The sequence below is a fragment of the Hetaerina americana genome, unplaced genomic scaffold (genome assembly GCF_022747635.1).
Source record: "Hetaerina americana unplaced genomic scaffold, ioHetAmer1.1.p SCAF_47, whole genome shotgun sequence".
NCBI classification, from domain to species: domain Eukaryota; kingdom Metazoa; phylum Arthropoda; class Insecta; order Odonata; family Calopterygidae; genus Hetaerina; species Hetaerina americana.
The window spans coordinates 3829471-3901559 of NW_027287063.1; the positions used below are offsets into that span (position 1 = coordinate 3829471).

At 38.6% G+C, this 72089-nt stretch overlaps 1 protein-coding gene across 1 annotated transcript; it reads right to left on the reverse strand.

Annotated features, from left to right (window-relative positions):
• Positions 1 to 50296: 50296 nt before the first annotated feature.
• LOC139693348 (uncharacterized) lies at positions 50297 to 50911 on the reverse strand. The gene has a single exon (XM_071591473.1). It carries the CDS (start codon positions 50909 to 50911, stop codon positions 50297 to 50299), a length of 615 nt encoding a protein of 204 aa, XP_071447574.1.
• Between the last annotated feature and the right edge of the window lie 21178 nt (positions 50912 to 72089).

A 72089-nucleotide genomic window follows, 5' to 3' on the forward strand; every position in this document is an offset into this window, starting at 1 on the left:
GAGTGTGTATGAATGCATTGGTAGCTAACTAACAGATAGATTATTGGGTTTTGGTAGATCTAAGAAGGTGTAGCCTATTGCACTAGTATACTCGTATGTAATAACTAACCTGTGTGAATGAGTATGGTTTGATTGGTGCTTCCTGTGTATGAGTCACTATTAAACACACAGCGAATTTACGAACAAGTCACTAACGTACATTTTACACGTGTTATGTAATGATCTGATATTATTCATGATGAAGAAATATCCTCTATATGTTTACTTAAATTGAACTAATTAAGGCTGGGCGTATTCCCGCAATTAAATTTTAATTTTTGTTGTGTGTGCGGCTCTGAATGTTTGAGTCCCACTGCTCTATCATGTGGATTTGGTTTCGGCGTCCTGTCGTTCTTCCAATTCTATGATTGTTGAGAGAGTTTCAATCGTTGGAACCAATCACATTTAGTGTAATTGTTGTGTGCACTAATCCGCTCTCTTTCAGGAAAAATTACGTGTACCAATCAAGACTTCGTATGAAGAAAGAAGAAACGTAAGAACATCAACTTATGGAGAATGGACACATTACATTGAAGAATAGGCCTACGCCAAGAAGATGCGATGCCGTAGGGTTAGATTTGGGCCCCTAGGGTCGTAATACATTGCAACTAAGGCTAGGTGTATTCTCGCGTTTAATTTTTATTTTTTGTCGTGTGTTCGGCTCTGAATGATTGACTCCCACTCTTCTATCATGTGGATTGGTTTTCGGCGTCCTGTCGTTCTTCCAATTCTATGATTGTAAGAGAGTTTCAATCGATGGAACCAATCACAAATAGTGTATTGTTGTATGCACTAATCCGCTCTCTTTCAGGAAAAATTACGTGGACCAATCAAGACTTCGTATGAAGAAAGAAGAAACGTAAGAACATCAACTTATGTAGAATGGACACATTACATTGAAGAATAGACCTACGCCAAGAAGATGCGATGCCATAGGGTTAGATTTGGACCCCTAGGGTCGGAATACATTGTAACTAAGGCTAGGCGTATTCCCGCGTTTAATTTTAATTTTTTGTTGTGTGTGCGGCTCTGAATGATTGACTCCCACTCTTCTATCATGTGGATTGGTTTTCGGCGTCCTGTCGTTCTTCCAATTCTATGATTGTTGAGAGAGTTTTAATCGTTGGAACCAATCACAAATAGTGTATTGTTGTATGCACTAATCCGCTCTCTTTCAGGAAAAATTACGTGGACCAATCAAGACTTCGTATGAAGAAAGAAGAAACGTAAGAACATCAACTTATGGAGAATGGACACATTACATTGAAGAATAGACCTACGCCAAAAAGATGCGATGCCATAGGGTTAGATTTGGACCCCTAGGGTCGGAATACATTGCGACTAAGGCTAGGCGTATTCCCGAGTTTAATTTTAATTTTTTGTCGTGTGTGCGGCTCTTAATGATTGACTCCCACTCTTCTATCATGTGGATTGGTTTTCGGCGTCCTGTCGTTCTTCCAATTCTATGATTGTTGAGAGAGTTTCAATCGATGGAACCAATCACAAATAGTGTATTGTTGTATGCACTAATCCGCTCTCTTTCAGGAAAAATTACGTGGACCATTCAAGACTTCGTATGAAGAAAGAAGAAACGTAAGAACATCAACTTATGGAGAATGGACACATTACATTGAAGAATAGACCTACGCCAAGAAGATGCGAATTCGTAGGATTAGATTTGGACCCCTAGGGTCGGAATACATTGCGACTAAGGCTAGGCGTATTCCCGCGTTTAAATTTAATTTTTATTGTGTGTGCGGCTCTGAATGATTGACACTCCCTCTTCTATCATTTGGATTGGTTTTCGACGCCCTGTTGTTCTTCCAATTCTATGATTGTTGAGAGAGTTTCAATCGTTGGAACCAATCACATATAGTGTAATTGTTGTGTGCACTAATCCGCTCTCTTTCAGGAAAATTTACGTGTACCAATCAAGACTTCGTATGAAGAAAGAAGAAACGTAAGAACATCAACTTATGGAGAATGGACACATTACATTGAAGAACAGACCTACGCCAAGAAGATGCGATGCCATAGGGTTAGATTTGGACCCCTAGGGTCGGAATACATTGCAACTAAGGCTAGGTGTATTCTCGCGTTTAACTTTTTTTTTGTCGTGTGTTCGGCTCTGAATGATTGACTCCCACTCTTCTATCATGTGGATTGGTTTTCGGCGTCCTGTCGTTCTTCCAATTCTATGATTGTAAGAGAGTTTCAATTGATGGAACCAATCACAAATAGTGTATTGTTGTATGCACTAATCCGCTCTCTTTCAGGAAAAATTACGTGGACCAATCAAGACTTCGTAAGAAGAAAGAAGAAACGTAAGAACATCAACTTATGCAGAATGGACACATTACATTGAAGAATAGACATACGCCAAGAAGAAGATGCGATGCCATAGGGTTAGATTTGGACCCCTAGGGTCGGAATACAGTGCGACTAAGGCTAGGCGTATTCCCGCGTTTAATTTTAATTTTTTGTCGTGTGTGCGGCTCTGAATGATTGACTCCCACTCTTCTATCATGTGGATTGGTTTTCGGCGTCCTTTCGTTCTTCCAATTCCATGATTGTTGAGAGAGTTTCAATCGATGGAACCAATCACAAATAGTGTATTGTTGTATGCACTAATCCGCTCTCTTTCAGGAAAAATTACGTGGACCAATCAAGACTTCGTATGAATATAGAAGAAACGTAAGAACATCAACTTATGGAGAATGGACACATTACATTGAAGAATAGACCTACGCCAAGAAGATGCGATGCCATAGGGTTAGATTTGGACCCTTAGGGTCGGAATACATTGCGACTAAGGCTAGGCGTATTCCCGCGTTTAATTTTAATTTTTTGTCGTGTGTGCGGTTCGGAATGATTGACTCCCACTCTTCTATCATGTGGATTGGTTTTCGGCGTCCTGTCGTTCTTCCAATTCTATGATTGTTGAGAGTGTTTCAATCGTTGGAACCAATCACAAATAGTGTATTGTTTTATGCACTAATCCGCTCTCTTTCAGGAAAAATTACGTGGACCAATCAAGACTTCGTATGAAGAAAGAAGAAACGTAAGAACATCAACTTATGGAGAATGGACACATTACATTGAAGAATAGACCTACGCCAAGAAGATGCGATGCCATAGGGTTAGATTTGGACCCCTAGGGTCGGAATACATTGCAACTAAGGCTAGGCGTATTCCCGCGTTTAATTTTAATTTTTTGTCGTGTGTGCGGTTCGGAATGATTGACTCACACTCTTCTATCATGTGGATTGGTTGTCGGCATCCTGTCGTTCTTCCAATTCTATGATTGTTGAGAGAGTTTCAATCGTTGGAACGCATCACAAATAGTGTATTGTTGTATGCACTAATCCGCTCTCTTTCAGGAAAAATTACGTGGACCAATCAAGACTTCGTATGAAGAAAGAGGAAACGTAAGAACATCAACTTATGGAGAATGGACACATTACATTGAAGAATAGACCTACGCCAAGAAGATGCGATGCCATAGGGTTAGATTTGGACCCCTAGGGTCGGAATACATTGCGACTAAGGCTAGGCGTATTCCCGCGTTTAAATTTAATTTTTATTGTGTGTGCGGCTCTGAATGATTGACACTCCCTCTTCTATCATTTGGATTGGTTTTCGACGCCCTGTTGTTCTTCCAATTCTATGATTGTTGAGAGAGTTTCAATCGTTGGAACCAATCACATATAGTGTAATTGTTGTGTGCACTAATCCGCTCTCTTTCAGGAAAATTTACGTGTACCAATCAACACTTCGTATGAAGAAAGAAGAAACGTAAGAACATCAACTTATGGAGAATGGACACATTACATTGAAGAATAGACCTACGCCAAGAAGATGCGATGCCATAGGGTTAGATTTGGACCCCTAGGGTCGGAATACATTGCAACTAAGGCTAGGCGTATTCCCGCGTTTAATTTTAATTTTTTGTCGTGTGTGCGGTTCGGAATGATTGACTCACACTCTTCTATCATGTGGATTGGTTGTCGGCATCCTGTCGTTCTTCCAATTCTATGATTGTTGAGAGAGTTTCAATCGTTGGAACGCATCACAAATAGTGTATTGTTGTATGCACTAATCCGCTCTCTTTCAGGAAAAATTACGTGGACCAATCAAGACTTCGTATGAAGAAAGAGGAAACGTAAGAACATCAACTTATGGAGAATGGACACATTACATTGAAGAATAGACCTACGCCAAGAAGATGCGATGCCATAGGGTTAGATTTGGACCCCTAGGGTCGGAATACATTGCAACTAAGGCTAGGCGTATTCCCGCGTTTAATTTTAATTTTTTGTCGTGTGTGCGGTTCGGAATGATTGACTCACACTCTTCTATCATGTGGATTGGTACTCGGCATCCTGTCGTTCTTCCAATTCTATGATTGTTGAGAGAGTTTCAATCGTTGGAACCAATCACAAATAGTGTATTGTTGTATGCACTAATCCGCTCTCTTTCAGGAAAAATTACGTGGACCAATCAAGACTTCGTATGAAGAAAGAAGAAACGTAAGAACATCAACTTATGGAGAATGGACACATTACATTGAAGAATAGGCCTACGCCAAGAAGATGCGATGCCATAGGGTTAGATTTGGACCCCTAGGGTCGGAATACATTGCGACTAAGGCTAGGCGTATTCCCGCGTTTAATTTTAATTTTTTGTTTTGTGTGCGGCTCTGAATGATTGATTCCCACTCTTCTATCATTGGATTGGTTTTCGGCGTCCTGTCGTTCTTCCAATTCTATGATTGTTGAGAGAGTTTCAATCGTTGGAACCAATCACATATAGTGTATTGTTGTATGCACTAATCCGCTCTCTTTCAGGAAAATTTACGTGGACCGATCAAGACTTCGTATGAAGAAAGAAGAAACGTAAGAACATCAACTTATGGAGAATGGACACATTACATTGAAGAATAGACCTACGCCATGGAGATGCGATGCCATAGGGTTAGATTTAGACCCCTAGGGTCGGAATACATTGTAACTAAGGCTAGGCGTATTCCCGCGTTTAATTTTAATTTTTTGTTGTGTGTGCGGCTCTGAATGATTGACTCCCACTCTTCTATCATGTGGATTGGTTTTCGGCGCCCTGTCGTTCTTCCAATTCTATGATTGTTGAGAGATTTTTAATCGTTGGAGCCAATCACATATAGTGTAATTGTTTTGTTTACTAATCCGCTCTTTTTTAGGAAAAATGACGTTGACCAATCAAGGCCTCGTCTGATGAAAGAAGAGACGTAAGAACACCACTTTATTGATAATGGACACATTACCATGAAGCGAGGACCTACGTGAAGAGGAAGGGAAGTGATAGGATATGATATTTGCTATTCTACATCCACTTACACATGGATAAACTGCGTCTCCGAATGAAGCAAAATGAAACGAAAGGATAAGAATTCTTCACGCTTAAACGTGAGGGTATTTTTTATAATGTTTCTTTATTTTTTTTTATCGGTAATATCTTAGTTCAGGTTTCATTTTTTTTGCACCATTGTTTTCAATTTTTTTTACTTTCTTTAATTTCTTTCTTTAAAGACCTTTTTTTTACAAAAAACCTTTTTATTTCTTTATTATTATGTGTAGTTTAATTTTTATGGATTGAATGCGTATTATTTTTTTGCAAGAATTTATGATTTTTTTCCTTATCTTTAAATTATGAAATTTTTGTTAAATTTTGAAGGCTTGTTAAGAAGGTTTTAATTTTTCAAAAACGCCATAATTTAAATTCCGTAGTCAAGATATCAGCAATGGATGGTAATAGGTTATAATGTATATAGATTAAGGTAATGCGTATATCCATGGGGAGATGTGATTTTTGCCGTGTTTTGCATTGAATGTTTTGATCTTTTGTCGCCTTTGGTTGGGTATTGGCATTCTGTTTTTTCTCTGGTCATGTTAATGTCGAGGGTGTTTATTTGTTGGAACCAATCTCATCCAGTGGATTAATGGGTATGTAATGTTCCGCTCTATAGCTGCCAGCGAGACGTGGATCGACCAAGAAGTCAACTTGAGATAGAAGAAACCGAGGAAACACTTATGGCCAATTGAAAAAAGAACTATGCTCAGCTTGAAAAGGTTAAGATTTGTATCCTGAAAAGTGGAAGCCCGCTAGTCAGCAGGATCTTAAACGCTTATTACGTGAAATGAAGTTAGAAGAAATAAGGGTCTCACTTACATCATGCTACATAATGTGAGTATTTTCACAATCTATTGGTATTACTTATAACCGTTTCAAACCTAAATACAGGGTATAACTGGCTCAATTTACCAATCTTTTATATTTTAACGACATTACAATGCATCTTCTACCATTGAATTCATACGCGTAAAGCTATGTGTGAAAAACAAGAGCTGAATGTATATTTTACCATGGTAAGTTTTGATTTTTAAAGATCGAACGCATAGTAACATGTTTTAATAAATTTTTATGGCATATTTTTCTCCATCGGCATTATTTTAACATTTCCCTAAATTTAAAGTCTTATTTCTTCTTTAATAAATACAACGCTACTTTGATTCGAAGGTTTTTACTGATTTATTAAGAAATACTAAAAATTGCGAAATAGATTTGGGGAGTAGTTCTCTTAGCCTTGCAGTGATTCAAGTGATAACTCATCGAGTCCTCCCTCCTGCACTAAGAAATTACATGGCTGTATGACTCTGTAGTTAAAGTAGGCATGATGTCATTTCAGGCCGGACGCACGGACCGTTCGGGCGGAGCCTTCCATTGGTGGGGCGAAGAGGAGCTTAAGAAGACTTTTTACTCACCTGTGTATTTTATAAATGTAATGTTGTACATTTGTCAAATGTAAAGTGTTCTATATAGGTAATGGATGTAAATATGACCACTGTTACACATACAATCCCTCGGACACTCGCATCACTTCATTTTAAACACTCGTAGGATACACATTGTGTGCTTGGAGTATTTAGGAGTGTGTATGAATGCATTCGTAGCTAACTAACGGATAGATTATTGGGTTTTGGTAGATCTAACAAGGTGTAGTAGTATATTCGTCTGTAATAACTAACCTGTGTGAATGTGTTTGGTTTGAGTGGGGCTTGCTGCGTATGAGTCACTATAAAACACAAAGCGAATTTACAAACATGTCACTTGCGTACATTTTTTATGTGTTATGTTATGATGTGATATTGTTTATGATGTAGAAATATGCTTTGTATGTGAACTTAAATTGAATGATTATATGTTTATGATGTAAGGCGGCCTGTGGAGGTTTTTACGGGTTTCCCTTCACCCCGGGCGAATGCCAGGCCAAATGCCACCCCCGTCGAAAAAATCATTAAAGCAATTGAAAAACATAAGTCTTGAAATTATTTTCCTTTCCATGGTTGAAAACTTTTATAGAATGGATGAATATTAGGTTGTATACTATATGTCTACAAAAGAATGCCCAAAGTACATTTGTTATTTAAAGATTAATTAATGTGATCTTGTTTATATTATTTTAAATGAAGAAATCTGCTTCTTCCAACACTAATAAATATTGCTATTATTATTAATTAATTCTTTAGAAAATACAAATTGAAACATTATTACTTAATTGATAAATATAATGGCATTATGATATTATAAATTATATATTAAATATTAACGAATGCTATTTTATGCCGATGCCGGGGACATAGTAGAATGACAAACTTTTTATTAAAATTTACTTTCACCTTTCGAATTTCATAATTTTCCCTTTGGTAATTATCATTTAATTCAATCTCAATAAAATATAGCTTTGGTGTTGGATCAACCCATGTCTCACAGGCTAGAGGTGGATATTATGCAGGTACACTCAAATGGAATACCACAGAGAAAGAGGGAGCAGCGTTAAGAAATATTTGCAATTTTTGAAAAAAAAGAAAATATTTATAAATTGACCCAAAAAGTTACAAATATGTCGATATTCCTTGCAACCTTCATCATAAAGGATTCGATCCGTCATAAATTCGCTCCGAAATAAGAGCTCATCCATTGACAAGGCCTTTCCCCTTGAGGAAAAGTGGCCATTTCAATATTTTTGGGTTTTCATTGACATTACAGAGACATTGCAGATGATTTGACAATGTCACCTTGGCGAGTAGGATGAAGGATGATTAACTTTTGGACATTCCTGTAGCTTCGCGGAATCCTTCGAAAAATATGGTTCAACAGGAGATTCCCATACAAAGGACCAATGTAGAGATTGATGCGGGGACCGCTGAATAAATACTAGTTTTACTATTCAATAAATATTAATTTTGTCCATTAGCCCTACTTTGCATTGCATAGATTTCGACGGGCGATTTGTTTAAGCGAAGGCGAAACTTCGTCGCGGCGTTTCTTTCGTTTGCCGCGACTTAAATCTATTTTTTTAATTCTTACTGCATTTACATAATACAGCTTTTCCAGTTGAAGGATGTGTATTAATACTGAGTCATTCGACCAAATTCCACGTTTATTAATGGTCGACAAAGGCTGTTACCTTTGATTAACATGTATGGTCTCTCAGACGCAGAAAAACGAGGAAAGGACGGTTTTTTCACCAGGGAACCTCTGCAAAGGCGGAAAGGCGCTTTGTCGTGATGGGATATTTCCCTTCTCTGGCCACATTGTACTGAATACCTGAAAACTGTCATTTATGTCCTGAATACTTCTTCCAATTTCCTTTACCTATACCCTTTCCTCCTCCCAAATTACCTTCCTAGATGTAAACATATCATTAATGGAAAAAAACATTCCACACTTCTATACATATAACACCTACCCACAAACAACAATACGATGAAGGCAGAAAAAGGAACTTAGCACTTCCACGTAAAGATTTAATACTTCACACATCCCTCTCCCTCACCACTCTCCCTACCATCCCCCCCTACTGAAGCCAGGCTACAGGGTTCGTCCGGAAAATAAGTGTACTGATTTTTTCCCGCCGCTCCAGGCGCGCCCAGCACCGCTCTGACGGGCTGCGATTGGAGGGGGGTATGTTGGCAAGCGATGCTGAGAAAGGCAGTCGGCTCTGAGCTGTGGTGTAGTGAGGAGCTCTGTTAACGCGAACCTCCACGCTCGACCTACGTCACGGAATGCGATGCCGAAGCAGCGTTATTCCATCAAATTTTCGGTAAAGCTTGGGAAATCGTCTACCGAAACTGTCGGTATGACTATCCAGGCTTACGGGGAGTCAGCCATGTCCAGAAACATGATCTTTCGGTGGCACAAGATGTTCGTGGAGGGCAGAGAAGAGGTCGACGACGAACCACGGCCTGGACGCCCATCAACGACACTCACCGACGAAAATGTGCGAAAAGTTCGCGACGTACTGAACTCTGATCGTCGTCTTAGTGTTCGGATGATAGCAGAGTAGTGTAATGTGCCAAAAACAATAGTGCACGAGATTATTAGGGAGCAATTACAGATGCGAAAAATTTGTGCAAAGTTGGTGCCGAACGTGCTTAGTAATGATCAAAGACTCAATCGTTTGGAAATCGCGACACAACTTGCGGATCACTGCAAAAATGATCCACATTTTTTAGAGAACGCTGTTTCGGGTGACGGGACTTTGGCCGCCGTCAAAGAGGCCGTGACGACGTGTCTTCGAGAGGTTCCCGATGATGCCTTCGCGGGAGCGTTCCAGGAATGGGAACGCCGCTGGAACAAGTGTATCGACTCACAAAGGTCCTATTTTGAGGAATATTAGCTGAAGATATGTAAAAGTGCAATAAATTTTTTTTCTTGAGCTCAGTACACTTATTTTCCGGACGAACCCCGTATACACTGATCATTGTTCTCCTCTATCCGTTCTGTCACTTTTCCTATGATTTTTCCGTACTACCTCCTGGTACTCATTCCATTCGCCCCAATTCATTCTTCTACCCTTAATTTTCTTATTAGTCCTTCCCTTTCTCTTTCAATTGTTTCCCATAGTGCTTAAAATGCGCAAATAGCAATTCCACTTTACATCATATTCTCCTGTGACACAATGTCAGTTAATTCCTAAATCTGTGCCAAACCGTAATTTATAATCTGATTCCAGTTTCCTTCCAGCATTTTCCACTTGTACCTTCGTCCACTCATCTCCTTAAACTGAGTTACAATTATCATTATCCTCTTTCTCCTGCATATTCCATCAGTTTTCTCCTCGCGGTCTTACCATTCTCCTGAGGCGTACTCTTTCTTGCCTCACTGCGGACTGTCCCAGAAAGTCATCACATAAGGCTCAAGTTTGCTCCAGTGCAAAGCCCTGTGAAGATGCAGGTAATGCGCACTTTTGGAATCAAAGTTGACCAACAATTACATCCACCTCCTTTTCCAGGTCTCACAGTTCTTTGAGAGCTGGTTCGGACCTCGGATCGGGTCAGGATCAAAGTTGATGAAATCATTGCTCTGCCTGAGTTCATGTAAGCGACGAGGACATATCATCCAGTTGCTCTGGAGAAGATTTATTGTAATAAGCGGTGACAGGTATTCTTTATTGGCAAGGTTGAGAAGTGAAGTGGCTGTATTTTAGTGGATTTCTAATGCCAACTTTAAAATTTTATTTAACAATGGACTAATATATTTCCTTAAAGTCAGTTTTATTATCTAGTAATATTAAATAAAGTGGGGGTGGATATGAATTTTGAGAGACAACTATTTAAATACAGGTATGTAGTATATACCAAATGAAGTGAGTTCATGTAGATTTTTTGTATAGATAGGAATAGGAATCCAATCAGTTTTATGACACCTAAGGTGCATTTGCGGATTCAAATTAGTTTTTTTTGAGAGTATAGAGTAACCAATGTTCAAACCATCACATATTTAGAAATACAATGCAAAAAATTTACAAAAATCTGAATTTTCAACATCCCAATGATGCAGGAATGTTGATATACAATTATTTTTTGAAAAAGTTAATTTTCAGATTTCATCATTAGTTTAGCAGAATTGTATGATGGAAATTTAGTATGCAATTATTTCTTCTGGAAGGTGTGCTGGCCATGGGATAAGATAATTCAGTTTAACTCCCAAGGGCCAAGCATGATTCCTGGTGACTTCGGAAAATTCTCAGCTCAAACGGAATCATATTATTTTTAGGGTGCTCAGCATGCAAACCAAAGGAAGCCAAGGGTAATGAACTGCCTCATCTCTGTTCATTAATTTTGGCATGATGCCCTGATTTGCCAAGCACCTTTACAACTGGTTGTGAGGTATTCTTTCAAACTATTTCATCCCACATGCCTCAGGCATTTTTGAGGTGACCTGCACTCCCATATTTATAAAAATCAACCTTTGTGCTAATAACTTTGATGACTCTTGTTTAATCATTTGGTTAGTTCAGTTTTCAAATTGTTTTCAAATTTGACCTAAGGTATCATGGATTTGGGGGAAACCATAGTATATACATCAGCCTATGATGACTGGAATGTAATTTTCATTTAGGGTATCCAGCAACAATGATAACCTCGTAGGCTGGTCAAAGACCAAGAAATTTACACGTGGATATCCATTAAACAGTGCATGGAAAAGGACTATCCTATCAGAGGGCAGAACTTGACTACCAGCTCTATATAAAGAGGACAAGTAAGCATCAACAAATAACTGCGACCTGAAGATACAGGCAGGATGACCAGCAAAGCTGTCATCACCAAAGGACAACCAACGTGGCTGGAGAATACCGAAATTCAAAGACAAGCAATTCAATGCCGTAAAAACCTTTTCACAAAGTAATTGTAAGGCATAGTTTTTATTGCACACTTTAATATGTACACTCCTTTTTAAGAATGTTTATTTTGCCAAATGGTATTTTGTAAATTCCTTTTTCGAAGACTCCTATACGTACGTGATATGTATGGTCTGTGGCCAATAAAAGTATTATTTGGGCAAACATTCCTTTAGTTACTGAATTGGCAATTTATTAGTGTCATTCTTTCCATTTTTAGGTGATATTCACCTAAAAATGGAAAGATTTTTAAAAAATTTCTCCAATGAATGTTCTTCTTTGCTAATGGAGATTAAAAGTTGGCTTTCACCTCGTGGACTGTGGCGCGTTGCGCATGAATGAAGAAACGTAAGAACACCACCTTATGGATAATGGACCACACCTCCACCTTGTGGAGAAGGTGAGGAGCCCAGCCACTTACGGTATAAGGAACGTTCAGAATGGGCGCTTAATTACTGCCCACCAGAGGAACTTGGTTCCCTTACCTCCTGACCCCGAACCCTTGCATCCTCAAACACTTTTGGAAGGGGAATTCACTGGCCGGACGAGCACCACCTCTGACATCTCAAGTCACCCCGAAGGAGGCTCGGCAAGGGCACATCCCGGGGATACTCAATTCAAGCCACACCTATAACCTCAGACCAAGACCAGGGCGATGTCCTCCTGCCTCAACAATCACTTCCTGTCCCTTATGGCATGGCTCGAGTAACCACCGCAGCTCATCTAAGACGATTGGTAGACCTTTTCCGGAGTACGCCCCAAAACCTTCCAGGAGATCAAGACCAGCCTATCACCACCGCCCTTACAGTAAGCCGCGGAAGTCAATTGGGGATTGAAGGACCCCCAGAGCCCCATGATGGGGAACGTTTGCATGGCCACACCAGAGAGTCTGGTGAGGAGGACCAGGACGATCCATTGGAAGGTTGGTGGCTTTCCCAGAAGGAGGAACCCCGGAGGAAAGGCCATCTCTCACCCCCGCAGGGCATCTCAACCAGCCAGAGGTTGTGGGATTGGTGAACCGGTACGAAGAGCGCCGGTTCCGTTGCTGGTGGGATACAGTCATGCGGGAATTTCAGGAATCCTGGGCAGCCAACTCACATGGACTCTCCTCACAGGGATGCAGACCGGACTCCATCGAGAACCCGATTAGTTCCCCAGAGTCTCCTCATTGTGCTCCCTTACAGGGTGGACTCCCCTCTACGCTTGTAGAGGCCAAGGTTGTCCCTAAAGGACGGAAAAGACATAACAAAGCCAGACGATTTCTATATCGACGTCGCCGGGCTCTAAGAGTGCAAGCTTCCCAAGCCTTCACGCCAAAATAAGTGCTTATAAGTTCGTATCTTGTCAAATTAGGTTTAAGTGCTTCTATGCTTAGGATTATTAAGTGTACTCTGTGTTAAGTGTACCGAAAAGTAATTCATTAGTGATCTTGCTATGTTTGCCCATGAACCAGCATTGGACTATGGTTGATTGTCAATACGAACAATTTAGGACTCAGAAGAAAAAACTCTCGGTGTAAAGAACTTCGGAGTCGTTTGGGATTCCAAAGAACGTGGTTATAAAATGTGAATTTTCTGTGTTAATTTTAAGTAAACTGTGAATATTTTAAGTTTCTTAGGCAAATACATCCGTATAAACAGAGGATTGTATAAACAGAGGAGGTATAATATGTTTGGATAGGGGTTGCATTTTCTGGTAGGTACAGGATGCGCGAGTCGAAGATACCTCAAAGAAGATTTCTCAATTGGCCGGTGACAAAGGATTGGTCACTGCTGTGCTACAAACAGAAAAACTTCTCACTATGTAACAAATTAGTTTTCTCTCTCTCTCCCGGCATTCTTCCCAAGCCAGATGACTCAGCACTATAGTGATGCTAGCCGAGTACGGGGTTATAACACCTTCTATCCTTGCTCCCGGTCCTCTAAAAAGGCAATCCAGAGAGCGGAGCGAATGATTACACCAGGCTTGGTCTTCATGGGCGTCTGAGGAAGTGATGTTTTACTCCTTTACAAGGTGGCTCACGTTAAAAAGTGCGCCACTGTGGAAGGATCCTCTCAAGCTTGGGTTAGCTCTTCGAAAGGGTTGTAGCACCGCACATCAAGAGATATGCGGAGCTAAAGGTAGCCATACCGCAAGAACAGTTAGGATTCCGCCAGGGATACTCAACCGAACAACAGATTCATAGAGTGACAGACTTTATAAGTGATGCTTACAATAAAAAAGTAAAAAAACAATGGAATCTTCCTTGACCTGTCTAAGGCTTTTGATAAGGTCTGGCATGGGGGCCTAATTCAAAAGATGCAGTCGTGGAATTTCCCAGGATGGATGAAAAAATGGAAATAGTCTTACTTAGACGGAAAGACATTTAAAGTTAAATGGGGAGAAGAAATAAGCGACAGTACAACTGCCAAAGCTGGTGTCCCACAAGGATCCATATTAGGCCCACTGCTATTTAACATTTATACAGCCGACTTTCCAATGCATAGAAATGACTGGCAAAGTATAACTGCCCTCTACGCTGACGATGCCGCAATCCTGGTAAAAGGGAAAAATGTCAATTAAGTCAAAGAAAGACCACAAGACGCATTGGACGAGATAACATCATGGTACAGACAATGGAAATTGCAGATAAACACAAAAAAAACAAAGCAATGCTCTTCTCCCACCCAAGATCACCTAAAATATCTAGCGAATGTATCAGGATTGGACAACAACCTATTGAATGGAGTAAAAGTATCAAATATTCAGGAGTGGACATGGATGACAGACTGAACTTCAAAATACATATTAAACAGATACGAGATAAGGCGACCGCTGTAAGGTCGCAGTTGGCACCGATTCTCAGACAAAACGCTACCCCTCAAGACATAAAAGTACTAATATACAGTACCACGATAGTAATAAGACCAGTATTGACCTACGCAGCACCTGGGTAGATGGGACAAGTCAGTAGATGCCTGATGGATAAATTAAATAGTACAGAAAGGAAGACACTGAGGCTGGCTTTTGGTCTCCCCCCCCTGGGAGGAAAACGAGATGGTGTACCAAAAAACAAACATAGAAAAACTTTCTTTATGACGAAGTGTTAAATATACTTTGATAATATAAAAGAAAACACTAATGGAGCTATGACATAAACCAAACAAAATAAAATAGGCCCCTATGACAAATATAGAAGACCAAATAATGTTACACTCCTAAACAATACGAAAAATTAATTAAATAAATAATAAGAGGGAAATACAACGACGCTGGTGGTGCTCCAGGAAGATATAGGAACTAAATATTGTGACAATGAGCACAAGCAAAACTAGGCGACCTCTGAAATATAAAGCCGCTTAAAAAACGGCAAAGCATGTCGTCGTCGTCGTAAAAGGAGTCAGTTGGTTATCTGGCGGTGACCGGTAGGGCACGATGCTTCGACTATGTTGCGTTTGTCGCGACAAGGTGTCCTATTGCTGACTAACTTCGGACGAGGGCTCCGCCTAGGTTCCATTCATCGTGACCGAGCCCACCCTGCAATACTCCCTTTCTTTCCGACGGACGAGGGCTCTGCCTAGGTTATGTGTGTCGTGACCGCGTCCACCCTGCCATACTCCCTTCCTTTCCGATGGACGAGGGCTCTGACCGTGTCCGCCCTGCCTTTACCCTCTTCCAGGTAATGTTCTTCCATTTTAATGCTGTCCGCATTCGCGTTGGTTTAACGAGGGTCTAGCCATCCATAATTTGCTTATACCTATCTAAATGGTGCATTATGACTGATGTTGTATAATATATGATTGTTTGGGTAAAACTCGGTGTAGTTATTCTGAATTTCCCCGATAACCTTTGTGTCGCACCATATTGACGCCCCTTTCGACCGCCAGTAGAGCATTCTGTTTAAGAATGCTTTATAACTACAAAACACCCTTCCAATAAGGGACACTTGACATGATGAAAAATTTAATTTCAGCTAGAATACTACAAATAATTTCGAAAATATTATAAACTCTTAAATAAATACTATAAATTTACAAAAAGTATTATACTAACATTTAAAAAGTCTATTAAATGGTCTAAGAATCATTCAAAAGTCGTTCAGAAACTTACTTTAATTTATGACTAGTGCCAACATTGAAATTCTTAATATAATTCTGCTTAATATTTTGATGAAAAATTTTAATAATCGAGAAGAGTATATTTACTTGAGTAATCAGAATGAGCTTGGGGAACACCATATCTACAATACTTTTTTATACAATAATACCATTCATTGTAATGATAATGGGATTAATTTTGAAGTTATAAGTTTACTTGGGAGTGTTTCCAATCTTCTTGTGCACAAATATTTTTATCACGAAATAAGCAGTAATTTCCACTTTTAAATATTAATGGAGAATTAAATATGTATTTTGGTAGGTACTTCGACTCTTGATAAAATGAAATTGCACATATTTTCAGAACAGAATAGAGCAATTAAATAGTTCTAATATATGTGGGAGTCGGTGAAGTGGTATGAATACATTACATATTACTCTGGTCAAATATCAGCTCAGTCACCAGTATGAATCTTTCTCAGGAAGCAGTTTAGAACTGAGTAATCAGTATTTACACAATGAACACATTTAAAAAGTAAACAATTTGACATGTGGACAGGGAAGAGAATAGAAAATATTGGCTGTTTGAGGAATTATATGCTAATGAAATTCAGTAAAAATAAAGTACATATTGAAGGTTGTGGAAAATGGTGATGATTTTGATAGAGAACTGACTAAGATGGAAAGGCTTACAAGAGGATACTCTACAGGAAATGTTCAAAGAGAAAAGAGGATGTAGGAGACACAAAATGGTAGACATAACATCAAGGTGGAAGAGAAAAGTGGAAGAATGAAGGGGACAGCTAAGCATTAAAAGCTACTGAGAAAACCCAAATAAATGGCAGGATATTCATTTTTTGTTGCATTATGCATAGCTATGTTCACAGTAAACAATGCTAAGGATAGAATCTTAGGAATTGATCACGATGCTCAAGGATTATCTGATAACAGAAAAGATTAAGATTTCATTTGATATTTTTAAATTTTCAAATAGCATGTTGCTAATGTTCATGATATCACTACTAAATATTAAATAGTCTATAGCGTGCTATCAGGTAATTTTTACAGAATGGGAGTTACTGAAATAAACCAACCACACACATAAAGCTAATTATGTAGCACTTTAACCCATATCAAGTTTAGAATCCTTCACCCTTTGTCATCTCTTGAAACTCTTAATATCGTACTCAATATCTGTGTTTCCAAATGGCTTTCATCTCCAATAGATATGTAATTTGGAAATGCCCACATATCAACTAATAATGGTAGTTAGTTGCTGATGTGCACATTTTATTGCATTGTTTAATGGATGGAGTAATATTATAATTGGGGCTCTTTGATTAGGGCAGAAACTTAGGAAACACAGATCAGCATGCACCAAAACATTTCAATGACCATTGGAAGGGCATTAAGCAAATTGGAGAATGGGGTTGGGAAAATTTATACCAACAACAAAGTGTTATTCGGTTTCATCAGTGTATTGAGGATCTGTATTGTGATCGCTTATGTTTGGTGAAAAAATTAAGAGAGATAGATAGATAGATAGTTTTATTCACCATAGAACAATACATAATTGTATGGGCTTCGTCAAATTACATCAATTGTATACAGGTTCTTAGGAATAATAATGTACATGACATATATGAGTATTAAGGATTTAAAAAAGTTGAATTTCCTACATTGGCTCTTTCTGTGTACTCTTGGACGCTATAAAAAACATTATTTAAAAAGAAATGTTTTAACATTTTTTTGAATTTATTTTCTTGGGGGAGTATTCGTTTTAACTCTTCAGGAAGCCGATTAAACAGTAGTCTTCCTGAAACTTCTGGGGTTTTTTTTAGTACTGCTACTCTGCAATGGCCATTATGAAGATTTTCCTTGCCCCTGGTGTCGTACTTGTGAACGTCCCTATTTCTGATCAGTGAAGGTGTTTTCGTGCAGGCATACAATATCACATTATACATATATATACTGGGAATGGTCATGATTTTGTGACATTTGAAATACTCCCTGCAGGATTTTTTTGCATTTAGTTTAAATATAACCCTTAATGCACGTTTTTGAAGTGTGAGTATTCTGTTGATGTTTCCATGTGCTGAACTCCCCCAGCAGACTATGCCATATCGAGCTATGGACTCAAATATACCATGATATACTGGGATTAATACTTCTGTATTACAGTAGTTGGCAAGATTTTTTAAAAGGAATAGGGCTGAACATAATTTTTTACTACATTTTTCCATTTGAAACCTCCAGCTTAACTTGTTGTCTATTTCTAAACCCAATAAAGTGGTATGTTCTAACTCAGTAATCAATTGGTTTTCTATTTCTACAGAAATATTTGACTGAAGGTCTCTATTACTAAATACCAAGTAAACTGTTTTTCTTGCAGGCATTAGGCATATTCTGCTTTCTTAAGGCATTAGGCATATTCTGTAAGGGTAAACAAGGGTAGTTCTTTGGAAAATTCTTTTATATTTTCAATTGAGAGAGAAAGGATAAATTATTATTAGAATTACATACATTACCTGTATAAGCAATAGGCAGTAGCTCTTCAGCCTGTCCTGTTACTTGACACACTCATTATACCAGAGAAGTTCTTTAAAATCCAATTATAATAGCTTGCATTAATTCTTAACATATGATCAAGAGAATCTAAGTACTGAAGGGAATTACTTTTGTGAACAGGGGTACATTAAAACATTTGCATTGGAAACAGGGTGCTTCAGACAGTATTGCTGGATTCCATATTATTTTACGCCGTGCTTTTGGTGTAAAAGATGAGAGAAAATTCTAGTTGTATTTTATTTAAGTAAATCTGGGATAATATCCAAAACTGTCAATATGAGCTTTTATTCTAGGATATGCCCTAAGGATCATTTAAAAACACAACCCGTCTTCAATTTATACCTGGCTCTTGTGGTGATATTTTCAATTTAATTCCACTAAATCAATGGATGAGGTATTTTATAAATCATGAAGAGTATGTTTACTTGAGTATTGATAATGAGTTTGGTGAACCCCATATCAGTATTATTTGTGTGACAATTATAGCAATCATTCAAATGATGATTTGGTTAATTTTTAAGTTGCACTTTTGATTGGTGGAGTTTTGAATATTCGTGTGCACAAGATAGGTCAAAGGCTAGGACCAAAATGATAGGTAGTCTGTGGACCCCAGTGGTTCGGCAATTGAGTGATGGTTTCATGTTAAAACACTATTGAAGAAGGCAACAGGAAACCACCTCATTTATCATTCCCAAGATTTATATGATGGGCACTAGAGAGAATATGAGTCCTGGCAACTGAGAGTCACTCTGCTGGACAGCTGAGAGGTCACATGCAGCAGCTGTGTCCTCTTCCCATCACCCATCATAGGGAGAAGGTCATTTTTCAGCACCGTGATTTGGCTTCCTTATCCCAAGTGTTTGTGCACCATGACACAACAAAGCTTGCCCTCAAGCCACCATACGACGGACCATTTGAAGTGATAAAGATGATGGAAAAATATTTCACCCTTCGTGTCAACGGTGTCCATTGATGCACTTAAGCCAGCCTTCTATTTGAAAGATGACATCCCACGAGATAAGATTCTTACTACGTCCAGTCCCTCCAAATCCCATGGAGGTGATGAGCAGCCCACAACAACAATGCCCCCAGCAGAGAGCACCCACAGTGGCTGCCTGGTCCAGTTCCCACAGCATCTGAGGGATTTTGATTTGCAAATTGTTTTCTATTTGTTTTTCCTTTCTATCCATCTCCATTTGCCCAAGCCTTAACCACTGCAAGGGTGGTGATTTGGGGGTTATACACATTACATCTGTGAACTCGGGAGTCTTCCTATTCTTCCTACCAGAGGATAGAAGGGGGGGGGAGGGACAAAGATGCATTAACAAATCAGCCAGCAGATGGCCTATTGCAATGAGCAACACCTTGTGCCATCTGCACCTATGCACTCTTGCAATTGGGCATTGTGACAATAAATGTTCCGCAGTTTTCTGTTATTAGCTTCATCCTTTTATAATGATAGCCCCTTTGGTTTCCCCCTTTGATGCCACAGAACAACAAGAAGGAGCAGCTTGCGCACATTCCCTCAAGTTCTAGGAAACGTCTCTTACTCGTAGCGGTGCCCTCACGATTAATTCTTTGCCCAGGCTGGTCCCCTACCACTCAAAGAACAGTAAAACTATTCACTTTATTTGATGCATCTTAAGATGTAAGGTGAAACTCTGTGGAATCATTTTAGAGTATAAAAGTATCGACCAAAGCATGATAGATTGAAAAGGGAGGTAAACATTGAACCCAAAAAGATTTTCACAGTGACCATGAACTATTTTTACCTTGCCTTTAGAGGTCCGATGTGAATTTCTTAGATTCTACCACAACAGGATGTAATAACGACTTTAAATGTTTAATTTTTTAAAATCAAAACCAGAATAGAAAATTCATTTAGGAAACAACCTTTAAAATAATAAGCATGGCCATTTAGTCAAATAGCTAAAAATCAAAGAGCTGCCATATCATCTTGAGCTTCCCTCACCAGTTAATCAAACAATATATCACAATTTCTTTTAAGAAAAACTATCCTGACCCAATATGTAGTTCAATTTTAACAACAGTTTTCCAATTTAAACAACCAATAATTTAACACATTCACAAATTCACATTGAGAAATGTTTGAAATTGTTGCAATTAAATATTTATAAATGGACCCAAGAAGTTACATATACGTCAATAAGGTAACCTTCCTTGCAGCCTTCATCAACAAGGATTCAATCCATCACAAATTCACTCCAAAATAACAGCTCATCCATTGACAAGGGGAATCGCTCTCCCTAGGAGGAAAAGTCACCATTTCAATAGCTTTGTCTTTTCATTGAGATTACAGAGAACATTACAGATGATTTGACATTTTAAATTGGCAAGTTTAATGAAGGATAATTCCTCCCATGCTTCCTATACCCATTTCCATACGCATTCATGGAAGTGTATGAGTGGTCATGGAAACCCCTTCCTTTGGCCTCTTCCTAAGGCTGCTCCTCTCTACTTCCCATCTGCCACTTGCATCTTAGTAATTGAGGTATGTGCAGGCTGCAGGCAGGTCTCCATCCTATCCATCCAATCTTTTCCTATTTTCTGCAAGATATTCATTCTTTATGCCACATTAACGCTGTAAAGTAAGTTCCTTCCCGAAATGTACAAAAGAAAAAAACATCCTCATTAATCGATCATCAACATTGATTTTATGAACAAGAACTAGCAATGATTTATTGAAATTTTCTGGCCAAATTCCCACCTATTAAATGCTATGAATTAGTCAGGAGCATTTTAGTAGGAGTATTTTCTACCCTAACCGTCTTAATTGATTCAAGCTTGGACCTTTGAACTAATTTTATTCCCAACTTTTCTTTGATTCCTTGGAACAATTTCCCTTTCTTGCTTACTGACATGGTTTCAACCTTCCTGTGTAATTAACCCATTTCACCCTTATTCTAAAACCTGTCCATATCATAAAACCAATCCTTCAACCATGCCGCTCGGTGTGTTATGGTAGAGTTAACCCGGTACTAAGCCGGACGGCATGTGAAATTCGCATATCAGGGTAGGAGGGCGATTTCCTTTCCCTTTCACTAAAATCTTTAAATTTAAAAAAATTAAAATTAAAAAAAAGGAATGAAATTATTACCAAATTATGGAAAGTGCTCTTCAAAACAATACTCGTACTTTCACAAATTATGGCCATTATAATGTCTGGTGAGTTAATAATTGAAGCATGATATTTCTGTTCAATGACATAGGATATGAAATGACTATAACTACTGCAACTGCAGTGGAATTAAGTATTGGTTCTCACAGAGTTGATAGAGATGAGTAGAGCCTTGAGACAGGGTTGCTGTTTCAATCCTACTCTACTCTGAAAAATAAAAAGAAACCAAACATGAATTAACTTCAAATGTAATTGAAGATAGACCATGTATAAATTTATTGATTAATTATTTCTTTTTAAATATCTCTCCACAAAACTTAAGGTTAAAGAATATTAACTGAGGACTAAAATGAAATATCAAGTTGACAACAATGACCACTGAAAACCTGGAAATTAAATTTTTAAAGGTCTATTGCAGGTTCTAAAGAGGAAAAACTTTTCTTTTTCCCCAATTGAGGTTATTCACTTGTAGCGGCAATGATGCCGGGTCCAAGAGCAGAAAGATGTCTATCAGAAGGGCAGCCTGGGTATTACAGGTGATGATCTATAAGAACTTTTAAAAAGGCATCCAGTTATAACTTAGGGCCAGTGGCAAAGGTTCCCCTACAAAGGGCATAACGATTAACCTTAAAAATGTCTACACCACTTGAATATCCTGGAATCCTATTTTGTCTTAATTTGAATCTACTTATATCTTCTGTCATCAGTATTTGTTTCAATATCAAGTTCTCATAGCCCTGGTTAGAAAGGAAATAATTAATATTGCAGTTGTTGAGCTTTACGGTACTGCTGTGGCTTATGTATGTGATCAGCTGCTCAGTTATGTCTAATATAATTGGACATTATTATCAAAGGGTCTTTTTTAAGGTTTTTATGAGTTGAAATGTTTAAAATTCCGGGCAGCCACTAAAAACCTTGCTGCTATCAAGCATGTTTACCACTCATTCGGCAAATATGACCGGCTGAGCTTCTCTTTCTCCCATCCACTCCCATTACTGTGTTATGGCAAGGGCTGTTTTCCATTAAATCACAAAAGGATTCAGATTTCTGACTGCCAAATTGAATTTCTTCTTATGTTGGCCCATTTGATGCCAAGAAAATTTGAACCTATGTCCATTAGGAATTGTACAGTACCTTACAGTGCCTTAATAAATGAATGTTTAAAAAGGGAAATTATATCACGCCCTGAATACTTTGATAGGCAAGAGTAGAGTAATACTGAGCCCAATAGGATGTGGGACTCGCGCACCAGGCTAGGGTGTCTCTGTTGTTAGGAGGGATGGTGTGAAGGAGGCTGTTGGTCTATCGTTAAATGCGGTTGATGGACTAGGTCCAAATGTGACGGAGAAGGAAGATGATCAGGGGTAGATGGTGATATTTTGAGTACTGAAGGCCCTGGCTCCATTTGGAGTGATTGGCATAAGTTTTTTGGGTAGAAAAGGAGAGGTAGGTATGGTAGAATGATGTATGGGGGCCCAGATCGTCAAATGAAGGAATAGGTCAAGGTCAATAGAAAGGAAGGAATAAGTCAAGTATTGTCAAAATGCTTTCAGCAAATTAGAAGGCTGTGGTGTGAGATCTGCACTGCAGTACTCTCCAACTCAGGAGTCTGGCAGAATCGTCAAACACTGAATGGAAGAGTCGAGTAAAAATTACTTGATTGTTCAGTAAACTAATTCAACAGAATACGTAATAATACCTGAAAATTCTATAATTCCTACATGACCATGGAGACCTGTGAATTGGCTCTAAAACCTGTGAAGCAAAATGATGAAAGATATATAGCCAAGAAAATCTCTGGCTAAAGCCTAATTCTGCAAGCAAAAGAGCATGAAAATTATAGACTATGGCTCTGGTGGCTTCTTCTGTAATAATTATTATTTTATCATAATGACAATTTGATATTGAATATAATAATTGTTTGAAAAGTCATTCCCTTTATTTTTTATTCTACAAAAATATTCACCCAAATGATATTAAAAAAGCCTTCATTTAAATGAATTGACTTGGTATTTCTCAATATTCACCAAGGTCTCACCAGGTCTCATCAGTTACGCTGAAATTAGGATATGAATCAAACATTAATTTTTTATCTCTGTAAAGTCTTGCCATGATTAGGAAGATGATATGTTTTGAGATTGGGGAGATTTTTTGCAGGGAAAAAAACTGTATAAATTATTGTATACTATTATTTTAAATATTATTGTAAACTATTGTATACATATTATTGTATATTATACAATGTTATAAGTTTGAGGTTTATAGATAATTTGAAATGCACATCCATGAAGAGAGGGACAGAATAGGAGAACAGTGAATGGAACTACAGAAACATCTTTCTGCGGAGGCAGACGTTTGGAAGGTCAGGAAAAATTTTACACATTTTCTCCCAAAAACATTCTTTTTCCATGCTAAACTTATAGTTATATTTTACAGTGTTTTTTTTCAAATACAAACTTATACGGGGTTGTCTGATGGAAATGTGAGAGGACGGAACACAAGCATTCCAAGGAATTTTATCGAACTCTTTCAGTCAATAATAGCAAGATAAAATGAATTACACAATGATACATTTTTTAATGGCAAAGTATTTTGAATTTGAAACAAAATTATTTCCCTCACCGGAAGCGATCCCCTACTTCAACAGTGTGACTGCATCTCCAAGTTGAAATACTTTCTCAATGTTTTGAGGGCATGTAACTCTTTGAGGTTTTGCCCAATAATACCTAGTCATAATATCTTATAATAATAATTTATTCATTTTGAAAAATGGTACAACCATATTAGGTGTCATCAATATAAATATATCTCTATGTATAAACATGAGACTTGAATGTTTTGAAGATTGTCACAAAAGAATTCATCCTACAATGAAACAGGCGAGCAAGTATCCAGGTATATACCCTATTCTTGAAGCACTGGATGCAGTTCAATTGCAACTGACTAGGCAGACAATCATACAGACGAATGATCACATCATGAAATGTGTTGTAAATTGATCACCAACTACAATAAGTAGTCCCTCTTGCCCTGTAGTGACGGATGTGAGATCTTCATTGGTAAGTTTCTAGATTAACTTTTGCATTAATCAGAGCCTTAAAGATATATAAACTAACTACTTTCATGGTCCCATACCTAAGAAAAAAAGGTTTGCAGGAATCACGTGGTGGTATATTAGCAAGAGAGCAAATAGCTCTCCATTGCGATAGCAAAATTTGTTTAACATGTGAGGAATTACCCAATAACTCAACACAATACTTCAAATGACATTGGAAAAAGGCATGGTGGCATGTTAAACGATACTTATTTGAAATGAGAATCATCACAGATCTGACTGATGTGGATCTCCCATTTAAGTTTAGTATCAATATAAATTCCTAGGATCTTAGCAGTTACAATGTCAGTTATTTTGAATTAAAGACTTAAATTCCAAAAAACATCATCAATATGAATGCAAAGTGTATGATAATTGTGATAATATTAAACCATACCTTAGTCTTTCATTGAGTAGAATTTGATCATATATTTTCATCTTCTAGATGTTGAGATTTTTGCACAAACGTGGGGTCATCGGCATATGAATCAGATGTAGATTTCATATTACATGGCAAATCATTAATGATGATGGTTAAACGACTGGGCCATGCATAGAGGAAAATTAGACACCATATTTCACTTTAAGAGCTGCAGATCAAAAGCCAACCACTTGGTCGCGATTATCCAAATATGGATGGCTTCAGTAGTTTACCTGCAAAACCCTTTGTACCATAACATTCTAGACTTGATAGTATTATTGAATGTTTAACACAGCCGAAAGCCTTACTAAGATCACATGGTGTAACAGACGAGCAGGTGGATTAATACGCGTATTGTTTATGTCCGTACATAATGATGCAGGCATACAAACACGCCATGCAGTGTCGATTATTAATAATGAACGTCGTAATAAGAATTATACGTAGGTTCCACAAATAAAACAACAACCAACTGTAAGTTATCAGTGTCCAAATTCGGATGTATTTTTATAAATAATTAATGAAAGATCGATTGACGAGATAGTGAAAAATGAATTAATAAATCAAAAGAGAGATGGTACTTTTTTCCACACTTTATTTTACAAGTCGACCGGTTTCGTCGCATAGGCGACATCATCAGGTACATAGAATCAGTGAGTTCCAGAATATATAGTTATTTGAGGGGGGGGAGAGGAGGGTGAGGGGGGAGGGGTGGTAAAAGGGGGGGGCGGTGTGAGAGGGAGCGTGGTACTGGGCGTGGGTGACTCAAAGGGAGGGGTGGGGTGGATGTAGGCTAAGTGGAAGCTTGGTTAGGTATGCCTTTCACAGCGGGGGTTGGGGCGTCATGTATTGTGGTCAGAGAAATATCCAAAAGGGGGGAATTGCTCACAAATATATTCTCGTTGGATCGGTCAAAAATGAATTGCTGTGTTGCATTTATGGGTTCTAATTGGAGTGGTTATTATAAATGGGGGTGAGCGACAGTTGAGGTAATTCGCGTCGTTGGGGATAGGTGGGTGATTTGGGAGAGGCAGGATTTTCCGGGCAGTGGGTATTATGGGCGGAAATAAAAACCGGTACCACAACAACATTACTCCAATAGCGAAAGACGCTAGGGTACCAGTACGTGGGTGTACTCTCAAAAAATAATACAGATGTGCTCGATGCATAAATACGACATGGAAAGTGTTGGCCTCCTTCCATTGCCGGAAAACACCGAACGGAGTCCAATCAATATGCAGGGTCAATGCTGTATTGAATTGGTTGAGGGGCGAGAGTAGGTTTCCTTTTTCCAAAATAACGCGAGGTTGTTGCCGACAGTGCTTACCCTCGTAAAGGAACATTTCGAAGTGTGTTTGTGTGTGGAACACAATTTCACTTCACACAAAAAAGTGTAACACGGTGAATGTATAGTATGCTACTTACAGTATCACGCGTCCTTGTATCCTCGGAATTCAATCCAGCCAATTCCATTCCTTTTTTTCTTTCCTACTTTTGGTGATGTTCCTTCCTTCTTCTTAGTCAAAGGATGTTTCTTAGGTAGACGCTTCTTAAATACTATAATTCCACTCGCCTCATTCATGGAAACTGAAATAGTTAGAAATACAAGTGCGAAGAACACCCAAACAAAAAATGATAGGTATTTTAAAGTAGTCATTCTTTCGAAAAGAATACGAGTGCATTGAGTTAACTTGAGTTCACATTTTCCGTTGAGCACTCAACTCGTAGAAATGAGAATTGGTGCTTTCGCAGTCACTACAAAGGTGGCATTGCACCTCCAGTGGAACACAAGGCTAAGGAAAATTACAACCTCAAGTAAATTCTCCTGCGCCCCAGTTTCCCTTCAGATCACGTCAGTAAAATGCCGACACTAGGCCGTTAAATTCTCAAGCTACGTACAGAGGAGAAAAGATTATCGTGTCCGTATAGTCACTTCCACGAATAGAAGCTGGAATAGTCTCGAAGGGCTTGCCACTGTTCTTAGAAGGAACGCCTGTCAAGCAGTGCTTTGGTAATAAGTGCGCCTTGACCACGGATTAATCGAACCTTTGTTTTCTAGTAATTGTTAAAAATAACGACGGTGATCCGCGCGGCTGCGAATCGTGGATAGATCTGACATTGGATTCAGTCTTATTATTACTTGGTGACGATTGGCGCAATCCCGGGAAAGAGTGATGTTTTCGATTTCATTCCGGGTATTCCTGGTGTCCCAGGGATCGCAATAGTGACCTCTACCCCGACCGCACTCAACCCCTGTGCCCAGAGTACGTTTCCAATTTCCCCTGGGAACGTTTATAAAGTCCCCTCAAATTTATCATGCTATGTTCAATCAAAATGTTTCATAGTATCCACAGGATGGCGACTCGTGCTGTCAAGAGTTGATTCCGAATTTCGCACGATGATTGATTTTGCTGTTAACCGAAGTGGATCATCTCAGTGGGCACGTATGTACTCTGGCAAATATTAAGTTACCGTGATATATTCGAGAGAAAAAAATAATCCGTCTCTCTAGGAGAGAGGAGAGTTAGACTTCTCGTTGGTAGGTGATAGGGATGGACCACGATACCAAAATCCGATTCGATATTTCTTAGGTATGTGTCTTTGCGCCATTTCGCGCCTTTGCGTAGTCGTTTCTTGTGGCAAAGGCGAACTATTTCCACTGGCGACATCTTGTGTTTGAAGAACAGACTACGGCAGTTAGTTGAATAATATAACAAAATTAATATTCAATTAAAAATATATTATTTAGTAAAGAGAAATATATTTAAAATTACACTACTTAAATCTCGATGAAATTTTTCTTTAGATTTAATTTACTCTTAAGAATTTAACTTCATGGCATATTTTCAAATTTAAAAAATGACGTCATCCAACGGTTTCGACCACCTGCTCTTCATTCGATGAGCTACCCGTTCAGTTGGTCATGTGTCGTCGCGTCGGAAGGAGGTGAGTGGATACTTGTCTAATGTTCCCGCCTTTTTAGATTATTTTTTGATGCCTTATATTCTGGGCTGCACTTGTTGAAAAGGGTGTAATTCTTTTATTTCGAGGTAATTTTATACTTATTATTGCGAATAGGGAAGGATATTTCGATTCCTAGTAATTATGGGACCCAAGTGTCGACTGATTTCTTGTGCGATTGGTAGTAACTAATCCGTTTAAAGCTTGCCACGGGAAAAGTTAAATTACACCAAAATTAACAATGAAACGGGAAGTTGTGCCATTTCGATTATTTTCAAAATAAAATTAATGCCGAAAAGACGGAGAGATTTTGGTACGCGACGATATAAGTCACTGCTCTTCTTCACTAAGATTTCCGTTCTTCTTCTATTCCAGAGAACCAATGTCTCAACCAATTTTCTGCTCCAAACGTAGCTAAACTAAATGCAGGGTGCGGTATATAACTTCCTTAATTAAAAAGAAATTTATAAAGCCACACCCTGTAATTTAAGACGTCACGTCATCCACAGGTGGTTCACTGCCTTTCCGATTCGTCAACCCTAGTTTTTTTAATGTAGGTACTTATTTCTAGGCCCCATCTCATTGCATCCTGCTTCCATACTCATTAAAAGGGTAAACTCAAGTACTCATTAAACTTTTACGAACCGGAGTCCAACGCGTGCGAACGTTTGTCGCAACAAAGCGGTGGCCATTGGTATTGTTTCAGCGAACACATTCCAAGTTAACAGTCGAGGTCACTAGGAGCCAAGAGTCCTCCTGTTCAAATGCCCCATTTTACTCAGAGACTCTCTCTCTCTCTCTGACCAAGGCTGGAGTTGGATAATTTTTTTTCGGAGAAAATTGATCTTTAAGTGACGATGAATTAAGTGTTTCTAACACTCAAAGCTTCATTTCATGCGACTACTGTTGGGTGAAAAGGTGCAATACATATTTTCACACTCCGATACAAAATGACTTGCAAGTATTTCATTTGATATAATTGGGCGAATGAAGTTTCTTATTATAAAAAACGAACGGGGTTTAACGTTCAACGTCGTTATAATGAGCAATATGGCATTTTTTTGGATGCGAAATATATACATACTGAAAATGGAAAGTTTTTTCATGCACATTCTTTAGTGTTTAGACTCTTGGCTAAGTTGTTTTTGAATCTGATTTCAGTGATGTGATCGGTTTGCGTGTGTTTGTTTGGAAAGGATTCTCCCCTTGGAAAGGGAAGAATGCCCGAGTGTTGCGAGAGAGTGAGATGGACGGATACGCCTCGAAGTGCAGGAATGAAATATGGATTCCTAGGGAATGGAGCTTCGAAGAATGCAGCGAATAGGAATACTTGTAAGTTGACACATTGATTTATTTATACATTTATCAATGCTTAATATGTCAGCGTCGAGTTGACCTCTGACATGGGAGGTCAGATTTTAATTTCCCTCTCTTCCTTGTCTCTTTTTCACTCTCTCCCTCTTTCATATTTCTCACAAATATTCTACTTCCTTATAAGGAAGCAGTGCAATGATCATATTCCAATTTGTTTCACGCGGGTGAATCATTGTTGCTGAAAATGTAAACAGTGCTGTAGTTACGTGCGATAACGCGCGCGAGGCAAATGTAATTCTTTTAACGTGCTTTATTTGTCTAGTTATTAAGCTAACTACAGGCCTGTGCCTTTTTAAATATACCTAAGCAGGTGTAAAATTTGCTATTCCTCGAAATATACATACTTGTTCCACTTTCATTATAAGTTTTCGTCGAGGGGATTTTCAAGTTTTTTTCCTACTGTTGGCGAACAATATGTTTATCATGTTAGGTTTTTATCCATTTACTGTGCGTTTTACGTTTTTTTAATTCCATGCCGTGAGGTGGTTGTGTGGGCGGAGTGTTTGCACGAGATTCATTAAACAATTGAAAGCTGCCTTGGGTTGTTGATAAGGGGGAAGGGTAAACCAGGCTATATTTAGTTTTCATTGAGTGTTTTTTTCCTAAAATGCCAAATGAGCCTTTCTCGCCATTTTAAATGAAAAGTAAGAGTGGAGATGGAAGTGCATGGCCATGTTCAACTTTGTAAGTGAATTTAATTGCATTGCGTTAGCTATTTAGTTTATCGATAACTTTGTGGATACTACCTTTATGGAAACCGTAATCAGAAAATGCCATCCACATTGCTGACTACGTTTTGTAGAAATACTTGAATTAGGTCCTGCATTCGTTTATACAAACCTGGAGAATAAAAATTGAGGAATTAGGGATTACCCACCGCTTTAACTTATGCTTGATTATTATAATTTGGATTAACCTTATAGGGGGTCCCAGAAGAATCCGACCCAATAAGGAAAACTCAAAAATTGTGGAAATAAATTTATTTATATTTCAACATAATCTCGTTTCAACTTTAAACACTTTTCACAGTGCCGTCCAATAAGCTCGGTAATGTTTTTATAACAAGAACTGCTTTCCTCCTCTAATTATCCATTACCTGCCGACATTACATCTTCACGGTTGGAAAATCTATGACCACCGCGAACGTATGTCGAAAAAATGCGGTGGCCATTGGAATTGTTTGAGCGAACGCATTCCAAGTTAACAGTCGAGGTCACTAGGAGCCAAGACTCCTCCAGGTCAAATGCCCCATTTTACTCAGAGATTCTTTCTCTGACTAAGGTTGGAGTAGGATTAATTTGTTTTCGGAGAAAACTTATCTTATGGTGACGATGAATTCCGTGTTTCTAACACTCAAAGCTACATTTCATGCGACTACTGTTGGGTGAAAAGGTGCAATACATATTTTCACACTCCGATACAAAATGACTTGCAAGTATTTTAATTGACATTATTGGGCGAATGAAGTTTCTTATTCTAAAAAACGAACGGGGTTTAACGTTCAACGTCGTTATAATGAGCGATTGGGCATTTTTTTGGAGTATACTTATATTATTATTATTGAGTAATCTACCGGTTAAGGTAGGTTTTCGGAAGGATACAATTGCGACATATATACTTGATGACCGCTAAAAAAACTAAAAATCCGGCAACCTACTCTACATCAGGTCCCTCTTCATCTCTGAATTTTTTCTTACATCTTACGACAAGCAAAAAATTCATTCCGAGGGGAGAAATAGGGCACAAAAATCCTTTTTGAAATGAAGAAACGGAGTGATAGGATATCCCAACACGACGGATTCTGTATCAGACGGTATAGATGCAAAAAAACATTCTATTTTATGAGAATAGTAAAAGAATAATTCTATTGCAATAAATTGTGTGAAAATGCTGAGAAGAAGAGGAAATGTAGTATACAGGTGTAATACCCTATGTTAGACTAATGGTTGTAATAAGGTGAACTGTAGAAAAAGCAGTTAAATTCTGGTATGGGTTAATTCTGGTAGGGATAAGAAGTGGACCTTTAGGGTTGGTAAATTCTGGTAAAAAAAGCGAGGTGCTGCTATAATGCGAATCAACGGATCCGTTGAATATATATCGGGATGAAACGGTGTACAAAAAAAGGCATATAAAAATGAGGCCCTAAAATAAAGCCAGCGCACTGCAAAATAAATTCTTCATGGTAGTACGGTATTCAAATATGAAAATGAACACAATGTAATGAGGAGTGAACGTAGGTCAAGAATAGAGGAGTTTTAAGATTAGATTTAGACCTTTAGGGTTGGAAAACTGTGCATTTAAGGCCAGACGTATTTCCGCGAATAATTTTAATTTTTGTTGTGTGTGCGGCCTGAGTAATTAACTCCCACTCTTCTATCTCGTGGATTGGTGTTCGGCATCCTCTCGAAATTCCTCTTCTATGATAGAGAAGAGAGTTTCAATCGTTGGAGCCACAAACATCTTGGATATATATAGAATGCAAAAAGAAATTACGCGGCAGTATGACTCTGTAGTTAAAGTAGGTATGATGTCATTTCAGGACCGGCGCACAGACCGTTCGGGCGGAGCCTTCCATTGGTGGGGCGAAGAGGAGCTTAAGAAGACTTTTTACTCAATTGTGTATTTTATAAATGTAATGTTGTAAATTTGTCAAATTTCAAGTCTTCTATATATGTAATGGATGTAAATAGGCACACTGTTACACTTACAATCCCTCGGACACTCGCCATCACTTCATTTTAAACACTCGTAGGATACACATTGTGTGCTTGGATGCTTGGAGTATTTAGGAGTGTGTATGAATGCATTGGTAGCTAACTAACAGATAGATTATTGGGTTTTGGTAGATCTAAGAAGGTGTAGCCTATTGCACTAGTATACTCGTATGTAATAACTAACCTGTGTGAATGAGTATGGTTTGATTGGTGCTTCCTGTGTATGAGTCACTATTAAACACACAGCGAATTTACGAACAAGTCACTAACGTACATTTTACACGTGTTATGTAATGATCTGATATTATTCATGATGAAGAAATATCCTCTATATGTTTACTTAAATTGAACTAATTAAGGCTAGGCGTATTCCCGCGTTTAATTTTAATTTTTTGTCGTGTGTGCGGTTCGGAATGATTGACTCACACTCTTCTATCATGTGGATTGGTTGTCGGCATCCTGTCGTTCTTCCAATTCTATGATTGTTGAGAGAGTTTCAATCGTTGGAACGCATCACAAATAGTGTATTGTTGTATGCACTAATCCGCTCTCTTTCAGGAAAAATTACGTGGACCAATCAAGACTTCGTATGAAGAAAGAGGAAACGTAAGAACATCAACTTATGGAGAATGGACACATTACATTGAAGAATAGACCTACGCCAAGAAGATGCGATGCCATAGGGTTAGATTTGGACCCCTAGGGTCGGAATACATTGCAACTAAGGCTAGGCGTATTCCCGCGTTTAATTTTATTTTTTTGTCGTGTGTGCGGCTCTGAATGATTGACTCCCACTCTTCTATCATTGGATTGGTTTTCGGCGTCCTGTCGTTCTTCCAATTCTATGATTGTTGAGAGAGTTTCAATCGTTGGAACCAATCACATATAGTGTATTGTTGTATGCACTAATCCGCTCTCTTTCAGGAAAATTTACGTGGACCGATCAAGACTTCGTATGAAGAAAGAAGAAACGTAAGAACATCAACTTATGGAGAATGGACACATTACATTGAAGAATAGACCTACGCAAAGGAGATGCGATGCCATAGGGTTAGATTTGGACCCCTAGGGTCGGAATACATTGCAACTAAGGCTAGGCGTATTCCCGCGTTTAATTTTAATTTTTTGTCGTGTGTGCGGCTCTGAATGATTGACTCCCACTCTTCTATCATTGGTTTGGTTTTCGGCGTCCTGTCGTTCTTCCAATTCTATGATTGTTGAGAGAGTTTCAATCGTTGGAACCAATCACATATAGTGTATTGTTGTATGCACTAATCCGCTCTCTTTCAGGAAAATTTACGTGGACCGATCAAGACTTCGTATGAAGAAAGAAGAAACGTAAGAATATCAACTTATGGAGAATGGACACATTACATTGAAGAATAGACCTACGCAAAGGAGATGCGATGCCATAGGGTTAGATTTAGACCCCTAGGGTCGGAATACATTGTAACTAAGGCTAGGCGTATTCCCGCGTTTAATTTTAATTTTTTGTCGTGTGTGCGGCTCTGAATGATTGACTCCCACTCTTCTATCATTGGATTGGTTTTCGAGGTCCTGTCGTTCTTCCAATTCTATGATTGTTGAGAGAGTTTCAATCGTTGGAACGCATCACAAATAGTGTCTTGTTGTATGCACTAATCCGCTCTCTTTCAGGAAAAATTACGTGGACCAATCAAGACTTCGTATGAAGAAAGAGGAAACGTAAGAACATCAACTTATGGAGAATGGACACATTACATTGAAGAATAGACCTACGCCAAGAAGATGCGATGCCATAGGGTTAGATTTGGACCCCTAGGGTCGGAATACATTGCAACTAAGGCTAGGCGTATTCCCGCGTTTAATTTTAATTTTTTGTCGTGTGTGCGGCTCTGAATGATTGACTCCCACTCTTCTATCATTGGATTGGTTTTCGGCGTCCTGTCGTTCTTCCAATTCTATGATTGTTGAGAGAGTTTCAATCGTTGGAACCAATCACATATAGTGTATTGTTGTATGCACTAATCCGCTCTCTTTCAGGAAAAATTACGTGGACCAATCAAGACTTCGTATGAAGAAAGAAGAAACGTAAGAACATCAACTTATGGAGAATGGACACATTACATTAAAGAATAGACCTACGCCAAGAAGATGCGATGCCATAGGGTTAGATTTGGACCCCTAGGATCGGAATACATTGCAACTAAGGCTAGGCGTATTCCCGCGTTTAATTTTAATTTTTTGTCGTGTGTGCGGTTCGGAATGATTGACTCACACTCTTCTATCATGTGGATTGGTTGTCGGCATCCTGTCGTTCTTCCAATTCTATGATTGTTGAGAGAGTTTCAATCGTTGGAACGCATCACAAATAGTGTATTGTTGTATGCACTAATCCGCTCTCTTTCAGGAAAAATTACGTGGACCAATCAAGACTTCGTATGAAGAAAGAGGAAACGTAAGAACATCAACTTATGGAGAATGGACACATTACATTGAAGAATAGACCTACGCCAAGAAGATGCGATGCCATAGGGTTAGATTTGGACCCCTAGGGTCGGAATACATTGCAACTAAGGCTAGGCGTATTCCCGCGTTTAATTTTAATTTTTTGTCGTGTGTGCGGCTCTGAATGATTGACTCCCACTCTTCTATCATTGGATTGGTTTTCGGCGTCCTGTCGTTCTTCCAATTCTATGATTGTTGAGAGAGTTTCAATCGTTGGAACCAATCACATATAGTGTATTGTTGTATGCACTAATCCGCTCTCTTTCAGGAAAATTTGCGTGGACCGATCAAGACTTCGTATGAAGAAAGAAGAAACGTAAGAACATCAACTTATGGAGAATGGACACATTACATTGAAGAATAGACCTACGCCAAGGAGATGCGATGCCATAGGGTTAGATTTGGACCCCTAGGGTCGGAATACATTGCAACTAAGGCTAGGCGTATTCCCGCGTTTAATTTTAATTTTTTGTCGTGTGTGCGGCTCTGAATGATTGACTCCCACTCTTCTATCATTGGATTGGTTTTCGGCGTCCTGTCGTTCTTCCAATTCTATGATTGTTGAGAGAGTTTCAATCGTTGGAACCAATCACATATAGTGTATTGTTGTATGCACTAATCCGCTCTCTTTCAGGAAAATTTACGTGGACCGATCAAGACTTCGTATGAAGAAAGAAGAAACGTAAGAATATCAACTTATGGAGAATGGACACATTACATTGAAGAATAGACCTATGCCAAGGAGATGCGATGCCATAGGGTTAGATTTAGACCCCTAGGGTCGGAATACATTGTAACTAAGGCTAGGCGTATTCCCGCGTTTAATTTTAATTTTTTGTCGTGTGTGCGGCTCTGAATGATTGACTCCCACTCTTCTATCATTGGATTGGTTTTCGGCGTCCTGTCGTTCTTCCAATTCTATGATTGTTGAGAGAGTTTCAATCGTTGGAACGCATCACAAATAGTGTATTGTTGTATGCACTAATCCGCTCTCTTTCAGGAAAAATTACGTGGACCAATCAAGACTTCGTATGAAGAAAGAGGAAACGTAAGAACATCAACTTATGGAGAATGGACACATTACATTGAAGAATAAACCTACGCCAAGAAGATGCGATGCCATAGGGTTAGATTTGGACCCCTAGGGTCGGAATACATTGCAACTAAGGCTAGGCGTATTCCCGCGTTTAATTTTATTTTTTTGTCGTGTGTGCGGCTCTGAATGATTGACTCCCACTCTTCTATCATTGGATTGGTTTTCGGCGTCCTGTCGTTCTTCCAATTCTATGATTGTTGAGAGAGTTTCAATCGTTGGAACCAATCACATATAGTGTATTGTTGTATGCACTAATCCGCTCTCTTTCAGGAAAATTTACGTGGACCGATCAAGACTTCGTATGAAGAAAGAAGAAACGTAAGAACATCAACTTATGGAGAATGGACACATTACATTCAAGAATAGACCTACGCCAAGGAGATGCGATGCCATAGGGTTAGATTTGGACCCCTAGGGTCGGAATACATTGCAACTAAGGCTAGGCGTATTCCCGCGTTTAATTTTAATTTTTTGTCGTGTGTGCGGCTCTGAATGATTGACTCCCACTCTTCTATCATTGGATTGGTTTTCGGCGTCCTGTCGTTCTTCCAATTCTATGATTGTTGAGAGAGTTTCAATCGTTGAAACCAATCACATATAGTGTATTGTTGTATGCACTAATCCGCTCTCTTTCAGGAAAATTTACGTGGACCGATCAAGACTTCGTATGAAGAAAGAAGAAACGTAAGAATATCAACTTATGGAGAATGGACACATTACATTGAAGAATAGACCTACGCCAAGGAGATGCGATGCCATAGGTTTAGATTTAGACCCCTAGGGTCGGAATACATTGTAACTAAGGCTAGGCGTATTCCCGCGTTTAATTTTAATTTTTTGTCGTGTGTGCGGCTCTGAATGATTGACTCCCACTCTTCTATCATTGGATTGGGTTTCGGCGTCCTGTCGTTCTTCCAATTCTATGATTGTTGAGAGAGTTTCAATCGTTGGAACGCATCACAAATAGTGTATTGTTGTATGCACTAATCCGCTCTCTTTCAGGAAAAATTACGTGGACCAATCAAGACTTCGTATGAAGAAAGAGGAAACGTAAGAACATCAACTTATGGAGAATGGACACATTACATTGAAGAATAGACCTACGCCAAGAAGATGCGATGCCATAGGGTTAGATTTGGACCCCTAGGATCGGAATACATTGCAACTAAGGCTAGGCGTATTCCCGCGTTTAATTTTAATTTTTTGTCGTGTGTGCGGTTCGGAATGATTGACTCACACTCTTCTATCATGTGGATTGGTTGTCGGCATCCTGTCGTTCTTCCAATTCTATGATTGTTGAGAGAGTTTCATTCGTTGGAACGCATCACAAATAGTGTATTGTTGTATGCACTAATCCGCTCTCTTTCAGGAAAAATTACGTGGACCAATCAAGACTTCGTATGAAGAAAGAAGAAACGTAAGAACATCAACTAATGGAGAATGGACACATTACATTGAAGAATAGACCTACGCCAAGAAGATGCGATGCCATAGGGTTAGATTTGGACCCCTAGGGTCGGAATACATTGCAACTAAGGCTAGGCGTATTCCCGCGTTTAATTTTAATTTTTTGTCGTGTGTGCGGCTCTGAATGATTGACTCCCACTCTTCTATCATTGGATTGGTTTTCGGCGTCCTGTCGTTCTTCCAATTCTATGATTGTTGAGAGAGTTTCAATCGTTGGAACCAATCACATATAGTGTATTGTTGTATGCACTAATCCGCTCTCTTTCAGGAAAATTTACGTGGACCGATCAAGACTTCGTATGAAGAAAGAAGAAACGTAAGAACATCAACTTATGGAGAATGGACACATTACATTGAAGAATAGACCTACGCCAAGGAGATGCGATGCCATAGGGTTAGATTTGGACCCCTAGGGTCGGAATACATTGCAACTAAGGCTAGGCGTATTCCCGCGTTTAATTTTAATTTTTTGTCGTGTGTGCGGCTCTGAATGATTGACTCCCACTCTTCTATCATTGGATTGGTTTTCGGCGTCCTGTCGTTCTTCCAATTCTATGATATTTGAGAGAGTTTCAATCGTTGGAACCAATCACATATAGTGTATTGTTGTATGCACTAATCCGCTCTCTTTCAGGAAAATTTACGTGGACCGATCAAGACTTCGTTTGAAGAAAGAAGAAACGTAAGAACATCAACTTATGGAGAATGGACACATTACATTGAAGAATAGACATACGCCAAGAAGAAGATGCGATGCCATGGGGTTAGATTTGGACCCCTAGGGTCGGAATACATTGTAACTAAGGCTAGGCGTATTCCCGCGTTTAATTTTAATTTTTTGTCGTGTGTGCGGCTCTGAATGATTGACTCCCAATCTTCTATCATGTGGATTGGTTTTCGGCGTCCTTTCGTTCTTCCAATTCCATGATTGTTGAGAGAGTTTCAATCGATGGAACCAATCACAAATAGTGTATTGTTGTATGCACTAATCCGCTCTCTTTCAGGAAAAATTACGTGGACCAATCAAGACTTCGTATGAAGAAAGAAGAAACGTAAGAACATCAACTTATGGAGAATGGACACATTACATTGAAGAATAGACCTACGCCAAGAAGATGCGATGCCATTGGGTTAGATTTGGACCCCTAGGGTCGGAATACATTGCAATTAAGGCTAGGCGTATTCCCGCGTTTAATTTTAATTTTTTTTCGTGTGTGCGGTTCGGAATGATTGACTCACACTCTTCTATCATGTGGATTGGTTGTCGGCATCCTGTCGTTCTTCCAATTCTATGATTTTTGAGAGAGTTTCAATCGTTGGTACGAATCACAAATAGTGTATTGTTGTATGCACTAATCCGCTCTCTTTCAGGAAAAATTACGTGGACCAATCAAGACTTCGTATGAAGAAAGAAGAAACGTAAGAACATCAACTTATGTAGAATGGACACATTACATTGAAGAATAGACCTACGCCAAGAAGATGCGATGCCATAGGGTTAGATTTGGACCCCTAGGGTCGGAATACATTGCAACTAAGGCTAGGCGTATTCCCGCGTTTAATTTTAATTTTTTGTCGTGTGTGCGGTTCGGAATGATTGACTCACACTCTTCTATCATGTGGATTGGTTGTCGGCATCCTGTCGTTCTTCCAATTCTATGATTGTTGAGAGAGTTTCAATCGTTGGAACCAATCACAAATAGTGTATTGTTGTATGCACTAATCCGCTCTCTTTCAGGAAAAATTACGTGGACCAATCAAGACTTCGTATGAAGAAAGAAGAAACGTAAGAACATCAACTTATGGAGAATGGACACATTACATTGAAGAATAGGCCTACGCCAAGAAGATGCGATGCCATAGGGTTAGATTTGGACCCCTAGGGTCGGAATACATTGCAACTAAGGCTAGGCGTATTCCCGCGTTTAATTTTAATTTTTTGTTTTGTGTGCGGCTCTGAATGATTGACTCCCACTCTTCTATCATTGGATTGGTTTTCGGCGTCCTGTCGTTCTTCCAATTCTATGATTGTTGAGAGAGTTTCAATCGTTGGAACCAATCACATATAGTGTATTGTTGTATGCACTAATCCGCTCTCTTTCAGGAAAATTTACGTGGACCGATCAAGACTTCGTTTGAAGAAAGAAGAAACGTAAGAACATCAACTTATGGAGAATGGACACATTACATTGAAGAATAGACCTACGCCAAGAAGATGCGATGCCATAGGGTTAGATTTGGACCCCTAGGGTCGGAATACATTGCAATTAAGGCTAGGCGTATTCCCGCGTTTAATTTTAATTTTTTGTCGTGTGTGCGGTTCGGAATGATTGACTCACACTCTTCTATCATGTGGATTGGTTGTCGGCATCCTGTCGTTCTTCCAATTCCATGATTGTTGAGAGAGTTTCAATCGTTGGAGCCAATCACATATAGTGTAATTGTTTTGTTTACTAATCCGCTCTTTTTTAGGAAAAATGACGTTGACCAATCAAGGCCTCGATTGATGAAAGAAGAGACGTAAGAACACCACTTTATTGATAATGGACACATTACCATGAAGCGAGGACCTACGTGAAGAGGAAGGGAAGTGATAGGATATGATATTTGCTATTCTACATCCACTTACACATGGATAAACTGCGTCTCCGAATGAAGCAAAATGAAACGAAAGGATAAGAATTCTTCACGCTTAAACGTGAGGGTATTTTTTATAATGTTTCTTTATTTTTTTTTATCGGTAATATCTTAGTTCAGGTTTCATTTTTTTTCCACCATTGTTTTCAATTTTTTTTACTTTCTTTAATTTCTTTCTTTAAAGACCTTTTTTTTACAAAAAACCTTTTTATTTCTTTATTATTATGTGTAGTTTAATTTTTATGGATTGAATGCGTATTATTTTTTTGCAAGAATTTATGATTTTTTTCCTTATCTTTAAATTATGAAATTTTTGTTAAATTTTGAAGGCTTGTTAAGAACGTTTTAATTTTTCAAAAACGCCATAATTTAAATTCCGTTAGTCAAGATATCAGCAATGGATGGTAATAGGTTATAATGTATATAGATTAAGGTAATGCGTATATCCATGGGGCGATGTGATTTTTGCCGTGTTTGGCATTGAATGTTTTGATCTTTTGTCGCCTTTGGTTGGGTATTGGCATTCTGTTTTTTCTCTGGTCATGTTAATGTCGAGGGTGTTTATTTGTTGGAACCAATCTCATCCAGTGGATTAATGGGTATGTAATGTTCCGCTCTATAGCTGCCAGCGAGACGTGGATCGACCAAGAAGTCAACTTGAGATAGAAGAAACCGAGGAAACACTTATGGCCAATTGAAAAAAGAACTATGCTCAGCTTGAAAAGGTTAAGATTTGTATCCTGAAAAGTGGAAGCCCGCTAGTCAGCAGGATCTTAAACGCTTAGGACGTGAAATGAAGTTAGAAGAAATATGGGTCTCACTTACATCATGCTACATAATGTGAGTATTTTCACAATCTATTGGTATTACTTATAACCGTTTCAAACCTAAATACGGCGTATAACTGGCTCAATTTACCAATCTTTTATATTTTAACGACATTACAATGCATCTTCTACCATTGAATTCATACGCGTAAAGCTATGTGTGAAAAACAAGAGCTGAATGTATATTTTACCATGGTAAGTTTTGATTTTTAAAGATCGAACGCATAGTAACATGTTTTAATAAATTTTTATGGCATATTTTTCTCCATCGGCATTATTTTAACATTTCCCTAAATTTAAAGTCTTATTTCTTCTTTAATAAATACAACGCTACTTTGATTCGAAGGTTTTTACTGATTTATTAAGAAATACTAAAAATTGCGAAATAGATTTGGGGAGTATTTCTCTTAGCCTTGCAGTGATTCAAGTGATAACTCATCGAGTCCTCCCTCCTGCACTAAGAAATTACATGGCAGTATGACTCTGTAGTTAAAGTAGGCATGATGTCATTTCAGGCCGGACGCACGGACCGTTCGGGCGGAGCCTTCCATTGGTGGGGCGAAGAGGAGCTTAAGAAGACTTTTTACTCACCTGTGTATTTTATAAATGTAATGTTGTACATTTGTCAAATGTAAAGTGTTCTATATAGGTAATGGATGTAAATATGACCACTGTTACACATACAATCCCTCGGACACTCGCCATCACTTCATTTTAAACACTCGTAGGATACACATTGTGTGCTTGGAGTATTTAGGAGTGTGTATGAATGCATTCGTAGCTAACTAACGGATAGATTATTGGGTTTTGGTAGATCTAACAAGGTGTAGTAGTATATTCGTCTGTAATAACTAACCTGTGTGAATGTGTTTGGTTTGAGTGGGGCTTGCTGCGTATGAGTCACTATAAAACACAAAGCGAATTTACAAACATGTCACTTGCGTACATTTTTTATGTGTTATGTTATGATGTGATATTGTTTATGATGTAGAAATATGCTTTGTATGTGAACTTAAATTGAATGATTATATGTTTATGATGTAAGGCGGCCTGTGGAGGTTTTTACGGGTTTCCCTTCACCCCGGGCGAATGCCAGGCCAAATGCCACCCCCGTCGAAAAAATCATTAAAGCAATTGAAAAACATAAGTCTTGAAATTATTTTCCTTTCCATGGTTGAAAACTTTTATAGAATGGATGAATATTAGGTTGTACATGTCTACAAAAGAATGCCCAAAGTACATTTGTTATTTAAAGATTAATTAATGTGATCTTGTTTATATTATTTTAAATGAAGAAATCTGCTTCTTCCAACACTAATAAATATTGCTATTATTATTAATTAATTCTTTAGAAAATACAAATTGAAACATTATTACTTAATTGATAAATATAATGGCATTATGATATTATAAATTATATATTAAATATTAACGAATGCTATTTTATACCGATGCCGGGGACATAGTAGAATGACAAACTTTTTATTAAAATTTACTTTCACCTTTCGAATTTCATAATTTTCCCTTTGGTAATTATCATTTAATTCAATCTCAATAAAATATAGCTTTGGTGTTGGATCAACCCATGTCTCACAGGCTAGAGGTGGATATTATGCAGGTACACTCAAATGGAATACCACAGAGAAAGAGGGAGCAGCGTTAAGAAATATTTGCAATTTTTGAAAAGAAAATATTTATAAATTGACCCAAAAAGTTACAAATATGTCGATATTCCTTGCAACCTTCATCATCAAGGATTCGATCCGTCATAAATTCGCTCCGAAATAAGAGCTCATCCATTGACAAGGCCTTTCCCCTTGAGGAAAAGTGGCCATTTCAATATTTTTGGGTTTTCATTGACATTACAGAGACATTGCAGATGATTTGACAATGTCACCTTGGCGAGTAGGATGAAGGATGACTAACTTTTGGACATTCCTGTAGCTTCGCGGAATCCTTCGAAAAATATGGTTCAACAGGAGATTCCCATACAAAGGACCAATGTAGAGGTTGATGCGGGGACCGCTGAATAAATACTAGTTTTACTATTCAATAAATATTAAGTCTGTCCATTAGCCCTACTTTGCATTGCATAGATTTCGACGGGAAATTTGTTTAAGCGAAGGCGAAACTTCGTCGCGGCGTTATCTCGTTTGCCGCGACTTAAATCTATTTTTTTTATTCCTACTGAATTTACATAATACAGCTTTTCCAGTTGAAGGATGTGTATTAATACTGAGTCATTCGACCAAATTCCACGTTTATTAATGGTCGACAAAGGCTGTTACCTTTGATTAACATGAATGGTCTCTCAGACGCAGAAAAACGAGGAAAGGACGGTTTTTTCACCAGGGAACCTCTGCAAAGGCGGAAAGGCGCTTTGTCGTGATGGGATATTTCCCTTCTCTGGCCATATTGTACTGAATACCTGAAAACTGTCATTTATGTCCTGAATACTTCTTCCAATTTCTTTTATCTATACCCTTTCCTCCTCCCAAATTACCTTCCTAGATGTAACCATATCATTAATGGAAAAAAACATTCCACACTTCTATACATATAACACCTACCCACAAACAACAATACGATGAAGGCAGAAAAAGGAACTTAGCACTTCCACGTAAAGATTTAATACTTCACACATCCCTCTCCCTCACCACTCTCCCTACCATCCCCCCCTACTGAAGCCAGGCTGCAGGGTTCGTCCGGAAAATAAGTGTACTGATTTTTTCCCGCCGCTCCAGGCGCGCCCACCACCGCTCTGACGGGCTGCGATTGGAGGGGGGTATGTTGGCAAGCGACGCTGAAAAAGGCAGTCGGCTCTGAGCTGTGGTGTAGTGAGGAGCTCTGTTAACGCGAACCTCCACGCTCGACCCACGTCACGGAACGCGATGCCGAAGTTTTTGGAGCAGCGTTATTCCATCAAATTTGCGGTAAAGCTTGGGAAATCGTCTACCGAAACTGTCGGTATGACTATCCAGGCTTACGGGGAGTCAGCCATGTCCAGAAACATGATCTTTCGGTGGCACAAGATGTTCGTGGAGGGCAGAGAAGAGGTCGACGACGAACCACGGCCTGGACGCCCATCAACGACACTCACCGACGAAAATGTGCGAAAAGTTCGCGACGTACTGAACTCTGATCGTCGTCTTAGTGTTCGGATGATAGCAGAGCAGTGTAATGTGCCAAAAACAATAGTGCACGAGATTATTAGGGAGCAATTACAGATGCGAAAAATTTGTGCAAAGTTGGTGCCGAACGTGCTCAGTAATGATCAAAGACTCAATCGTTTGGAAATCGCGACACAACTTGCGGATCACTGCAAAAATGATCCACATTTTTTAGAGAACGCTGTTTCGGGTGACGAGACGGAAAGGAAAGCGATACGGGACTTTGGACGCCGTCAAAGAGGCCGTGACTACGTGTCTTCGAGAGGTTCCCGATGATGCCTTCGCGGGAGCGTTCCAGGAATGGGAACGCCGCTGGAACAAGTGTATCGACTCACAAAGGTCCTATTTTAAGGAATATTAGCTGAAGATATGTAAAAGTGTAATAAATTTTTTTTCTTGAGCTCAGTACACTTATTTTCCGGACGAACCCTGTATACACTGATCATTGTTCTCCTCTATCCGTTCTGTCACTTTTCCTATGATTTTTCCGTACTACCTCCTGGTACTCATTACATTCGCCCCAATTCATTCTTCTGCCCTTAATTTTCTTATTAGTCCTTCCCTTTCTCTTTCAATTGTTTCCCATAGTGCTTAAAATGCGCAAATAGCAATTCCACTTTACATCATATTCTCCTGTGACACAATGTCAGTTAATTCCTAAATCTGTGCCAAACCGTAATTTATAATCTGATTCCAGTTTCCTTCCAGCATTTTCCACTTGTACCTTCGTCCACTCATCTCCTTAAACTGAGTTACAATTATCATTATCCTCTTTCTCCTGCATATTCCATCAGTTTTCTCCTCGCGGTCTTACCATTCTCCTGAGGCGTACTCTTTCTTGCCTCACTGCGGACTGTCCCAGAAAGTCATCACATAAGGCTCAAGTTTGCTCCAGTGCAAAGCCCTGTGAAGATGCAGGTAATGCGCACTTTTGGAATCAAAGTTGACCAACAATTACATCCACCTCCTTTTCCAGGTCTCACAGTTCTTTGAGAGCTGGTTCGGACCTCGGATCGGGTCAGGATCAAAGTTGATGAAATCATTGCTCTGCCTGAGTTCATGTAAGCGACGAGGACATATCATCCAGTTGCTCTGGAGAAGATTTATTGTAATAAGCGGTGACAGGTATTCTTTTTTGGCAAGGTTGAGAAGTGAAGTGGCTGTATTTTAGTGGATTTCTAATGCCAACTTTAAAAATTTTATTTAACAATGGACTAATATATTTCCTTAAAGTCAGTTTTATTATCTAGTAATATTAAATAAAGTGGGGGTGGATATGAATTTTGAGAGACAACTATTTAAATACAGGTATGTAGTATATACCAAATGAAGTGAGTTCATGTAGATTTTTTGTATAGATAGGAATAGGAATCCAATCAGTTTTATGACACCTAAGGTGCATTTGCGGATTCAAATTAGTTTTTTTTGAGAGTATAGAGTAACCAATGTTCAAACCATCACATATTTAGAAATGCAATGCAAAAAATTTACAAAAAACTGAATTTTCAACTTCCAAATGATGCAGGAATGTTGATATATAATTATTTATTTATAATTACAATTGGTAGACCTTTTCCGGAGTACGCTGCAAAACCTTCATGGAGATCAAGACCAGCCTATCACCACCGCCCTTACAGTAAGCCGCGGAAGTCAATTGGGGATTGAAGGACCCCCAGAGCCCCATGATGGGGAACGTTTGCAGGGCCACACCAGAGAGTCTGGTGAGGAGGACCAGGACGATCCATTGGAAGGTTGGTGGCTTTCCCAGAAGGAGGAACCCCGGAGGAAAGGCCATCTCTCACCCCCGCAGGGCAGTGTTCAGCTATTGATGGCTCCAATGCCTGCCAGGAATAGTCGGCCGATACCAGAAATATAATACTGTTAACATAGTGAATGTGTCTAATGCTCCGCTATTCCCAAATTTGTATTATGACGAAAATAATTGTTGTTTTCAAGGGAAAAACTGACTGTGAAAAACTTTTCCTTCTTCTCTTGATGATGAAAATTTTTGGGTTATGGCCAAGTGTTCAATTAATTTTTGTATTTTTAATTCGTGTATGTCATTTTCCTCGAATGGTTAGACCCTTGATTTTATTTGCTGCTGGGGTAATGTCGCAAGTTTACGACATGGTACTCCTTTCCCGGGTCCTCCGAATACCCAAAGCGACCAAAGACACAATGTTGCAAGTATGCAACAGAATATCCCTTCCCTGGCTCCTCCAAATCTCCCACGTGACCAAAGTCAATGTTTCAAGAGTATTCCTCCCCCGCCTCCTAAATTGGGTATAAAACCCTGGTCGTGGGGCGAAAAGGAGTGGGGCCGCAAAGGGGGAAGGCGTAGTAAGATACGCAATACATGGCCTTGACCGCGGAATAGATGTCGAGTACATAAAAGAGGAGTTGAATGAAAATCCCGTGCCTGAGCGTAAAGCCGATGAGCGAGAGAAGCGCAGACATCTGCATTGTATGTAGCGACTGTAAACAGAGGAAATAACTTCGACATTACAAAAATCGAAGAAATAAAATATTTGTACGCACACTCTGTAACTCTATCAGCATTCAAATATAGCAAGCCCCAGAGATGCTCCAAATGCAATCGCTACGGACACGGCTCGAGGTACTGTCAGGCCACCCCTAGGTGTTATATATGCGCGGGAGATCACGAGGGCATGAATTGCCCCCGATCGAGTCCCGTGCCGTGCTGCAACTGTGGCGGAGGCCATGAAGCTTATACCCGGACATGCCCTGACTACATTAGAGCGGCGAATAAATACGAACAAAATAAAACGCCTGCAGAAACGGAGAAAAGGGGATCAAATAGAACTTTCAAATCTGGCATTATGAATTAACCCCCCTGGCATACAGTAGGAGGTAACCCTCTGGTTTGTCACGTCCCTATCCGACCTCTCCCACAATGGGGTCACCAACCGCCGGACGTTGGAACTACCTAGCAATAAGATTCCCCCCCTCCCAGCAGGACTACGCCTAGGGATGGAGGACATCGAGGATTAGGGTGCACTCTTGGCTGCGCAAACAGGTGTCTTGATGCCATCCTCGGACAGGGCTGCGAAGCTGTTGCTGACAGGGATGGGGCGGCCTCCACCACCCCCTCTCCCGGAATCCACCTCGTGGCTGCTATGCACCTCTTGGTTGCCACCTTCGACTCCTCTGGCCGAGGGGAAGAGGTCACCACCGGTCAAGAAGGGCTGGCCACCATGGCCTTCAAGACCAACTTATTAGCATTTGCACCCGGGACACCAAACTGGTGCTGCTTGCAGTCCGGGAGGCAATGGGGCAAGCCCCCGGACCCGAGGCGGCCGCATACCCAGTCAGCCTGGAGCAGAGCTCTGCCAATATCCTCTCTAGCTTGGTGACGCGGGCCTTTGAGAGCAATCGCTCTTACGATTCATGGACGGATGACCTTTGGGTAGATATCCTATTCCTGATTACTTTTTAAAAGTTAATATAGGTTTTAACACCTAGGTTTTACACTGTTATAACTCAAGTGGTGTGGAAAATGGGCTTGCGAGGTTTATGTAGCTCAGGTAAATGGGTAAGTTCGATGTGTGCCTAAGTATAGACTGATTGCAAATTAGTTATTGAGTGAGGGTCGAGTACCCTTGCAGCGGGAGGTTCAGTAGCCGGTCGATGACACAAGGGAAAGGCTGTTAACGCAGGGAAGGTGACCTTGGATGAGGGTGAGGGGAGTGTACAATGGAGAGGGGAAACTAAGGAATTTAGGGAGAGTAGGAGAAGTGCAAGCGTGCTACTATTGGTTTCGCGACAGTGGTCAAACTATATGTACTACCTCGATCAAAAAGTTCCCGGAATAACCACCGTGTGGCGCTCCCATCGTTCCGATTTGAGTTCTGTTTTTTTGTTAAATTGGTACATCTGTTGTTGATATTCCCTTTAAATCTTAGTGTCATAACTTGACATTTGCAAAAGTTACGTAGCCAAGAGTACATCTATCTCTGTGTGTGTTGGCGATTTTTTACAATTTCAGAAATGGATTTAAATTTGCAACAACGAACTTGTATTAAATTTTGCGTAAAAACGGATTTAGTGGCGCACGGACGTAGGAAATGTTGGAAAAGTGTTTCGGCAACGATTCTCTAAAAAAAACGGTCGTTTACCAGTGGCACGAGCGGTTCAGAAGTGGTCGTGAGTCAATCGAAGATGATGAACGCAGTGGCAGACCATCGACATCGAAAGTCGGTGAAAAAATTGATAAAGTAAAAGAAATGTTGGTCAATAACCGCAAATTAACCATCAGAGAAATAGCGGAGGACTTGAACATTGCCTATGGATCCGCCCAAGACATTGTGGTTAATGATTTGGGTTTCCGTCGTGTAGCAGCAAAGTTGGTTCCAAAAGACCTCAATTTCATGCAAAAAAGAGACCGTGTTGACATCGCAAAAGACATGATTTGCGAGGCTGAAAAGTAGGTGTCAATCAAACTCCCAAACAGTCACCCATTAACACAGGTACTTCTAAAATGGTCATCAATACCTCCTCTATATATCTAGAACCTGTTACTAAAAATGAAATATTGAGGATAATCAATCATTTAAATAATAAATATTCATGTGGCCCTGATGGTATACCTGATGCTGTTATAAATGTTTTGCCACCTTTATTGCTGAACCACTGACTGAAATTTGTAATCTTTGTCATCCAAATTTAAAGTTGCAAAAATTAAAGCTCTGTTAAAAAAAGGAGAGAGGGAAAATATTGAGAATGATAGATCAGTTTTCTTACTTTCAGGTTTCTCCAAAATTTTGGAGAAGGTCATGTATCTGAGATTGATTTCCTTTTTCGATAAATCCTCTGTCATTGAAAATCATCAATTTGGCTTCAGAAGGAATAAGTCCATTAATGATGCCCTTTTCTCATTTACAAGGAATATACGGAATGCCTTAGATAGTAATATTCATGTTGCAGGGCTTTTTATTGATTTGAAAAAAGCTTTTGCTACAGTTAACCATGGCATTCTTTTAAAAAAGTTAGAAACATATGGTATAAGAGGCAATGCAGAGGACTGATTTAAATCATATTTAACTGATAGGTCACAATATATTGAAATGAATTCATCTGTATCAAGTACAACTTCTGTTATTTGTGGAGGTCCGCAGGGCTCCATTCTTGGACCACTACTATTTTTAGTCTTCATAAATGATTTACCTGCAAATTTATCACTCTCCAATACATTACTATTTGCTAATGATACTAACTTAATTTTTAATAACCATAATCCCATTCAGTTAATGAATGAGGTAACAGAAACTACTCACAATTTGATGAACTGGCTCACTTACAACAAGCTATCTTTAAATGTTAATAAAACCCATTATTTAAACTTCAATCTCAAGAAGAAGTTAATAAATTTGAATTCAATAATTAACAGTTGCCCCATAAAAGAACTAAAGGTAACAAAGTTTTTAGGCATTTGGATTGACTTTAGTCTTTCATGGGAGGAACATATGAATAAATACCTCAAAAACTTGCACAAATCTGTTATGCATTCCGTGTACTCAAGGGAATCATTTGCATTCAGGTATTGAGAACTATATATTTTGGCTACGCGCAGTCACTTCTCATTTATGGTATTCCCTTTTAGGGCTCTTCTATCTTCCTCCCAAAATTATTTAAATTGCTAAGAAAGATTATTTGCATAATAACTAATTCTAATAATAGAGCTCCCAGTAAACCTATTTTGAAAAAAACCTCTTCCTTGTATATACATTCTTGAAACAGTGTCTCTTATTAACAAAAATCAAGACATGTTTATTAAAAATTGTGACCTTCATAGTCATAATACGAGAAGCCAAAATGCATTCCATGTAAGTCAGCACAGAGTAAATAAAACGATTAAAGGGATACATCATCAGGGAATACTTATGTACAATAAATTGCCTGCTTATATTAGAAATATCAAAAGTTCCTTTAAATTCAAGTGTCGTGAAAAAACTACTTTTATGTAAATTATTCTATAGTGTACATGATTTTCTACTGCATACCATTTTAAATGTATAATTGAAATGTGTAAGTACTAAAAAAATTGTAAATTATATGTATTTGTATTTTTCTTATTGTTTTGATATTTTGCATAATGTTTTTTTATTGATATGAAGTGTAAAACATGTATTGACAAAGCCATGCATAATTCTATGCTTACGGTGAATGAATAAATTGAATTGAAATGAATTGACTGTTTCCTCTAATTTACTTTTTTACCATGATAGTTGATCATTTGCTCCAGTCATTTTATTGTAGTCCTTATCTTAGATAGCTTGTGGTGTCTTGGAATGAAACGACGTGCTTGAAGGCAGGAGAGAGACTGCCGCCAAAATGGCGGTGCCTTGACTTTCTTTATTTAAACAGTTGACAATCGTTATGCACATAAACAAACACACAACGATAATCACTATATACTACATCCCTCCCCAGGAAAATAAAAAAAAATGATAAAAAAAACAGAGGCAATGGGCAAATTTTTTTTTTTTTTTAAACACTCCACTTCTTTTTTGGAATCCTCAACCTCTGAGGATATCGCCTTTGACCACCATCAACATTGTTCTTCACAGTTTCAGTGGAGTCTACCTTCCTGGACTCCCAGTATCCTACTGGTTCAGCATCTTCATTTGAGGACGACACAGGCACTAAGGGAGGCACTGACATGGGGGTATGCACTGACGTCTTCAGTTCAGCATCTTCATTTGAGGACGACACAGGCACTAAGGGAGGCACTGACATGGGGGTATGCACTGACGTCTTCACTGCTTCAGGACTGCTAACCTCGTCACACACTGTGTGAGGCCCTTCTGCTACTTTGGCTCTGCCCCTCAACTGATCTATGTGTCTGTGCCAAGTGTGTCCCTGCTCGGTTTGGACATGGTAGTTCCGGGACCCAAGTACTCTTGTCACCGTAGCCTGTACCCAGTCCTTTGAACCACCTCTCCCATAAGCCCTGGCCCACACTTCATCACCCACCCGAAAACGCCTTAACAGTGTCACTCTGGTCTGAGGCATTTCCAACAGTCTCTGTCTGAGAGCTACAGTCTTGCTGACACTAGGTTTGAGGAGAGTCAGGCGAGACCTGAGAAGTCGTCCAAACATCATTTTGCTAGGTGCTTCTCCGGTGACAGTATGGGGACTTATTCTATAATTAAACAAGTACTGTGGTAAGGCAATGTGCAATGGAACCCCTGAATGCAGCAGAGTCTTAATCTTATTTTTAAAACATTTCACAAGATTTTCCGCAGCACCATTAGTGGCTGGATGGTAAGGAGGAGAGAATGTGTGTAAGATTCCGTTCAATTTACAAAAATTTTGAAATTCACCCGATGTGAATGGGGACCCATTATCACTAACGATTTGCTCTGGCAGCCCAAACACAGCAAACAAACCCCGTAAATGACTGATAATTTCCTCAGCCCCACCGATGTAGTATATAGTGATTATCGTTGTGTGTTTGTTTATCTGCATAAACAAACACACAACGATAATCACTATATACTACATAGCTATTTTAACTTTTTTCTACTTAAGTATTTATTCTGTTTGAGTCTCTTAAATTATTACATTATCAATTGTCCTTACAAAGTAACATCTTCGTGTTTTGTTGTTAAAGTGACATCATTGTTCCAGTTGCCTTTATCCTTGCATATTATTTTTGACATATTTTTCTTGTGTTGGATATTCTGTTCAACTACCTTAACTTGGTGAATCAAATTCTTAGTTCTTATGTAGGAGGGAATTTGCATTAAGTTTAAGATAAATTATGAGATAAGTGTAGAGAGCTGCTTGTGGTTTGCATGTGTATTTAGCTTATACTTGTCTATCTACCTGGTTTTGGTATGTTTCCCCTGTGTTTGAGTGTTGCATTAATTATCCTTTCTAGTTCTTAAGTATATTTCTAGAGGTACATACTATAAATATCTATTATTATTATTATATATAAATATAGTTTTGTGTCTTCTTTGTGTTTGAGTGCCGCTTCTTTTTTTATATATACCAGCCCTAAGTAGATGTAATTGTATTCCTCGCGGTCTATATAGTATATGCGCGGGAGATCACGAGGGCATGAATTGCCCCCGATCAAGTCCCGTGTCGTGCTGCAACTGTGGCGGAGGCCATGAAGCTTATACCCGGACATGCCCTGACTACATTAGAGCGGCGAATAAATACGAACAAAATAAAACGCCTGCAGAAACGGAGAAAAGGGGATCAAATAGAACTTTCAAATCTGCACCGACCATCAATCCATGGCAAAAAAAGGCAGAAGAACGAGAAAAAGCTACGAAAGAAGGAAAGGATATGACAGGTACTAACAGGACTGAGAGTCAGGAAACCGAAAAAACATACGGACATATCCCCGAAATATCCGACCTGATAAGAACCATGTCAGGGTTTGGGAAAATGATGCAACTACAAATGCAAATGCTACAGGACATGATAACAAAAATAAGCAGCGTAACACTTACAAGCGCCAACTATCATGGAAAATAGACATAAAGCAAAGCAAAAATTGGTCATTTGCCTGTGGAATGTTAACGGAGGGCTTAGAGCATCAAACGCCCGAGCTTCTTCACTTCCTCAGAAGGAACAAGGTGGACATTTGTCTTCTATCAGAGACGCATCTGAAATCAGACGCTAGCTGGGAACTCCCCGGCTATAAAATAAGGCGGAACGATCGAGCTCTTACACATGGACAAAAAGCTGCAGGAGGCGTAGCAGTCATAGTACGAGAAGAGCTGACTACCACAGAATTGCCGATTTTAACGTTGAACAACCTAGAAAGCATAGGGCTGGAAATTTTAATGGACAAAGGGAAGATAAAACTATACTCCTGCTATTTCCCACCCAAAAAAAAATGGTAAAACCTGAATTTTACGCCCTCTTAAACTCTTACGAACCAACAATTATTGGTGGCGATTTTAACGCTAAAAATTATGACTGGGACAGCCCGACAAAGAAAAAAAACGGGAAACTTATCAAAATATGGACAAACGATCTAAGAGCAAAAATAATAGCCCCAAACGAACCGACGAGGGTATATGGCAAGAAGGTCATCGATTTCGTAATACTAAAAAATATAAGAAGTCCAGCGAAAGTCATTAACCACAAAAACCTAACAAGCGACCACTACCCGGTATAAATAAGCATTGGGACTAAACCACTAACAAACCTGGACAGGACTAAACGACCCTCTCACGGGCTAGCAAACTGGCAACTCTTCAGGGAAGCTATCGTAGAATCCTAGAAAGAAGGAGTCACAGCCCGGACACGACTGAGACGATAGATGAGATGGTAGAAGTAATAACAAATGCCATTAAGGAAGGCGTAAAAAAGGAATACCGGTGGCAAAGAAACGGCCGTATGGTTATCTCAAGCTATGCGACGAGGTAAAAATCCTCATCAAAGAAAGAAATGCGCTTAGAAGATCATACTATCGCCCAGGCACCCGAGAACTTAAAAATAGGGTTAAAGATCATAACAAAAAAATCAGTACTTCAATAGAGGAATCAAGGACTGCTAAATTTAATCAGCAACTAGCAGAACTAAATAAAAACAATCACTCCGTCTGGAAGCTAACAAATAAACTGCGGAAATGCCCACCCAGTGACCCAAGTATAAAAAATAACAGAGACCCTGACGACGTCCCTGGAAAAGGCCAAACACATGGCAAAATTTTATGAAAAGGTTTTTACGACCAACGACCTGGGGGCCGAAAATGCTGAAATTAAACAACAAACCGAAAATGAAATGGGTCACCGGAGGAGCAACTAATAATCACACTAGAAGAAGTTGTTGAAGAAATAGTCAAACTCCCAAATAAGAAATCTCCGGGATAGGACAACATCACGAATGAAATAATAAAAAGACTTCCGGAAGCGGCCGGCCAATATTTAGTAAAAAATTTTAAAGCGTCAATCACCCTTGGATACCGAAAAATTGGAAGGAGGCTTTGATCAAATCTATCCCCAAAAAAGGGGGGAAAACATGTAAAAAGGAAAATCTGAGACCAATATCCATCCTCTCAAGCTTGGGTTAGCTCTTCGAAAGGGTTGTAGCACCGCACATCAAGAGATATGCGGAGCTAAAGGAAGTCATACCGCAAGAATAGTTCGGATTCCGCCAGGGATACTCAACCGAACAACAGATTCATAGAGTGACAGACTTTATAAGTGATGCTTACAATAAAACAGTAAAAAACCAATGGAATCTTCCTTGACCTGTCTAAGGCTTTTGATAAGGTCTGGCATGGGGGCCTAATTCAAAAGATGCAGTCGTGGAATTTCCCTAGATGGATGAAAAATTGGAAATAGTCTTACTTAGACGGAAAGACATTTAAAGTTAAATGGGGAGAAGAAATAAGCGACAGTACAACTGCCAAAGCTGGTGTCCCACAAGGATCCATATTAGGCCCACTGCTATTTAACATTTATACAGCCGACTTTCCAATGCATAGAAATGACTGGCAAAGTATAACTGCCCTCTACGCTGACGATGCCGCAATCCTGGTAAAAGGGAAAAATATCAATTAAGTCAAAGAAAGACCACAAGACGCATTGGACGAGATAACATCATGGTACAGAAAATGGAAATTGCAGATAAACACAAAAAAAACAAAGCAATGCTCTTCTCCCACCCAAGATCACCTAAAATATCTAGCGAATGTATCAGGATTGGACAACAACCTATTGAATGGAGTAAAAGTATCAAATATTCAGGAGTGGACATGGATGACAGACTGAACTTCAAAATACATATTAAACAGATACGAGATAAGGCGACCGCTGTAAGGTCGCAGTTGGCACCGATTCTCAGACAAAACGCTACCCCTCAAGACATAAAAGTACTAATATACAGTACCACGATAGTAATAAGACCAGTATTGACCTACGCAGCACCTGGGTAGATGGGACAAGTCAGTAGATGCCTGATGGATAAATTAAATAGTACAGAAAGGAAGACACTGAGGCTGGCTTTTGGTCTCCCCCCCCTGGGAGGAAAACGAGATGGTGTACCAAAAAACAAACATAGAAAAACTTTCTTAATGACGAAGTGTTAAATATACTTTGATAATATAAAAGAAAACACTAATGGAGCTATGACATAAACCAAACAAAATAAAATAGGCCCCTATGACAAATATAGAAGACCAAATAATGTTACACTCCTAAACAATACGAAAAATTAATTAAATAAATAATAAGAGGGAAATACAACGACGCTGGTGGTGCTCCAGGAAGATATAGGAACTAAATATTGTGACAATGAGCACAAGCAAAACTAGGCGACCTCTGAAATATAAAGCCGCTTAAAAAACGGCAAAGCATGTCGTCGTCGTCGTAAAAGGAGTCAGTTGGTTATCTGGCGGTGACCGGTAGGGCACGATGCTTCGACTATGTTGCGTTTGTCGCGACAAGGTGTCCTATTGCTGACTAACTTCGGACGAGGGCTCCGCCTAGGTTCCATTCATCGTGACCGAGCCCACCCTGCAATACTCCCTTTCTTTCCGACGGACGAGGGCTCTGCCTAGGTTATGTGTGTCGTGACCGCGTCCACCCTGCCATACTCCCTTCCTTTCCGATGGACGAGGGCTCTGACCGCGTCCGCCCTGCCTTTACCCTCTTCCAGGTAATGTTCTTCCATTTTAATGCTGTCCGCACTCGCGTTGGTTTAACGAGGGTCTAGCCATCCATAATTTGCTTATACCTATCTAAATGGTGCATTATGACTGATGTTGTATAATATATGATTGTTTGGGTAAAACTCGGTGTAGTTATTCTGAATTTCCCCGATAACCTTTGTGTCGCACCATATTGACGCCCCTTTCGACCGCCAGTAGAGCATTCTGTTTAAGAATGCTTTATAACTACAAAACACCCTTCCAATAAGGGACACTTGACATGATGAAAAATTTAATTTCAGCTAGAATACTACAAATAATTTCGAAAATATTATAAACTCTTAAATAAATACTATAAATTTACAAAAAGTATTATACTAACATTTAAAAAGTCTATTAAATGGTCTAAGAATCATTCAAAAGTCGTTCAGAAACTTACTTTAATCTATGACTAGTGCCAACATTGAAATTCTTAATATAATTCTGCTTAATATTTTGATGAAAAATTTTAATAATCGAGAAGAGTATATTTACTTGAGTAATCAGAATGAGCTTGGGGAACACCATATCTACAATACTTTTTTATACAATAATACCATTCATTGTAATGATAATGGGATTAATTTTGAAGTTATAAGTTTACTTGGGAGTGTTTCCAATCTTCTTGTGCACAAATATTTTTATCACGAAATAAGCAGTAATTTCCACTTTTAAATATTAATGGAGAATTAAATATGTATTTTGGTAGGTACTTCGACTCTTGATAAAATGAAATTGCACATATTTTCAGAACAGAATAGAGCAATTAAATAGTTCTAATATATGTGGGAGTCGGTGAAGTGGTATGAATACATTACATATTACTCTGGTCAAATATCAGCTCAGTCACCAGTATGAATCTTTCTCAGGAAGCAGTTTAGAACTGAGTAATCAGTATTTACACAATGAACACATTTAAAAAGTAAACAATTTGACATGTGGACAGGGAAGAGAATAGAAAATATTGGCTGTTTGAGGAATTATACGCTAATGAAATTCAGTAAAAATGAAGTACATATTGAAGGTTGTGGAAAATGGTGATGATTTTGATAGAGAACTGACTAAGATGGAAAGGCTTACAAGAGGATACTCTACAGGAAATGTTCAAAGAGAAAAGAGGATGTAGGAGACACAAAATGGTAGACATAACATCAAGGTGGAAGAGAAAAGTGGAAGAATGAAGGGGACAGCTAAGCATTAAAAGCTACTGAGAAAACCCAAATAAATGGCAGGATATTCATTTTTTGTTGCATTATGCATAGCTATGTTCACAGTAAACAATGCTAAGGATAGAATCTTAGGAATTGATCACGATGCTCAAGGATTATCTGATAACAGAAAAGATTAAGATTTCATTTGATATTTTTAAATTTTCAAATAGCATGTTGCTAATGTTCATGATATCACTACTAAATATTAAATAGTCTATAGCGTGCTATCAGGTAATTTTTACAGAATGGGAGTTACTGAAATAAACCAACCACACACATAAAGCTAATTATGTAGCACTTTAACCCATATCAAGTTTAGAATCCTTCACCCTTTGTCATCTCTTGAAACTCTTAATATCGTACTCAATATCTGTGTTTCCAAATGGCTTTCATCTCCAATAGATATGTAATTTGGAAATGCCGACATATCAACTATTAATGGTAGTTAGTTGGTGATGTGCACATTTTATTGCATTGTTTAATGGATGGAGTAATATTATAATTGGGGCTCTTTGATTAGGGCAGAAACTTAGGAAACACAGATCAGCATGGACCAAAACATTTCAATGACCATTGGAAGGGCATTAAGCAAATTGGAGAATGGGGTTGGGAAAATTTATACCAACAACAAAGTGTTATTCGGTTTCATCAGTGTATTGAGGATCTGTATTGTGATCGCTTATGTTTGGTGAAAAAATTAAGATAGATAGATAGATAGATAGTTTTATTCACCATAGAACAATACATAATTGTATGGGCTTCGTCAAATTACATCAATTGTATACAGGTTCTTAGGAATAATAATGTACATGACATATATGAGTATTAAGGATTTAAAAAAGTTGAATTTCCTACATTGGCTCTTTCTGTGTACTCTTGGACGCTATAAAAAACATTATTTAAAAAGAAATGTTTTAACATTTTTTTGAATTTATTTTCTTGGGGGAGTATTCGTTTTAACTCTTCAGGAAGCCGATTAAACAGTAGTCTTCCTGAAACTTCTGGGGTTTTTTTTAGTACTGCTACTCTGCAATGGCCATTATGACGATTTTCCTTGCCCCTGGTGTCGTACTTGTGAACGTCCCTATTTCTGATCAGTGAAGGTGTTTTCGTGCAGGCATACAATATCACATTATACATATATATACTGGGAATGGTCATGATTTTGTGACATTTGAAATACTCCCTGCAGGATTTTCTTGCATTTAGTTTAAATGTAACCCTAACGCACGTTTTTGAAGTGTGAGTATTCTGTTGATGTTTCCATGTGCTGAACTCCCCCAGCAGACTATGCCATATCGAGCTATGGACTCAAATATACCATGATATACTGGGATTAATACTTCTGTATTACAGTAGTTGGCAAGATTTTTTAAAAGGAATAGGGCTGAACATAATTTTTTACTACATTTTTCCATTTGAAACCTCCAGCTTAACTTGTTGTCTATTTCTAAACCCAATAAAGTGGTATGTTCTAACTCAGTAATCAATTGGTTTTCTATTTCTACAGAAATATTTGACTGAAGGTCTCTATTACTAAATACCAAGTAAACTGTTTTTCTTGCAGGCATTAGGCATATTCTGCTTTCTTAAGGCATTAGGCATATTCTGTAAGGGTAAACAAGGGTAGTTCTTTGGAAAATTCTTTTATATTTTCAATTGAGAGAGAAAGGATAAATTATTATTAGAATTACATACATTACCTGTATAAGCAATAGGCAGTAGCTCTTCAGCCTGTCCTGTTACTTGACACACTCATTATACCAGAGAAGTTCTTTAAAATCCAATTATAATAGCTTGCATTAATTCTTAACATATGATCAAGAGAATCTAAGTACTGAAGGGAATTACTTTTGTGAACAGGGGTACATTAAAACATTTGCATTGGAAACAGGGTGCTTCAGACAGTATTGCTGGATTCCATATTATTTTACGCCGTGCTTTTGGTGTAAAAGATGAGAGAAAATTCTAGTTGTATTTTATTTAAGTAAATCTGGGATAATATCCAAAACTGTCAATATGAGCTTTTATTCTAGGATATGCCCTAAGGATCATTTAAAAACACAACCCGTCTTCAATTTATACCTGGCTCTTGTGGTGATATTTTCAATTCAATTCCACTAAATCAATGGATGAGGTATTTTATAAATCATGAAGAGTATGTTTACTTGAGTATTGATAATGAGTTTGGTGAACCCCATATCAGTATTATTTGTGTGACAATTATAGCAATCATTCAAATGATGATTTGGTTAATTTTTAAGTTGCACATTTGATTGGTGGAGTTTTGAATATTCGTGTGCACAAGATAGGTCAAAGGCTAGGACCAAAATGATAGGTAGTCTGTGGACCCCAGTGGTTCGGCAATTGAGTGATGGTTTCATGTTAAAACACTATTGAAGAAGGCAACAGGAAACCACCTCATTTATCATTCCCAAGATTTATATGATGGGCACTAGAGAGAATATGAGTCCTGGCAACTGAGAGTCACTCTGCTGGACAGCTGAGAGGTCACATGCAGCAGCTGTGTCCTCTTCCCATCACCCATCATAGGGAGAAGGTCATTTTTCAGCACCGTGATTTGGCTTCCTTATCCCAAGTGTTTGTGCACCATGACACAACAAAGCTTGCCCTCAAGCCACCATACGACGGACCATTTGAAGTGATAAAGATGATGGAAAAATATTTCACCCTTCGTGTCAACGGTGTCCATTGATGCACTTAAGCCAGCCTTCTATTTGAAAGATGACATCCCACGAGATAAGATTCTTACTACGTCCAGTCCCTCCAAATCCCATGGAGGTGATGAGCAGCCCACAACAACAATGCCCCCAGCAGAGAGCACCCACAGTGGCTGCCTGGTCCAGTTCCCACAGCATCTGAGGGATTTTGATTTGCAAATTGTTTTCTATTTGTTTTTCCTTTCTATCCATCTCCATTTGCCCAAGCCTTAACCACTGCAAGGGTGGTGATTTGGGGGTTATACACATTACATCTGTGAACTTGGGAGTCTTCCTATTCTTCCTACCAGAGGATAGAAGGGGGGGGGGAGGGACAAAGATGCATTAACAAATCAGCCAGCAGATGGCCTATTGCAATGAGCAACACCTTGTGCCATCTGCACCTATGCACTCTTGCAATTGGGCATTGTGACAATAAATGTTCCGCAGTTTTCTGTTATTAGCTTCATCCTTTTATAATGATAGCCCCTTTGGTTTCCCCCTTTGATGCCACAGAACAACAAGAAGGAGCAGCTTGCGCACATTCCCTCAAGTTCTAGGAAACGTCTCTTACTCGTAGCGGTGCCCTCACGATTAATTCTTTGCCCAGGCTGGTCCCCTACCACTCAAAGAACAGTAAAACTATTCACTTTATTTGATGCATCTTAAGATGTAAGGTGAAACTCTGTGGAATCATTTTAGAGTATAAAAGTATCGACCAAAGCATGATAGATTGAAAAGGGAGGTAAACATTGAACCCAAAAAGATTTTCACAGTGACCATGAACTATTTTTACCTTGCCTTTAGAGGTCCGATGTGAATTTCTTCGATTCTACCACAACAGGATGTAATAACGACTTTAAATGTTTAATTTTTTTAAATCAAAACCAGAATAGAAAATTCATTTAGGAAACAACCTTTAAAATAATAAGCATGGCCATTTAGTCAAATAGCTAAAAATCAAAGAGCTGCCGTATCATCTTGAGCTTCCCTCACCAGTTAATCAAACAATATATCACAATTTCTTTTAAGAAAAACTATCCTGACCCAATATGTAGTTCAATTTTAACAACAGTTTTCCAATTTAAACAACCAATAATTTAACACATTCACAAATTCACATTGAGAAATGTTTGAAATTGTTGCAATTAAATATTTATAAATGGACCCAAGAAGTTACATATACGTCAATAAGGTAACCTTCCTTGCAGCCTTCATCAACAAGGATTAAATCCATCATAAATTCGCTCCAAAATAACAGCTCATCCATTGACAAGGGGAATCGCTCTCCCTAGGAGGAAAAGTCACCATTTCAATAGCTTTGTCTTTTCATTGAGATTACAGAGAACATTACAGATGATTTGACATTTTAAATTTGCAAGTTTAATGAAGGATAATTCCTCCCATGCTTCCTATACCCATTTCCATACGCATTCATGGAAGTGTATGAGTGGTCATGGAAACCCCTTCCTTTGGCCTCTTCCTAAGGCTGCTCCTCTCTACTTCCCATCTGCCACTTGCATCTTAGTAATTGAGGTATGTGCAGGCTGCAGGCAGGTCTCCATCCTATCCATCCAATCTTTTCCTATTTTCTGCAAGATATTCATTCTTTATGCCACATTAACGCTGTAAAGTAAGTTCCTTCCCGAAATGTACAAAAGAAAAAAACATCCTCATTAATCGATCATCAACATTGATTTTATGAACAGGAACTAGCAATGATTTATTGAAATTTTCTGGCCAAATTCCCACCTATTAAATGCTATGAATTAGTCAGGAGCATTTTAGTAGGAGTATTTTCTACCCTAACCGTCTTAATTGATTCAAGCTTGGACCTTTGAACTAATTTTATTCCCAACTTTTCTTTGATTCCTTGGAACAATTTCCCTTTCTTGCTTACTGACATGGTTTCAACCTTCCTGTGTAATTAACCCATTTCACCCTTTTTCTAAAACCTGTCCATATCATAAAACCAATCCTTCAACCATGCGGCTCGGTGTGTTATGGTAGAGTTAACCCGGTACTAAGCCGGACGGCATGTGAAATTCGCATATCAGGGTAGGAGTGCGATTTCCTTTCCCTTTCACTAAAATCTTTAAATTTAAAAAAATTAAAATTAAAAAAAAGGAATGAAATTATTACCAAATTATGGAAAGTGCTCTTCAAAACAATACTCGTACTTTCACAAATTATGGCCATTATAATGTCTGGTGAGTTAATAATTGAAGCATGATATTTCTGTTCAATGACATAGGATATGAAATGACTATAACTACTGCAACTGCAGTGGAATTAAGTATTGGTTCTCACAGAGTTGATAGAGATGAGTAGAGCCTTGAGACAGGGTTGCTGTTTCAATCCTACTCTACTCTGAAAAATAAAAAGAAACCAAACATGAATTAACTTCAAATGTAATTGAAGATAGACCATGTATAAATTTATTGATTAATTATTTCTTTTTAAATATCTCTCCACAAAACTTAAGGTTAAAGAATATTAACTGAGGACTAAAATGAAATATCAAGTTGACAACAATGACCACTGAAAACCTGGAAATTAAATTTTTAAAGGTCTATTGCAGGTTCTAAAGAGGAAAAACTTTTCTTTTTCCCCAATTGAGGTTATTCACTTGTAGCGGCAATGATGCCGGGTCCAAGAGCAGAAAGATGTCTATCAGAAGGGCAGCCTGGGTATTACAGGTGATGATCTATAAGAACTTTTAAAAAGGCATCCAGTTATAACTTAGGGCCAGTGGCAAAGGTTCCCCTACAAAGGGCATAACGATTAACCTTAAAAATGTCTACACCACTTGAATATCCTGGAATCCTATTTTGTCTTAATTTGAATCTACTTATATCTTCTGTCATCAGTATTTGTTTCAATATCAAGTTCTCATAGCCCTGGTTAGAAAGGAAATAATTAATATTGCAGTTGTTGAGCTTTACGGTACTGCTGTGGCTTATGTATGTGATCAGCTGCTCAGTTATGTCTAATATAATTGGACATTATTATCAAAGGGTCTTTTTTAAGGTTTTTATGAGTTGAAATGTTTAAAATTCCGGGCAGCCACTAAAAACCTTGCTGCTATCAAGCATGTTTACCACTCATTCGGCAAATATGACCGGCTGAGCTTCTCTTTCTCCCATCCACTCCCATTACTGTGTTATGGCAAGGGCTGTTTTCCATTAAATCACAAAAGGATTCAGATTTCTGACTGCCAAATTGAATTTCTTCTTATGTTGGCCCATTTGATGCCAAGAAAATTTGAACCTATGTCCATTAGGAATTGTACAGTACCTTACAGTGCCTTAATAAATGAATGTTTAAAAAGGGAAATTATATCACGCCCTGAATACTTTGATAGGCAAGAGTAGAGTAATACTGAGCCCAATAGGATGTGGGACTCGCGCACCAGGCTAGGGTGTCTCTGTTGTTAGGAGGGATGGTGTGAAGGAGGCTGTTGGTCTATCGTTAAATGCGGTTGATGGACTAGGTCCAAATGTGACGGAGAAGGAAGATGATCAGGGGTAGATGGTGATATTTCGAGTACTGAAGGCCCTGGCTCCATTTGGAGTGATTGGCATAAGTTTTTTGGGTAGAAAAGGAGAGGTAGGTATGGTAGAATGATGTATGGGGGCCCAGATCGTCAAATGAAGGAATAGGTCAAGGTCAATAGAAAGGAAGGAATAAGTCAAGTATTGTCAAAATGCTTTCAGCAAATTAGAAGGCTGTGGTGTGAGATCTGCACTGCAGTACTCTCCAACTCAGGAGTCTGGCAGAATCGTCAAACACTGAATGGAAGAGTCGAGTAAAAATTACTTGATTGTTCAGTAAACTAATTCAACAGAATACGTAATAATACCTGAAAATTCTATAATTCCTACATGACCATGGAGACCTGTGAATTGGCTCTAAAACCTGTGAAGCAAAATGATGAAATATATATAGCCAAGAAAATCTCTGGCTAAAGCCTAATTCTGCAAGCAAAAGAGCATGAAAATTATAGACTATGGCTCTGGTGGCTTCTTCTGTAATAATTATTATTTTATCATAATGACAATTTGATATTGAATATAATAATTGTTTGAAAAGTCATTCCCTTTATTTTTTATTCTACAAAAATATTCACCCAAATGATATTAAAAAAGCCTTCATTTAAATGAATTGACTTGGTATTTCTCAATATTCACCAAGGTCTCACCAGGTCTCATCAGTTACGCTGAAATTAGGATATGAATCAAACATTAATTTTTTATCTCTGTAAAGTCTTGCCATGATTAGGAAGATGATATGTTTTGAGATTGGGGAGATTTTTTGCAGGGAAAAAAACTGTATAAACTATTGTATACAATGTTATAAGTTTGAGGTTTATAGATAATTTGAAATGCACATCCATGAAGAGAGGGACAGAATAGGAGAACAGTGAATGGAACTACAGAAACATCTTTCTGCGGAGGCAGACGTTTGGAAGGTCAGGAAAAATTTTACACATTTTCTCCCAAAAACATTCTTTTTCCATGCTAAACTTATAGTTATATTTTACAGTGTTTTTTTTCAAATACAAACTTATACGGGGTTGTCTGATGGAAATGTGAGAGGACGGAACACAAGCATTCCAAGGAATTTTATCGAACTCTTTCAGTCAATAATAGCAAGATAAAATGAATTACACAATGATACATTTTTTAATGGCAAAGTATTTTGAATTTGAAACAAAATTATTTCCCTCACCGGAAGCGATCCCCTACTTCAACAGTGTGACTGCATCTCCAAGTTGAAATACTTTCTCATTGTTTTGAGGGCATGTAACTCCCTTAGGTTTTGGCCAATAATACCTAGTCATAATATCTTATAATAATAATTTATTCATTTTGAAAAATGGTACAACCATATTAGGTGTCATCAATATAAATATATCTCTATGTATAAACATGAGACTTGAATGTTTTGAAGATTGTCACAAAAGAATTCATCCTACAATGAAACAGGCGAGCAAGTATCCAGGTATATACCCTATTCTTGAAGCACTGGATGCAGTTCAATTGCAACTGACTAGGCAGACAATCATACAGACGAATGATCACATCATGAAATGTGTTGTAAATTGATCACCAACTACAATAAGTAGTCCCTCTTGCCCTGTAGTGACGGATGTGAGATCTTCATTGGTAAGTTTCTAGATTAACTTTTGCATTAATCAGAGCCTTAAAGATATATAAACTAACTACTTTCATGGTCCCATACCTAAGAAAAAAAGGTTTGCAGGAATCACGTGGTGGTATATTAGCAAGAGAGCAAATAGCTCTCCATTGCGATAGCAAAATTTGTTTAACATGTGAGGAATTACCCAATAACTCAACACAATACTTCAAATGACATTGGAAAAAGGCATGGTGGCGTGTTAAACGATACTTATTTGAAATGAGAATCATCACAGATCTGACTGATGTGGATCTCCCATTTAAGTTTAGTATCAATATAAATTCCTAGGATCTTAGCAGTTACAATGTCAGTTATTTTGAATTAAAGACTTAAATTCCAAAAAACATCATCAATATGAATGCAAAGTGTATGATAATTGTGATAATATTAAACCATACCTTAGTCTTTCATTGAGTAGAATTTGATCATATATTTTCATCTTCTAGATGTTGAGATTTTTGCACAAACGTGGGGTCATCGGCATATGAATCAGATGTAGATTTCATATTACATGGCAAATCATTAATGATGATGGTTAAACGACTGGGCCATGCATAGAGGAAAATTAGACACCATATTTCACTTTAAGAGCTGCAGATCAAAAGCCAACCACTTGGTCGCGATTATCCAAATATGGATGGCTTCAGTAGTTTACCTGCAAAACCCTTTGTACCATAACATTCTAGACTTGATAGTATTATTGAATGTTTAACACAGCCGAAAGCCTTACTAAGATCACATGGTGTAACAGACGAGCAGGTGGATTAATACGCGTATTGTTTATGTCCGTACATAATGATGCAGGCATACAAACACGCCATGCAGTGTCGATTATTAATAATGAACGTCGTAATAAGAATTATACGTAGGTTCCACAAATAAAACAACAACCAACTGTAAGTTATCAGTGTCCAAATTCGGATGTATTTTTATAAATAATTAATGAAAGATCGATTGACGATATAGTGAAAAATGAATTGCTGTGTTGCATTTATGGGTTCTAATTGGAGTGGTTATTATAAATGGGGGTGAGCGACAGTTGAGGTAATTCGCGTCGTTGGGGATAGGTGGGTGATTTGGGAGAGGCAGGATTTTCCGGGCAGTGGGTATTATGGGCGGAAATAAAAACCGGTACCACAACAACATTACTCCAATAGCGAAAGACGCTAGGGTACCAGTACGTGGGTGTACTCTCAAAAAATAATACAGATGTGCTCGATGCATAAATACGACATGGAAAGTGTTGGCCTCCTTCCATTGCCGGAAAACACCGAACGGAGTCCAATCAATATGCAGGGTCAATGCTGTATTGAATTGGTTGAGGGGCGAGAGTAGGTTTCCTTTTTCCAAAATAACGCGAGGTTGTTGCCGACAGTGCTTACCCTCGTAAAGGAACATTTCGAAGTGTGTTTGTGTGTGGAACACAATTTCACTTCACACAAAAAAGTGTAACACGGTGAATGTATAGTATGCTACTTACAGTATCACGCGTCCTTGTATCCTCGGAATTCAATCCAGCCAATTCCATTCCTTTTTTTCTTTCCTACTTTTGGTGATGTTCCTTCCTTCTTCTTAGTCAAAGGATGTTTCTTAGGTAGACGCTTCTTAAATACTATAATTCCACTCGCCTCATTCATGGAAACTGAAATAGTTAGAAATACAAGTGCGAAGTACACCCAAACAAAAAATGATAGGTATTTTAAAGTAGTCATTCTTTCGAAAAGAATACGAGTGCATTGAGTTAACTTGAGTTCACATTTTCCGTTGAGCACTCAACTCGTAGAAATGAGAATTGGTGCTTTCGCAGTCACTACAAAGGTGGCATTGCACCTCCAGTGGAACACAAGGCTAAGGAAAATTACAACCTCAAGTAAATTCTCCTGCGCCCCAGTTTCCCTTCAGATCACGTCAGTAAAATGCCGACACTAGGCCGTTAAATTCTCAAGCTACGTACAGAGGAGAAAAGATTATCGTGTCCGTATAGTCACTTCCACGAATAGAAGCTGGAATAGTCTCGAAGGGCTTGCCACTGTTCTTAGAAGGAACGCCTGTCAAGCAGTGCTTTGGTAATAAGTGCGCCTTGACCACGGATTAATCGAACCTTTGTTTTCTAGTAATTGTTAAAAATAACGACGGTGATCCGCGCGGCTGCGAATCGTGGATAGATCTGACATTGGATTCAGTCTTATTATTACTTGGTGACGATTGGCGCAATCCCGGGAAAGAGTGATGTTTTCGATTACATTCCGGGTATTCCTGGTGTCCCAGGGATCGCAATAGTGACCTCTGCCCCGAGTGCACTCAACCCCTGTGCCCAGAGTACGTTTCCAATTTCCCCTGGGAACGTTTATAAAGTGCTGATGAACTGACTCGTGCTGTCAAGAGTTGATTCCGAATTTCGCACGATGATTGATTTTGCTGTTAACCGAAGTGGATCATCTCAGTGGGCACGTATGTACTCTGGCAAATATTAAGTTACCGTGATATATTCGAGAGAAAAAAATAATCCGTCTCTCTAGGAGAGAGGAGAGTTAGACTTCTCGTTGGTAGGTGATAGGGATGGACCACGATACCAAAATCCGATTCGATATTTCTTAGGTATGTGTCTTTGCGCCATTTCGCGCCTTTGCGTAGTCGTTTCTTGTGGCAAAGGCGAACTATTTCCACTGGCGACATCTTGTGTTTGAAGAACAGACTACGGCAGTTAGTTGAATAATATAACAAAATTAATATTCAATTAAAAATATATTATTTAGTAAAGAGAAATATATTTAAAATTACACTACTTAAATCTCGATGAAATTTTTCTTTAGATTTAATTTACTCTTAAGAATTTAACTTCATGGCATATTTTCAAATTTAAAAAATGACGTCATCCAACGGTTTCGACCACCTGCTCTTCATTCGATGAGCTACCCGTTCAGTTGGTCATGTGTCGTCGCGTCGGAAGGAGGTGAGTGGATACTTGTCTAATGTTCCCGCCTTTTTAGATTATTTTTTGATGCCTTATATTCTGGGCTGCACTTGTTGAAAAGGGTGTAATTCTTTTATTTCGAGGTAATTTTATACTTATTATTGCGAATAGGGAAGGATATTTCGATTCCTAGTAATTATGGGACCCAAGTGTCGACTGATTTCTTGTGCGATTGGTAGTAACTAATCCGTTTAAAGCTTGCCACGGGAAAAGTTAAATTACACCAAAATTAACAATGAAACGGGAAGTTGTGCCATTTCGATTATTTTCAAAATAAAATTAATGCCGAAAAGACGGAGAGATTTTGGTACGCGACGATATAAGTCACTGCTCTTCTTCACTAAGATTTCCGTTCTTCTTCTATTCCAGAGAACCAATGTCTCAACCAATTTTCTGCTCCAAACGTAGCTAAACTAAATGCAGGGTGCGGTATATAACTTCCTTAATTAAAAAGAAATTTATATAGCCACACCCTGTAATTTAAGACGTCACGTCATCCACAGGTGGTTCACTGCCTTTCCGATTCGTCAACCCTAGTTTTTTTAATGTAGGTACTTATTTCTAGGCCCCATCTCATTGCATCCTGCTTCCATACTCATTAAAAGGGTAAACTCAAGTACTCATTAAACTTTTACGAACCGGAGTCCAACGCGTGCGAACGTTTGTCGCAACAAAGCGGTGGCCATTGGTATTGTTTCAGCGAACACATTCCAAGTTAACAGTCGAGGTCACTAGGAGCCAAGAGTCCTCCAGTTCAAATGCCCCATTTTACTCAGAGACTCTCTCTCTCTCTCTGACCAAGGCTGGAGTTGGATAATTTTTTTTCGGAGAAAATTGATCTTTAAGTGACGATGAATTAAGTGTTTCTAACACTCAAAGCTTCATTTCATGCGACTACTGTTGGGTGAAAAGGTGCAATACATATTTTCACACTCCGATACAAAATGACTTGCAAGTATTTTATTTGATATAATTGGGCGAATGAAGTTTCTTATTATAAAAAACGAACGGGGTTTAACGTTCAACGTCGTTATAATGAGCAATATGGCATTTTTTTGGATGCGAAATATATACATACTGAAAATGGAAAGTTTTTTCATGCACATTCTTTAGTGTTTAGACTCTTGGCTAAGTTGTTTTTGAATCTGATTTCAGTGATGTGATCGGTTTGCGTGTGTTTGTTTGGAAAGGATTCTCCCCTTGGAAAGGGAAGAATGCCCGAGTGTTGCGAGAGAGTGAGATGGACGGATACGCCTCGAAGTGCAGGAATGAAATATGGATTCCTAGGGAATGGAGCTTCGAGGAATGCAGCGAATAGGAATACTTGTAAGTTGACACATTGATTTATTTATACATTTATCAATGCTTAATATGTCAGCGTCGAGTTGACCTCTGACATGGGAGGTCAGATTTTAATTTCCCTCTCTTCCTTGTCTCTTTTTCACTCTCTCCCTCTTTCATATTTCTCACAAATATTCTACTTCCTTATAAGGAAGCAGTGCAATGATCATATTCCAATTTGTTTCACGCGGGTGAATCATTGTTGCTGAAAATGTAAACAGTGCTGTAGTTACGTGCGATAACGCGCGCGAGGCAAATGTAATTCTTTTAACGTGCTTTATTTGTCTAGTTATTAAGCTAACTACAGGCCTGTGCCTTTTTAAATATACCTAAGCAGGTGTAAAATTTGCTATTCCTCGAAATATACATACTTGTTCCACTTTCATTATAAGTTTTCGTCGAGGGGATTTTCAAGTTTTTTTCCTACTGTTGGCGAACAATATGTTTATCATGTTAGGTTTTTATCCATTTACTGTGCGTTTTACGTTTTTTTAATTCCATGCCGTGAGGTGGTTGTGTGGGCGGAGTGTTTGCACGAGATTCATTAAACAATTGAAAGCTGCCTTGGGTTGTTGATAAGGGGGAAGGGTAAACCAGGCTATATTTAGTTTTCATTGAGTGTTTTTTTCCTAAAATGCCAAATGAGCCTTTCTCGCCATTTTAAATGAAAAGTAAGAGTGGAGATGGAAGTGCATGGCCATGTTCAACTTTGTAAGTGAATTTAATTGCATTGCGTTAGCTATTTAGTTTATCGATAACTTTGTGGATACTACCTTTATGGAAACCGTAATCAGAAAATGCCATCCACATTGCTGACTACGTTTTGTAGAAATACTTGAATTAGGTCCTGCATTCGTTTATACAAACCTGGAGAATAAAAATTGAGGAATTAGGGATTACCCACCGCTTTAACTTATGCTTGATTATTATAATTTGGATTAACCTTATAGGGGGTCCCAGAAGAATCCGACCCAATAAGGAAAACTCAAAAATTGTGGAAATAAATTTATTTATATTTCAACATAATCTCGTTTCAACATTAAACACTTTTCACAGTGCCGTCCAATAAGCTCGGTAATGTTTTTATAACAAGAACTGCTTTCCTCCTCTAATTATCCATTACCTGCCGACATTACATCTTCACGGTTGGAAAATCTATGACCACCGCGAACGTATGTCGAAAAAATGCGGTGGCCATTGGAATTGTTTGAGCGAACGCATTCCAAGTTAACAGTCGAGGTCACTAGGAGCCAAGACTGCTCCAGTTCAAATGCCCCATTTTACTCAGAGATTCTTTCTCTGACTAAGGTTGGAGTAGGATTAATTTGTTTTCGGAGAAAACTTATCTTATGGTGACGATGAATTCCGTGTTTCTAACACTCAAAGCTACATTTCATGCGACTACTGTTGGGTGAAAAGGTGCAATAAATATTTTCACACTCCGATACAAAATGACTTGCAAGTATTTTAATTGACATTATTGGGCGAATGAAGTTTCTTATTCTAAAAAACGAACGGGGTTTAACGTTCAACGTCGTTATAATGAGCGATTGGGCATTTTTTTGGAGTATACTTATATTATTATTATTGAGTAATCTACCGGTTAAGGTAGGTTTTCGGAAGGATACAATTGCGACATATATACTTGATGACCGCTAAAAAAACTAAAAATCCGGCAACCTACTCTACATCAGGTCCCTCTTCATCTCTGAATTTTTTCTTACATCTTACGACAAGCAAAAAATTCATTCCGAGGGGAGAAATAGGGCACAAAAATCCTTTTTGAAATGAAGAAACGGAGTGATAGGATATCCCAACACGACGGATTCTGTATCAGACGGTATAGATGCAAAAAAACATTCCATTTTATGAGAATAGTAAAAGAATAATTCTATTGCAATAAATTGTGTGAAAATGCTGAGAAGAAGAGGAAATGTAGTATACAGGTGTAATACCCTATGTTAGACTAATGGTTGTAATAAGGTGAACTGTAGAAAAAGCAGTTAAATTCTGGTATGGGTTAATTCTGGTAGGGATTAGAAGTGGACCTTTAGGGTTGGTAAATTCTGGTAAAAAAAGCGAGGTGCTGCTATAATGCGAATCAACGGATCCGTTGGATATATATCGGGATGAAACGGTGTACAAAAAAAGGCATATAAAAATGAAGCCCTAAAATAAAGCCAGCGCACTGCAAAATAAATTCTTCATGGTAGTACGGTATTCAAATATGAAAATGAACACAATGTAATGAAGAGTGAACGTAGGTCAAGAAAAAAGGAGTATTAAGATTAGATTTAGACCTTTAGGTTTGGAAAACTGTGCATTTAAGGCCAGACGTATTTCGGCGATTAATTTTAATTTTTGTTGTGTGTGCGGCCTGAGTAATTAACTCCCACTCTTCTATCTCGTGGATTGGTGTTCGGCATCCTCTCAAAATTCCTCTTCTATGATAGAGAAGAGAGTTTCAATCGTTGGAGCCACAAACATCTTGGATATATATAGAATGCAAAAAGAAATTACGCGGCAGTATGACTCTGTAGTTAAAGTAGGTATGATGTCATTTCAGGACCGGCGCACAGACCGTTCGGGCGGAGCCTTCCATTGGTGGGGCGAAGAGGAACTTAAGAAGACTTTTTACTCAATTGTGTATTTTATAAATGTAATGTTGTAAATTTGTCAAATTTCAAGTGTTCTATATATGTAATGGATGTAAATAGGCACACTGTTACACTTACAATCCCTCGGACACTCGCCATCACTTCATTTTAAACACTCGTAGGATACACATTGTGTGCTTGGATGCTTGGAGTATTAAGGAGTGTGTATGAATGCATTGGTAGCTAACTAACAGATAGATTATTGGGTTTTGGTAGATCTAAGAAGGTGTATTATTGCACTAGTATATTCGTATGTAATAACTAACTTGTGTGAATGTGTATGGTTTGAGTGGTGTTTCCTGTGTATGAGTCACTATTAAACACACAGCGAATTTACGAACAAGTCACTAACGTACATTTTACATGTGTTATGTAATGATCTGATATTATTCATGATGAAGAAATATCCTCTATATGTTTACTTAAATTGAACTAATTAAGGCTGGGCGTATTCCCGCAATTAAATTTTAATTTTTGTTGTGTGTGCGGCTCTGAATGATTGACTCCCACTCTTCTAT

Excerpts from the sequence above, each read along its gene's own strand:
- LOC139693348 (XM_071591473.1), bottom strand. The coding sequence starts at position 50,911 with ATGATGTTTGGACGACTTCTCAGGTCTCGCCTGACTCTCCTCAAACCT.